This window comes from Myripristis murdjan, chromosome 5 (genome assembly GCF_902150065.1).
Source record: "Myripristis murdjan chromosome 5, fMyrMur1.1, whole genome shotgun sequence".
NCBI classification, from domain to species: Eukaryota; Metazoa; Chordata; class Actinopteri; order Holocentriformes; family Holocentridae; genus Myripristis; species Myripristis murdjan.
The window spans coordinates 19,662,141-19,732,697 of NC_043984.1; the positions used below are offsets into that span (position 1 = coordinate 19,662,141).

General features: G+C 41.8%; 1 protein-coding gene across 2 annotated transcripts; it reads left to right on the forward strand.

Moving 5' to 3' along the window:
* The first annotated feature begins 4,433 nt into the window (after nucleotides 1-4,433).
* gata2b (GATA binding protein 2b) lies at nucleotides 4,434-25,334 on the forward strand. Of its 2 annotated transcripts, XM_030052431.1 has the most exons (6): nucleotides 14,640-14,823; nucleotides 15,135-15,581; nucleotides 16,360-16,956; nucleotides 19,190-19,335; nucleotides 23,433-23,558; nucleotides 24,083-25,334. In XM_030052431.1, exons 2-6 carry the CDS (start codon nucleotides 15,356-15,358, stop codon nucleotides 24,365-24,367), a joined length of 1,380 nt encoding a protein of 459 aa, XP_029908291.1. In that variant the 5' UTR covers nucleotides 14,640-14,823; nucleotides 15,135-15,355; the 3' UTR covers nucleotides 24,368-25,334. The 2 variants fall into 2 exon arrangements, with proteins under 2 accessions (XP_029908293.1, XP_029908291.1); XM_030052433.1 differs by lacking the exons at nucleotides 14,640-14,823; nucleotides 15,135-15,581 and adding an exon at nucleotides 4,434-4,437 and having other exon boundaries at nucleotides 16,337-16,956.
* Nucleotides 25,335-70,557: the final 45,223 nt, after the last annotated feature.

Consider the following 70,557-nt stretch of genomic DNA (forward strand, 5'->3'; position numbering starts at 1 on the left):
CTGATGTAACGACTTACTAAATCCAAATCTCTGTGAAGTCTGACTTCTGCTGGTGGAAAGTGGGGTGCCTGGTCCTTGGTAGCAGGTGATGTCACCACCCATAGAGTGCAATAGTGGTCACACTCCACAGAAATAGCGATTTGGGTGTTTTCAATATAATCCAAACTACTCCCTAAGATTGATTCTATGAGTTTATAGCTGGTACTCTATGCAGACATTATAGGACCATACCTGTGATTTTGAATGTTTGACCCATTAACTACAATTTACCAAGATTTTACATGTGGGGGTACGGAAGATTTGACAACATATAATCAAAATCCCTCAATTTTCAAATGTGAGTTTTTGGTTGAAACACCTTCCTTATAGTTTTCTGCTTCTACAGCTAAAAAGGTGTCGCCATTCATAAACCACAGACCTGACCATTTGCTGTGTAAAGAAAATGTTTCCCAGGGTACTATTTCCAGCAGAGCCAAATTTCAAGTTATCAAGCCAAAACAGTGCTGCTGCTTACAGGAAAACTTCTGTGGACAACTTTATTATGGTGATGGAATGCTGGTGTGAAGAAAATTTAAAGTTTCTGAAAGTTAATTTTCATATGTTTAGTGGAATGAATGGAAACCAGCAGCTGGCAAAAAGAGAGGAAACATGAAAGGAGTTCTAAAACACAGCTGCTTTCATTGGGAAATATTAGCAGAAATGTGAAGTAGATACATTTTTTTTTTTTTTTTGAAATTACACTAAACATGCAAAATCACTGATAAGCTCTTCTGACACCATAGGTTTGAATGTACCTACAAATCTAAACCACTTGACCAGGTAAAACACAAGCGTCTCTGTTTGTATCAACTCACGTGTATGTTAAATAGCATGACGTGTCATGTGAGAAAACCTCTAAACTCTGTCAGAGGTAGCATTCCTGCAGTGAAGAGGTCATCCTCCAGCACAGGGGGGCTCTAACAGTTGGGTGATACACAGCTTCTCAAAGTTGTCCTCCAGCACCACGTCACTCACGCTGTTCATGCTAATGCTCTAGCATGCAGCAGAGAGCTGATGCGGACTTTAATAACCCAAACCCATGACTCTCTACCCACAAGCCCCTGTGTTCTGCGTCCAACTGTATTAACATGGAGCCAAACCCAAGGCTGTCCTCTTCTGATACATGGTTTGACACTAAATAGAGAGGAGCCCAGGTTTGGTAAGGCCTTCATTTCTCTGATACCTGTTACCTCAGCTTACTCATTTTCCCAGATCCAAGCCTGACATACTGATGATGATCATCAGAAGCTTTATCTTGTCCTCATACCCCTCCGCCACCAACACAAAGACACACAGACACACACAGAAATACACACACTCATCCTCACCTGTTTTTTGGATTTGGCGTCAGGCGGGCGGCTCCCTCTCTGCTTGTGGTTCACAAAGCTTTTCTGGGAGTTTAGAGCTGGTGTGTGAGCGGTGTATTTGTGCATGTGCGTGCACGTGAGGCTTGTCTGTGTGTGTGGAGATAGCGGGGATGGACAGTGAGTGTGTGTGTAAGTGTCTGTGCCTGTTTTAGCAGTGTTCACGATGAGCTGCCAGTCTGTCCAACAAGCAGAGTGTCTAATAATACCAGAAAGGGGGCCAGGGGGCACAACGGGCTCCCAGCGAAACACACGGACAGACAGCAGGCAGACTCCCGACCAGCCACGGTATTTCACATACACCACCTATACACACACTGCTTCATGCTCATGTGCGTGTGCATATACACACACACAGCTGAGGCATAAACAAGAAACACTTTCTCAGTGAGTGTCCCAGCAGATAGGGAGGTGCATGATCTGCTTGGCTTGATAAAAACAAGCCTACATTAGAAACAAAGAGGCTCCCCTTATAGACAAAGTTTGATCATGCCGCCTTAATTATCATTGTGCACCCAGAGCTCCTCCTCCTCTCCCCTTCTCTCTCTCTCTGACACACACACAGGCAGACAAACATGAACACACTGCTCACAATACCTAATCAAGATCAATCACCCATGCAGGTCATTATATATATCAACTTTCTCATTTGATTGTGTTTTCATTTGTGTGTGTGTGTGTGTGTGTGTGTGTGTGTGTGTGTTTTGCTGCATTACTGTAGTAACAATGCAAGGATGAAAGGTTAAAGGCTTCACTCTCTGCCCCCTTGTGGCTAAAGAAAAGATTTTTTTGTGGCATGTTGTGAAAACGGAGAAAAGCTTTGTCTCAACTCGGGGTAAAATCTGCATTAGTTCAGGTTGGAACTGGCTGACAAATATGCTGTTGTTCAAAAAAGGTTTTCTGTCTTTGATAAATTATTTTGAAATCTGCTGGATGATGCTGGAGCTCTGCAGCTCAGCTCTTAAAAGGAATGTGCATCACTTGTATGAAAGGGAGCCACTTCATCCTCGTCTCTGTCATTTTCTGATCTGGCCATCCTCACTTTCCCCCTCTTCTCTCACCCTCTCATCATTTCCTCACAAAGTTTTCAGACACATTATACTTTTATTTTTTATTATCTCTCTTGATCCTGACCTCTGTTCATTCATCTGTCCCCCTCTCCTGTTCTTTTCTCCTCTCCTCCTTTCTCCATCTATCAGTCTTGTTGACAAGGGAGGAACCAAGGCCCAGGGTTGTGTCACCACAGCATCCTGGCACGGTGTCTGGAGCGGGGTGATAGCGGTGCTGCTGGAGGGTGTGAAGGGTACCAGTTGGCTCTGCTGCCCCAGGGCCGGAAGCCCAAGCTGGGCAGCGGTTAGCCAGCACATCCCTCTAAGAAGCACTGCACACTTTAAAGGGAAGTTCTCATGTGACCTGTGTCATTTCAATGAGCCACCAAGTTCACAACAGCAGTCTTCATCATCTTGATACTACCTGTTGACCCTCACACAGTACGGTGCCAACACACCATACACCCAAGGGCAGACTTTGACATCATCCTTTCTTGTGATTGATACACAAACCTCTATATGACACAATGACCAAATAAGCTCCAAACAAAGTACCTCACATCTGGCCAAATGCCCAAATCTGCAAATGGTCACTCCAAGACATAAAAACAAAGTCTAAAATCACTGTTTCATAATGGAGTATCAGTCTGCAAGGGTCATGAAGATGCCATGCTTAAGAACAGTGGCAGACTTCCCTCAGCATTAAGGTTGATTTGAATACACATGCAGTGACAGTGTTATCTCCAGTGTATCATTGATTGACTTTAACACATGATGGTGTCAGAGTGTATTGTTCGCTGTGGTTAGAAAACATGCAAAACTATATATGCAGGCATTACAGCCACGAGGCAACACATGGAGACTGGATCCATGTAAAGCAAAAGAAGGCTAAAGAAACAGCTCTTAGGCAGCTATTTCATATGAAGCACAATTATTTGTCCAGGTTTGTTGATCAGCTGCTCTGACCACAGCAGTGCTCATCAGGATTATTTTCAACCAGGAGGAGATGATATTAGCAGCAAGCCAGTCTATCTCTACCTAACAGCAGATGGCGATGTTGCTCAGAAAAGGGGAAAATCGAACATGACCTCCGTGTTTCTACTTCATTCATATTAGAGTGATCGACAAGAAAGACTGCATTTCAATTGCAAATGCATATGAGGAATCCTGCATTCACAGAACTATTACTAATGTGATCTATAGGAAAATAAACAGTGAATGACAGTAGCAGGTTGTAAAGGAAAGCTGACACTGTATTGATGTGACAGCTTCTCAACACTAGGGGCATCATATTTGGGGTTAGAGGTCAAAGGACAGATCCACTGTACAGTGGCGGAGACAGAAAAAGATCATTTCTTTGTTTATAGCTGCACCAAAATGTTTTATACTGACACATTAAGAATAATAACTTCTGACTCAATGGCGGCCTGGTTTTAACAGAGCAGAGCTGGTGATGTGACAGCGTGAAAGAGGCGAGGGGACACGATGAACTTAAGGTCATACAACAGAAGCAGCACCAAACCTGCTCTCTTGGTGATAAGGATGTGCATGGGGCTTTCAAGGGTGAGGAGGGGAGGAGGTTGGAGGGGGAGGAAGCAAGAGCGGGTGAGGTTTCAAAGGTGTGTGAGTTAACAGGCCGTTAGAGGCTCCCCTCCCAGACCACAGGGCCACTGAGAGACAGCATGTGCTTGCTAATAATACTGGTCCTGCAGAAAACCAGAGCAAGGCAGCGTTCCGTTTGAAACCGGAATTCACCAGAACAAGTGTATCCTGATGTGGTGAGGAGATGGGGTGAGCAGGGAGGGGAGGGGGGGGAGTTGAGGGAGAACACAGGGGGAGCCATGTGGCAGGCCTCACTCCATCTCTTGTCATTTCTATGTCTGCACAAGAACTGAAGGTGTGAGGTTTTAACAGGGACAGGGAGGGAGGGAGGAAGGGGGGGTGAGGGGATGGAGGCACTGGAGGTCGTGTTGTGTAATAATTTTGTAACTTTGTGTGACATTTTCATGAACCAAAATGCTTACGTGATCGACCCTGAACATGCTGCATCTGTTTGTTGTTTGCTTGTTGTGTGCAAGGTGTGTGGCAGCAAGCATTTTCAACCATGAGGAAAAAAATTAATAAGCAAATTTAGAGATAAAGATTGAATGTTTGGTCCTCCATTCCATCCTCCAAGTGACTGGACCAATGCAGAGGAATTGTGCCTGAATAATGTGATACCATTATTCATACTTACGTCCACTGTGTTTGTTAATGAAGACCACTTGCTTTGATGTCCAAAAAGATACATTTTAATACCCCTTTATCTGCTGATGGATTCTGATTCACCATTATGACAAAGCTCTGTCTGATCATTGGCAGAAAATTTCTTTTAAATGCACTAAATGTCAGGGATGCAGATCAAGGCTCTCCGTCTTAATGACAGCGCATGTCAGTGTTCTCCAGTTTTTAGCTGTGAAAATTATTGTGTACGTTCATAAATATTGCTTAAAACCTCCATGGCCAGAGAAATACCATATGATAAAGCATAAGAGGGGTATTCACCTTTAAATGCACTTTGAGAAGTCTCTGATATTGCCAGTTTCTCCTATAATCTGGTGAACTGTCACTTGTCACCTTGACATGAGCGAAAAGGGAGAATATAAGTGGGGAGGGCTGGATGAGGAGAATGAGAATGTCAATCAGAGAGAATGTATTCCTCAAACCAAAGGTGCATCTAATCTGATAAACCTTGTGATTTAAACACACAAGAAAAGGTCATAAACTACCAGAGGTCAGGAGTGGCTCATTGGAAGTTACAAATCCCTGTAAGAAACTGGGGAAGCATTTGATTTTTAAAAAAAGGCCATTCCACATACAGTGCATTACACGCTGCTTTTATTGTGCAGTGACACCCTGAATAGGCAAACAGCAACTCAAGGAGAGGTGCACATCTCTGTATCGGTGGATGTGTGCATATGTCTTTGTGGGTAATGAGGAGGAATTGAGGTACAGTATGAAGGATGTGGTAAAGCGGCCCAATGGTCAGCTGTGTTTCTCTTCTTCTCTGCATCGCTCTCTGTCTCTCACACACCTGCAGGGAAGCACAGGCTGTGGCAAAACACAAAACAGACAGACAGACAGACAGACAGACAGGCAGGCAGGCAGTGACACACACAGACACTTTTTTACATTCACAGCATCTTGTAACTGCAACACCATGACTTCAGTGTCCCCACTTTGAAGAGATAGCAGTGAGGGGCACATGCTGAATGCCATTTAATGCCAAGAGATTATGTTTGTGTGTGTGTGTGTGTGTGTGAGTGTTTGTGGGTGGGGGAGGGTGTGCGAGTGCAATTTGAATTTATTTTCATTCCTACATCACCAAAGACAGGCACCTTTTTATACAGAGGAAAGAGGGAGAGAGAAAGAGAGATAGAGAGAGAGCGAGAGAAGACAGAGGCAAGGAGATGGATCTGATCTTGTTTATTCCCTGTCTCCGTGTGTGTATGAAGTGCATGTGACAGGCAGGACGGGTTAGCTCTGGAGAATCAGCTTAGGCAAAGAAGCAGACATTTCTTCACAGGAGGAGGAAAGTCACAGGATTTATACTCTCACCATCACTGAGGATCAGAGACAGAATGAGCAGATAGATGCACACAAAAACATTAACCGAGACACACACACACATACACACAAATAAATAAATACACTCTCATCCATGCGCACTGAAAAAAAATTGTTATCGTTAAAAAGATAGTAGAAAGCATGTTGGTGCTCCCACATAGTCACATCTTTGGCTGTTGTTTGAGGTGCTTGTGGAGATGCAAGGGCTCACCTCATTAGCTGTGAGTGGTGGTCTGGGTCTGTCTGGATGGAAAGATGGGATTGGTTGACCAACTGATGGAAGACACAGAGAGAAAGAGAGCGAGAGAGGGAAATGACAGCAGGATTGCATCTCCATTTTAAGTGATTTAGTCTCATAGTCAGTGTTGAAATCTTGTTTTTCTTAAAACAAGTGAAAAAACATTTGACAGTGGGGTGAGACTTTTCACTTCAGTTTTACTGATATCAGGCATTTTTAAGGGGAAAAGGCAGAATAAGGCAGACCGCCCCACTAGTATCAAGAAAATGGAATTTGATTTAATAAAATTTTGATTAGCTTTAGAAAAAAGTAGGAAATCTCATCCCACTGGCAGATTTTTTCACTTGTTTAAAAAGTAAGATTTTTTTTTTAAAAATTTGAATATGAGACTGAAAGACTTGACTTGCTGTGGTGAATATTTATGTGCACCCATTTTAATTTTTCACCCAACTCCCCCAACATCTGTGTTACAAGCCCTCTATGAACCCCTGGTAACATATCAGTTTGCACTGGAGAAGATGGGGAGCGTACTGAGGAAAAGTTGGCACAAATTTCTGATATGGATCCTGATCATTTTCAGTGGACAGGCAGGAGTGTTCCCGTCATATAATTCCTTCTAAAAATTATTATTACAGTACAAAAAGAGAGCAATAATAACTATATAAAAAAAAACATACATACACACATTTGCCAATCATGCATTTGATCAAAGTTTCACAAATTCTTAAACACAATTAAGTAGTGATTTGTGCATGTATGATCTGATGTACTGTTTTTACATCATGAAAAAAATTATCACAGATGAGGAAGGAAAGAAAGAAAGAAAGAGAGAGAGAGAGAGAGAGAGAGAGAGAGAGAGAGAGAGAGAGAGAGAGAGAGAGAGAGGGAGAGGGAGGGAGGGAGAGAGAGAGAGAGAGAGAGAGAGAGAGAAATCACACACACACACACACACACACACACACACACACTCCCTTAGGAACTGGATTTAAGAGAAGACATAATAAGTCAAAGTTAAGTTGATGAGCAGACGGATTGAGGAAGAAAAGGCATTTGGAATTCAACTCCCTGGACAGAACAGCAGTGAAAGACACTTTGACTGACAGCTTGATGGTGACAAGGTGTTGTAAACATTGACTTCCTGCTGCACTCTGGGCAGGAAGTTATGTAATGAACTTCTGACCTCTAATGAATTAGAACAGGCACTTAGACAACACAGAGTGTGATTGGTGGTAATTTGGGGCAGACCTGTATAATACTTAAATATAAACAAAAATCCAGTCTGCAGTGCATCCAAATGATTTCTTCCCTGAATAAAGAGAGGATTTCAACAACAAACCAACTGCAGCAGGGCACACCACCAGTACAGTATCCCAATTCAGAGTGGGTGAGTAAAACTGTTTATTCCAACATATGGTACTGATGCTCTATTATTGTAATCCAGATGTTCACAGTGAGAATATTTGATCAGAAGGTGTACAGCACATCTTTACATGGGGGTGAAAAGTATACGGGTAAAAATGTTCTTAATCAGACCTGTAAGCTTCTACAAGTGCAAATCATAACTAATTTTAACACAAACGGCGCATCAGTATCTCTCTCTCTCTCTCTGTCTGATTTAACTGGACTCGAAAGGAATCCTGCTTATCTTCCTCTTTTTGGATCTACATGACCTCTGGAAATCCAGAGAAAAAGAGAGAGAAAGAGGATAGTTTTTCTTCATACCCACCTAACTGCACAGTGTGAGCCCTAAATGATCAGCCCTAATCAGTCAAATGAAAGGGCCACTCATGTGAAACTGCACGTTCATTAAAAAAAAAAAAAAAAAGTACAGGCTTTTTCCTCATCATTGTGGGAGGATGAAGAGGGCTCTGCGGTTGACAAACTCCTCTCCCCTAGGTGTCACTGTCTGACAGACTATTTCAACCTCGTATTGGACTGGTCCTTATATTGATGCACTCAGAGCAGTGGACCAGAGCATGACCAGGGAATAGAGAATAGGGAACAGCACATCCCCGCGTGCATAGAGAGATACTGTAACATCTGACTATTGTTTTTTTTTTTTTTTTTTCTTTTCTTCATGTGAAACCAGTGGATCACAGCACCTAAACAAAAAAAATTACTATGCCTCCAATTATGAACGGATATCACAAATATTACAGCGACACACTTAACTCTATCTGTGATTTAACAAATGGATAGTAATAGCCTATTATATGAGATGAAAAAAAAAAAAAAAAAAAAAAAACAATAATCACCAGATGCTCATTACTGAGCAGGCTACCACAAATATAAGTCTCGAAGGGAATTTTATAGGAAAGCCACTGTGTTTGTCGCTTGGGGAGGTTTGCAGGTTTCCAGGTTTGCATCTATCAAAGGATGTCAGCAAAGGTCATCACACCGGGATAACAGGAGCGAATGGAGAAATGGGAAACGCTCTGTCACTGTAGGGGAAAGCAGGAGGAGGAAGAACACTCCTGGTCGCCTGACTTTGTATTTGACCTTTTCGGGAAGGAGAACTAATCCTTGAATATAATAGACTCTAAGATATGGAAAATGACTGCGCTGTTATCGCTGTTACCCTGGAGACCATCAGCAGCACCCAGGGCTGCTGGAGCTGCCAGGTTATTAAGCATCCAGTTTGTGTATATTGGAGAAATACCTTTTCTGGCATCACGGGCCACTCCTTTCGTTTTATTTGTTCAAATCTCTGCCTGAAGAATGCGACTCCAGCTCATGTTTTGAGTGAATTGCTAACTTTATTTAAGACTATTTGTAGAAAAACACATCTGGGCCTTAAGTGGTAGGCCTATTTTACGTTATTTTTTAGGTCACGGATTTCCAGTCAGTATAAATCAGAAATTACACATGGATGTATTTAATTTGATTTGGATCTCTTGCTTCTAACACATACTTAGATTTGCATCAATTTCAGGTTTTCCTTAAATAAGATTTGTTTTCTGTCTGTCCTGTAAAGAAGTTGGCAGCCAAATCAGCGAATAGTTTGTAAAATCAGATAGGCCTTAGCATTGGTGCTCCACCTTCTTGGCCCGATCAAGTCATCTCCACTGCCTCACACCAGGCTTTGCAGGGAGATCACGATAAAAGAAAGTGATCCACGATACAGAAAACTGAAACACAGGACACTATCAGTCTGAATCAAATAAAACTAAACCAAACTAACACGGGCTTACTGTATTTGTCTGAGACCAATCCGTGTTATAGTCCTTTATACATTGTCCAGGACATTTGCTATTTCCAAATATCATCATGGAAACATTATTCAAAATAATTGTATCCCTGGGTAGAACTGGCTGCGTCTGCTTAACCCCTTATCCAGCAAAATCCAACATGAAAGAAATAAGCTGCATGATACCACAACAAAGAACCGGAACCTCAGATGGCCTCCGCAGATAACCTGGAAATAATGGAATAGCGAGCTGTATTTATGCAGTCTAAATACACTGAATAAAGACTTTGCACATGCAGAACATTAAACTTGTAAATAATATTGCTATCCAGGTTTCCCCCATGCACCCCTCCCTCCCCCACCCGTCTTTATCTATCATTCAGAGAGATCTCGTCCAGTAAATGATGCATTCCCTGCATTGGATGTATTTGTTGTGCGAGTTTGAAAAGGCGGCGATAATCTGGGAGAGTGAGATAAGAAATGCCATTTATTCCGCGGCACTTTGGAGCCTATTTCCCGGGCCGATCAGCCCCATTCTCCCCGACACCTCCAGCAGCTCGCTGATAACGATTAGGCTATTTATTATCTTCACAAAGAACAAAGATTAGCCAGCACCGATGAAAAATTACCCCGGGATGGGTTATAATCAGAGGGACCCAAGGATCCTACGAGCATTGGATTTCCCTCTCTCTCTCTCTCTCTCTCTCTCTCTCTCTCTCTCTCTGTCTCTCTCTCTCTGTCTTTCTCCCTCACGCACAAACGCACGCAGATCAACCACAAACACAAAAGCTTCATGGGCGCTTGAAGAGTTCAGAAAGTGATAAATTATTTTAATATACGATGCCCACTGAAAATTGGTGCACAACAACAACGACGACAACGATGATGAGGATGATGATGGTGATGATGATGAAGATGAAGATAACAACAACAACAACAACAACAACAACAACAATAATAGCCTAATAATGATATCATTATAGCCTACTTTAGGTAAATTACCGCAGCCAAAATAAAAACAGCGAATTGGCTTTTAATTTAACCTGTATCAATGATAAACACACGTCTATTTTATTTGGCAATTGTAATTTTTTTTTTTACTATATTATTTATTATACTGACTTTTATTATTTGTTATTGTGATCAGCTAAAGCACTTCCTTTTCAACATTAGGCCTATTGTGATTCTCTAAGCTAAATTAAGCTGCGACCTCTCTTTTTTCCCTGAGCCTGCGTGAGTAGACGCGGCGGAGAAAAAGAGCAGTAAGGGCGGATTGAATTAATGTCAAATCCTAAAATGGAAGTGGATGTTTGCAGCAGATAAGGTTTTATCGCCGCGCCAGATCAAAAGCGCTCACACTCAAAGCATGTGTATTTCCACATTATCATGCTGATGAGCTCTAATATTGGCACACTTGTCCCCCCGCTACGCTCTGCCTTCTTTAGTCTATATAGTGTATTTCGTTTCAAATAATCCAGCTTGAAAAGGATTGTTGTCTTGAAAAAAATATTGACGGCCATTGATAATACCCCCCCCATGTCTGTCCACAAAATAGGTGGGGGGTATGGCTTGTGATAAACAAACTACTGCTACGACTTCTACCAGTAGCCTACTATTATTAATATTACTACTACTATTATTAATAATAATCATGATCATCATCATCATCAAAATATCCCAAATTGGCAGTTTGGACAAGCAGGATTTAATGTTTTAACGAGCTGAAGCCAAAAAAAAAAAAAAAAAAAAAAAAAAAAAAAAGCCAGTAAAAAGACAAAGAAAACAAAAGAAAGAAAAACTATCTAATGTCTCACAGATATAGATAGATAGATAGATAGATAGATAGATAGATAGATAGATAGATAGATAGATAGATAGATAGATAGATAGATAGGGGTTAGTATAGGCTATAGCCTCCAATACCGACAGAATCGTTGAACTCTGTAGTTGTTGTGATGAGTAAAAAATGATTATTGAATAAAAATAAAATTTGAAGGGATGGGGCCTACAATCGCACTCTCTATAGTCTTTAAACTTTTACACATTGGCAAATTACAAAGAACTTTTAATTTATTGTGGCGAGGCTAAACCTCTGCTCTTTCAGTCACTATTCGCAAAGACCATTTAAGATGCACGGTGAGGTATAACTAGACTACAACTGCAGTTTGAGTTGGTTTTCATTTCAATTTCATCGATAACCTAACAGAAGACTCTTTGATTTTCTTCTCTTTCTGCTCCTGGCGCTGCGGCTCCAGTGATGCGCCTATACACGGAACATCAGTCTGATGGCGTTTTACCGCTATTCCACCTTGAAGTTAAATCTCAGGCAAAAGGGGGAAAAGAGATAGAAGTCATTAATTATGATGTAATGTTTTAATCTGATGCATTACCACTCAGCTGAAAGTTTGTGACACCTGCATGGCTACATGCTTGGAGCCCCCCTCCCTCCGTCCAGCCTGAGCTGCTGCTGCAGGGAGCTCCAGCTCCTCACTGGCGCTGAAGGAGAGGCTGTGCACGGCGCTTCTGCCGCCTTCATGTGTCAATGCAGAATATCGCAGTTGCTTGGGGGGGGGGGGGCACCATAACTTTACATATCGCCTGAAGCTCCCCAGTTCTAGCAGAAAGCAGCAGAGTTTTCTGGTGATCTGAGTCTCACGGGAATAAAGGAGGACTGCACATCTGATACACCTCTAGGTATGTGCTCCTCGTGGATGCTCAGCTGGCCTCGCGAATGGTTTGTGTGCTTTTGCATTGTTTTCATTTCGCTGTTTTGTATTTTCGGATTAGCAACAGCAGTTGGACAAATTATTTTAATGCCAATCGCCATTAGTAACATTAGATTCTTCTTTCTTTCTTTCTTTCTTTCTTTCTTTCTTTCTTCTTCTTCTTCTTCTTCCTCCTCTTCCCTCTTTCTTCCTCTTAATGATATCATCACCGTCCATCATCATCATCATCTTTGTTAATATTATAGAGATGTGCGAAAGTTAACACAGTGTATCAATACCATAAGCATAATGAGCATTTTCACAGATTTTCCCAGATCTAAACGAGGTCACAACTGCACAGGCCAGATGTCAGATTTCTACAATTTGAGAAGAATAAGCAAGCACGCGCGCGCGCGCGCGCACACACACACACACACACACACACACACACACACACACACACTGGGATATCAGCGCACATGCCTTTTTTTTCGATTTTTCACGCTTCATTATTTAACAAATGAAGGGTAACCCCCTGTTAAAACTTCAGGTGAGAGAATGGTGTGGACTTTTCGATGCTCCTCACACGCACCGTAAACCTGTAATTCCACAATTTCACAGTTCACTGGGCTACTTGAGACTTCTTGATTAGCCTGCTCAGCTTTTCCACTGCAGCATGATCGAGTGATATTATTTGCTGCTGTTAATTTTTATGATGCAAAAGGGCCTGTCTCATTAAGGACATAAAAGTTGTCTAATCTAATCTAATCTAATCTAATCTAATCTAATGTACCTGATCTCCCGTAGGATAATCTAATCTAATACGCATCTTTGTTTTTAAATAAAGGCTCAATCCGCGTTTTGTTTCTTGCCTCTAGGAGGCTGTTCCTCGAAATCACAGCAAGGATCAAAAGGATGTAGTTGATACATTATTAATGCTGCCAGTGTGAATATCAGTTGCAGTCGTCTTCGGTGTCCTTCCTCGCGTTCATCCACTGAGACTTGAACAGATCCCGGGCAACCCCGTCTCCCTCTCTCGGTCCCTCGGTGTTACAAAAAGTTCATTTCCTGATTAGATATTTTCTCTGCTAAGATGCACTGACGTCAGGAAGCGGCGTCAAGCAGGCGGCAGTGTTGGCCGGTCAGGGCTGCGCGCTCCCTCTCCAATTATTGCCTGTCAATCATACAAACAGAGAGAGAGAGAGAGAGAGAGAGAGAGAGAGAGAGAGAGAGAGAGAGAGAGAGAGAGAGAGAGAATATGAATATTTATACTAGCTGAAACACATGTACACAAAGAAGCAGCTGAAAAATAATGTAATGTTGATGCTCATCAGTCCCTGCGACAATCTCCTCAGCTCAGGCCAGTTACACGCCCTCATAGTTTTCAATTATGAGCCACATTTATTAACTTTAGGTCCATAAACACCCAACCACATGGAAGAAATTACAGTTAAAAAAAAAAAAAAAAAAATCCATATCATCCCCACACAAATGCCCCTCTAGCCAGTTGCCTCAGGCAGTAGCCCGAGCCTGTCTTGGACAAGACATCTTTGCTTTTCATTTACATGTAAAATAGATGGAACATTAAGTCTCTTATCTTAACAAATCACATCATAGATACAGTTTTTTCCCTAATCAAAGCAAATTTCAGAGCAGCATAAGAACGAAAGCTACGCTGCATTTGATCAGTTTGAGGTCCTTGAGTTTCGCTTGGGTAGGCTATAGACTCTTTTTATTTTAGGGAACATTATGAATTTGCTACACACTTCAAAGCAAATACCCAAGTCTTTCTAACCCGCATTTAGCCTATACAGTCACCGGCTTACAATAGGGATATTGTAAGTTTCCATACAGTATGTGATCAAATCAGCCAACTTTAGAAACAAAAGCACAAATTATTAACAAAGTTTCCTTGTTATAGGCAGATCTACAGAGACAATGAAGATGAACTTTGACTAGCCTTCAAGGTGAAGATATATTGCAGATAGGTTGAAATACTTTAATCAAGCTTTAATAACCTAAAAATGGACTTTCGCGTTTCAGTTTTAATTAATGTGGTTGTCATCATTGCCCAAGGCCAATGATGAGAACCGAGTCTGATGCAAAAAAAGTACAGTGCCTATATATTTAGAGGGATATTTTTCATCAAAACTTTATGTTCCTTTAGAAACATTATGCTATAGGCTATTATAGAGACAGAACAGGAGCTGAAAAAATATCATCAAGGCTATCAAAATCACAATAGGACTCCACCACTGAATGCCACAGCCAGAAACACGTACCTATATGAATATTATAGGAATGTCAAAGTGTTTTTTTTTTTTTTTTTTTTTTTAAGGGGTGTTGGCCTGGAGCCTGGAGGTTGGCAGGGGCGGTGTCCAATTGGCTGTGGCAGAGTCAAAGCTTTATTTAAGACTCCGCCCTACAAGCATGACAAGCCTGGCCCAGGCGCTGCAGCCACATTACAGTTACGTGTTGCTTTAAGTCCCCGTGGAAGGAGTTTACATACACACACACACATCCACCAAATCAACAGTGCGACGAGCTGCACGTTTTGGAACCTGGGAAGTAAAGGAGCAGTTTTCTAAAGAGGCGTAGTCCAGCCGGTTGTTGTGGATAGAATAGCATTGGAAAGGTATGTTTCCCTAATTCGTACAGTGCGTTGAATATCTTCAAATACTAAAATATTCTCGTTCCTGTGAGAAATGTGCGGGTAAATCGACTTGTGTTCGCTAAGGTGGAGCGGTAGGCTATAGATAGAGTGATTTCAGTGAGATACTAAATATGGTGGGTGGAGATGATTTGTGCATAATTTTAAGCTGCATCACTCGGGCTTCAACACAAAATGAGCTCTGCGTTTAAAGGACTGAGTGGTTACAAAGAGACACCTGGCTGCGCAACACCTCTGCCTCTAAAATATTAACATGTGATGTTTGCTTGTCACAGGTTTCCAGTGTCAAACACGAGCCGATGTCCAGCAGGAGACAGAGGAGTTTAAATCAAAGGGACAAGAACACTATTCTTCCGCAGTAAGTGGACTTTCCATTTGACAGCGCGGGAACCTCGGAAAAGGACACGGGGGTCAGGGTAATATTTGAGGCTGTCCCGTATCCTCTCTTTGGATAGCCGCCGAATCTAATAAAGCGCACCAGGACAGAGACACAGAGATGGATGTGGCGGCTGATCAGCCCCGGTGGATGCACCACCACGCCGTGCTGAACGGACAACACCCGGACTCTCACCATCCCGGCCTGGGCCACAACTACATGGAGCCCACGGCTCAGCTCCTGCCTCCGGATGAGGTGGATGTTTTCTTTAATCACCTGGACTCGCAAGGAAACCCGTACTACCATAACTCGGCCAGGGCCAGAGTCTCCTACAGCCAAGCCCACGGTAAGACCATGAGAAAAAATAATATGACAGAAACTATAACAAGCTAGAGTCAAGCTGGTGCGGGTTTAGTTAAAGATGTGCTTTCAATGTAAATAAAGTATATAGTTTTTTTCACACTGTTCTGAAAACTACACAATTTTTATTAGCCTAATTCGTACAGGCCTATTAGTCGTTTGCCATATCATGCGCTGCATGTCATAATTTACGCATTTTTTATTCACCAGTATTGAACCCTTATCAAAAATGCATCTGACTGGTTTCTACTGCTTTAAACGTTACAATGCAGCTCTTTTCGCATGTGCGCACCGACCTGTAAGATAATGAGTTTGGTAAAATGATTTATTATTAGTCAGTTATCACTTTATTTGCACCAGCCTCTTGTAAGTTATGAGTTTATAGTACAACGTTAAAAGACATTCAGCCATTTTAAAATTTGCCTATTTGAGTTTGTAACTTTTACTGTGCAGAGGTAGCCCACTGAAAATATTGTAAATATAATTTATAGTATAAATATTTTTACTAATTTAATTCACATATTTTCCTTTATTTGGTTGATAGGCCTACGCAAACTCATTTAAATCAGCCTCACTTCCCTTGATTGGATTTGCCTGATCATTGTACTGCAGCAATCAACAAGTCGCATTTATTTTTGCATCCGAACTTTTTTGTGAGCATAGAGGTCACATCGAATATTCAAAACAGAGACAGTCTATATTTAAATTATTGCTGAAGTGTACACGCTCCATAATAAACAGGATGCTGTTGGGTTATTTCGCAGCTCGTCTGACGGGGACTCAGGTTTGCCGGCCTCATCTCATCCACAGCCCGGGGATTTCATGGTTGGACAGCGGGAAAGCGGCCCTATCGGCCCACCATCACAACGCCTGGGCCGTCAGCCCCTTCAGCAAGCCCAGCCTGCACCACACCGGCTCCGGGTCTCCGAGCGGCCTTTCTGCGGTCTACCCGTGCAGCAGCAATTCAAACACGGCCCCTGCCTCTTCTCTAACGCCGCCGTCTCACTCCAGTCCCCATCTGTACACTTTCCCCCCTACCCCACCCAAGGATGTATCACCAGACCCGGGGGGCGCGTCTCCGTCGTCCTCAGCCACCAGAATGGACGAGAAGGAATCTATCAAATACCAAGTGTCTCTGTCCGAGGGGATGAAGATGGAGGGCACAAGCCCACTGAGAAGCAGCCTGGCCTCCATGAGCGCCCAGACCCCATCCACGCACCATCCCATACCGACCTACCCCACCTACTCTCTCCCTGCGACCCATGAGTACGGCGGCAGTCTCTTCCACCCGGGCAGCCTCTTGGGAACATCATCCTCAAGCTTCACCCCGAAATGCAAAAGCAAAACACGGTCCTGCTCCGGTGAGTGGAACTAATAGGGCCTACACACCGATTAGTCTAAAGACAAAAATTCACTATAATATTGTTGCAATATATTTCAAATCGGCAGTCTCAAGTCAGTACTGAGTGAGATTTTATGGTGACCTTATTTTACTTTAGGGTAATATTGCTACTGACCTAGGGCATAAGGTGCTCATCAGTGAATTATTTTATTTTGTATGAAATTTCTCTCAGATGGTATGACTCTAATATTCCTACATTACTTCATATATATACATACATACACACACACACACACACACACACACATATATATATATATATATATATATATATATATATATGTGTGTGTGTGTGTGTGTGTGTGTGTGTGTGTGCGTGCGTGTACGTGTGTGTGTGTGTGTAGACTATAATTCTTCTTATAATTATTCTCATAGCGACTAACATGTAATTTAATCGAGATTATTTACTGACTAAGACTTAGCAGAAATGTTCCACTCATTATGATTCCATAATAAAATTATGACAATTGTGTTTCTGTAAAACTGAGTCTAAAAAAAAAAAAGTTAAAATTAAAAATAAATATTAAAATAAATAAATAAAACCGCTTAGAATAGTTTAGTAATGAAAAATTCCTTTTGATAAATAATAAAATATATTAAAATACTGTCCCATTGTTTGCATACAAATTAACCGAATTACCTGTTTGGAATTACAATAGTTTAATATAAACCACTGCATTTAGCCTACTTTAAGCGATTAAAGTAATAGGACTACATATTAATTAGCCTACTTTTGAATTAATTCGCCTTTAAAATCTACAGAGCATGACGCTACAAGACAGCTTATTCCAATGTGCAGGATGTGACTTTATGAATAACCACCACTTTTGAACAATATGGAAAATAGTGTGAATAGCATTAAAATGAAAACATGTAATCAAAATGTTATTGTTATTATTTTCCATTAAAACGTTTCAGAAGCCTGTAAGACTGTACTCGACTATTCTCCTAACAGAGAGCGATTTTTATAATCCTCTTTTGTTAACCGTGACTCAATTACGCCTGAGCTGGCTCCGTCAGAATAGTGAACTGGATCCAGACCAAAGGTGTGAAAAAGAGATCCGCAGGAGCATACAGCCAAAACCTCAGTATTTAGGCTATGTGCCGCTTCTCCTGTTACATAATACATTAATACATTGTCCCACCTGTTATTTGACTGTACTGTCCTGCAGACCAGCACAAAACAAGCTGTGTGTGTTTAAACCGTTTACTAACTTGTTAGCGGTGATGTAGAGGAGGGTAAATTCACCTAAACTCACGTAAGCCATTTGTATTTCATTATTTGTATTTGTAGAATAAAGCTGACCCCTTCTTAGGCTGTGACATAGGCTAAATCTTGTATCCATCCTCAAGTTGTGTAAAACAGCCTAATTTTTCCAGCTGTTAAAATATTATTAGTCTCATTAAGTTTTTTCTGAAAATATAATTAATATTTATTTAGAATAGTTTGCCTTTGATAATTAACTTGAGGCTTATTTTTCCCACATTTTTTTTCATCAGCTGCTTGTTACAGTAGAAGGCACTCAAAATCTATGCATCATCACAAAGTTGGATTAAAAGTCTGTTTATACTGAAGCACATATTCTTCATCATGAGGCTTTATTTACAGAGGTGGAGCTCTGTTCAGCATGAAGGTCACGTATTGTGGCTGTGAAACATCCTCAGTGATGGATTGATGATTTAGAAATTGTGGCTGACAGGCTAGAGGAGGTAACATTTAGTATGCCTGCCATTGGCACCAGTGACTCCAGACATGACTGCTTGTAATTACTGTAGTTTTTTATTCTCTTCAGGGTTAACTTTGCTGAACAAGTTACACTAGCCCTTATACCGTTAATGGTCTTTTCTCTCTGCTCTCACCAAGTGGTATTGAGTGAAAAAATGGTATAAGTGACTTGTTTTGCTGTACTAGTTAATGTTTTCTGCCATGCTGTGTGGAAATGCATTGTACATGTTGCTGAACTGAATGAGAAAGAGAGAACAAATTGCATTCCTGTTTATTAGATACAACTATATATTTACACTGCCAGAGCATACAGTCCTCAAATTATAGTTAAAACCCTAAAATGCTTGAAGGTCAAAAACATGACTTTTTATTAGAAATCAAGGTTAATTGCACACTGCTAATTTTTTTTTTTTTTTTTACAAATGTTTTAACACCTAATGTTTTTCTTCACCTGCACGCTGCTCAGAGGGCCGAGAGTGTGTAAACTGTGGAGCCACATCGACCCCCCTGTGGAGACGTGATGGCACCGGACATTACCTGTGCAATGCCTGCGGTCTTTACCACAAGATGAACGGGCAGAACAGACCACTCATCAAACCCAAACGCAGGCTGGTGAGTCCCACATCACAGAGAGAGGGGGTGAGGGGACTGAAAAGGGGGAGGCGGGGGTGTAAATAAAGAGTGCAAGGTGGAGGGAGAAGGGGAGGAGGCACAATTCCAGGAAAGTTATATTTTCCCAATCAGCTTCCTGGAATTGTGTTTCTCACTCACCCCGTGCTCTTTTAGCACAGGCTGTTAGCAGAGTGGGGCTATCTCTGTTGTTTCTGATATCATTATTACTCCTACTTCTGATACTGTCATTGATAGTGGGGCCAGCGCACCCTCCACTCCATCCCTCAAAACAACACAGGGGCCCACTGACACTTCAGAGCACTGCTGTGTGTTGCAGCACCTCTTTTTAAATTATAAAACAGGCTACATGGTTGTTTCTTTTTTAACATCATATATGCAGTGGAGAGTGGAAACTCTATCTCGCTGTGTGACCAGACAGAGAGAGTGTCTTCAGAAGTGACTGGTGTTAGACTGTGTATTTCCCATATGCATTCTGCTGGGCAGTGGGTCAGATCTAGAGATTGCCCAATGAGACACAACCTCATGCCACAGAGTTTGAGTTGGGCATCATTAAAGAGCTTGAACGCTGTTGTGTGAGTCATCACTCAGAAATTCAATCGGGGCAGCTTCAAAAAGGGGAGTCACAGCTTGCCACAGTTTTAGAAGGAGGAATCTGATTTTAGTTAAGTACTTTGAAGCCACTCATAACTCAAATTACACTACAGCACCTTGACTTCTGAATAAAGGTTACACATTTGTAACCTAAGGTATGGATTATTATTAGTTTACACTGGTCTATCATTTCAAATGTCATTTCAGCAGCAACTTCGTCTACTCTACATTACCAGGCTAAGGACATAAAAATATAATAATTCACGTCATAATTGTCAGGTATAATATTTACACCTTCTTTTAGCAGCATTAGCCTCATATTTATGAAAACCACCGCAGCAGTGCTGTTTGATGTGTTTTCTTACAAGAGCCAGCAGTGAAATTAACGCAGTTCTTGTGGAGTCAGTGAGAGGTGCTCACTACATCAGCAGCAGCCTGCATTTGCTGCTCTAATTTTTTTTTTTTTTTTTTTTTTTTTTTGTAAAATGTTTGAAACCAGCTGATTCGCAGGAAGGCTGGACCAATGTGGAGATAGACCTTGGAAAAACACATGGGTGCAAAAGCAACATTGGTTCCTAAGTACCGGTGTGACCAAATGTGCGCAACTTTGACGCTCGGCAAAACAAGCAGGAGCGGTGAGGCTCACCAAGGCCAGCGGGTTACTGTAGAGGAAAGAAAAAAATAAACATTACATTAAACAAACTTTGTCACTATATTAGGCTAAAGTATTAACCGAGGAGACACGAAAAGTGAAATTATCTTATGCAATCACTTGCCCTGAGCAGATAGCCTCTTTATGTCAGCTGTTTGTGCCTGCTGTGGGATTACAGGTCTAACTCCACATCGCTGATAAATCCATTTGACGTATGGATAAAAGAAATGCCACAGGCTCCATGTACATGTAAGGATTTGTTGTTTTTCTGTCAGGTTTTAGTCTGCCTAAATATATATGTGTGCATGGACAGCATAATATTTCAGACCATTTCGACTCGCATATAAGGCCATATATTATATGGCTTGGCGAGGGCTCCGAGGGCTCTTAGTGCGTCTTGTATTCAGTGGCAGCAGCCTTTCCAGTTGTTTCCTATCCGGATATCTGACCAGTCCAGATAAAGGAGCGAGGCCAGCTCCTGTTTCCTCCTGCGGCCCGCTAACTATAGGCTCAGACCTCATTTTCAGTGGTCAAGCCGTCCATCCCTTACATCGAAAGTACAGCGGTGTAGAAAAAAAAAAGAAAGAAAAAAAACGAGGGAGTGTGAGAAGGATGAGAATTTGGAAAGTTAAAAAAGCTGATTTATGCCCTGATTGTGAATGTCAGAAACTGACTTTGGCTTCAGTTTGTTCATGGAACAACCTTGAAATGATTATCGAAAGTGATTTTTAATTTTTCTTTTTTCACATTGGCCTTCATGTTTCTTAACCCTTAGATGCATACGTGGGGTCAAAAATGACCCCGCAGGTGGTTTTTTTGCAATATCTTAGTCATTTTAAATTTTTATCATTTAATCTTCCATGTATTCCTCAAATAGGTTGTCTTTGACATGAGGCCATTTGGATTTGTATCTAACTGTTATATTTTTTAAGTAATTGCATTTTTTATATCAATACCCCACTCTTCCATACGTGGGGTCAAAAATGACCCCAAGCATTTTCTATGGAATTTCAAGGGTTAACCCTAGGAACCTTTGATTTTTATCAACTGTGAATGTCAGGTAAACATCTAGTGTTGATCTACACATCTAATGCCAGCAGTCTCACCACCCTGAAGGTTATTTTTACACAGCAACATACATGTAAGTATTATCATCATTTTTATACCTCAGAATATATATATATATATATATATATATGATGACTGGAAGGTAACCCATGCCTACCAACCTACATCACTGAAGCAATGGGAAGGTGTAGAATGACAAAGGCTGCAATCCAGTCACAGGAGAGAAGCAGACAGGGCCAGCAGAAGAGAAAAAAGTGTAAGATATGTCCAAGAAACAAAGATCGCAAAGCCAGCAATAGTTGTTGGAAATGCAGTGACCCTGTGTGCAGCACTCACTGCCACAAACAAGCAGTTTGTAAGAGCTGCTCACAGTGAGAAGAGAGAAGACACGCGTGTGTGTGTGTACATATGTGTGGACGTGCATAGACAGACAGACAGACGGACAGACAAACAATGAATGTTGATGTTTTGATAGCTGCATTGATAGCAATATTTTGATCAAATGAAAGAAGGTGATAAATCAGGGCCACTCAACTTAAGATGGCTCAGGGCCACTCAGCAAATTCAGCTGTGTCCAAGGGCCGAAAACTAAACATGTCTGTCCTATTTTGGACGTTTAAACAATAATTTTGTCAAATGAATGAAACATACAGAAAACAGCTACATTTCCATCCAAGGCCAAACCTCACTGAATAAGAGATTGTCATGCAATGATTAATGATGAAATGATCAGGTTACAACAAAATGAGGCTTTATTCCCAAAAAGATTAGCTAGAATCATAATATTTTTATTATATGATAGTGGCGGACCACATAAAAATGATGTACGGGCTGCATGTGGCCCCTGGGCCATGGGTTGAGTAGCCCTGTGATTAATGAACATGTAAAATATTAAATTATTCTTGTGTTGACCAAAATATAATAAGAATCATTATTTTAAAACCAAAATGAAGAAATATTGCATTAAACACATTGTTTCTAATACGGATAATTTTTGGATGTTTACTTTTTTTTGACCTATTTAAAATATGTTTTTTGATAAAATGTTTATTAAAAGTGATAAATGGACATGTCAAACATGAAATAATTCTTTTGTTGACTAAAATACAATAAAAATCATCATCTTTAACTAAAATGAAAGACATTTCTGAAGTTTACAGCGGAAAACCCATTCATTTCAATTGGGGTCATTTTTGACCCCACTCATGGAAGAGTGTAGGGTTTGGTGAGCCATGCATCTAAGGGTTAAGATAATTCATTCTTTGAACCATTTTGACCAGGAGTGAGGATAAGCACGTTCTGTTCTTGTAGTGGCAATACCCAAGTTGAAAGCATGTACTATCAAGTGTGAAGAATCCATCAGTAATGATATAAGACTTGGCTCCTGAGGTTCTTGTCATTTATGTAACATTTATACTTATTAATACAAACCAGCTGAGGGAGCACCTTTGTGTATATGAAATAACAAACAAGTGTACTGTACCAAAATGCAATTCTCCATGTGATTTTTTTTGTTTATTAATGGTTCAGTTAAATTCTGTTCTCCAATTGTAGTATATAAGTATAAATCATCTTTCCTGATACAAAAACATCACTATTTTAATCAAACTGTTCAAATCAATGAAATACAATTTTCAAGTGATAAAATGATATTTTGCACATAATTCATTGACACAGAATAAGGCACAGACTTATTGCCATGCTGTATTTATGCCTGATTATGTGGTGTTGAGTTCTCATAAAGGCTTGATTGATGTTTTTGCAGTCTGCTGCCAGACGAGCGGGCACCTGTTGTGCTAACTGTCAGACGACCACCACCACGCTCTGGAGGCGCAATGCAAATGGAGACCCAGTGTGCAATGCCTGTGGCCTGTACTATAAACTGCATAATGTAAGTCTTTGACTGCTGATTGCGCGTTTGGCCTACACAAAGCCAGCCGGGTCAAGTAGACGGGAAGTAACCAGGCAGGTTACATTGATTGTTGGGGGATAAGAGAGGCAGAGAGGAGAGAGAGAGAGGGAGAGAAGCAGAGGTGGGGGGATGCATGTGCTTTGCTCTCAGACACTGTTGGACTCGTTGGTGTTTTCTTTCTTTGTGCTTTATTGTTTCCATGGTAGGCGTAATCCCCTTGAGAATCACAATGGTGGGACTGTTGTTGAGTGAAACTGCCTCGGTTTAAATGAGGCGCAGGGTCAGCCTCTACATGAATAGCATTAGTACTGGAGGCATCAAAGTAGAGCATAGGTACAAGGAATGCACATTTTTAAGGTTTTTTTGCAACCAAAGAACTCAGATGAAGAGCATTAAGGTGTTTGATGGAGTTACGTATTTATGAATTAAAAGCAGTGAATGCAAATTTCTCTCCAAATCCTAAATCAGGTCGCTCACCTCCTCTTGTCTCCCTCTCTTGACAGGTGAACAGGCCTCTCACCATGAAAAAAGAAGGAATACAGACACGCAACCGCAAAATGTCCAACAAGTCCAAAAAGAGCAAGAGGAGCGGTGAGAGCTACGAGGAGTTGTCCAAGTGCATGCACGACAAGAGCTCTCCCTTCAGTGCTGCCTCTCTGGCTGGACACATGTCCATGGGCCACTTGCCCCACTTTAGTCACGCTGGACACATGCTGCCTACCCCCACCCCGATACACCCCTCCTTCGGCCACCCACACCACTCCAACATGGTCACGGCCATGGGCTGAGAGAGGGAGGAGAGGCTAGCAGAGAAGCATATAGAGATAGCCATGATGAGGAGCCTAAGGTTACATAACCTAGAGGGGGTTGAGGGTTTCACTTCTCAATGTGTACAATGTTAAAGACATGCACTTTGCATGTCCAGCTTGATTGTCTCACATTATTCAAAGGATGCCAATGGTATTTCGAGAGAAAAGTATGCATTGTGGGAGGGAGAGGAGGACATTTTTGCTCCTTTTCTTTAGGTACTTGCTATGATCGGAGAAGATAGAGAGATATCCTGCTTTCTTTCCCCAGGCACACAACATTTAAACACAAAAAATGCCATTGCACCCCGTAGTTTTGCTCCCACTGTCTCCTCCCCGAAAGTCCCAGTCCAACTCCCCCATCTAGCTGCAGTGGTTTGTGCCGAACAGGTCTGTAGTAACTGTGAATATTGTAAATGTGTGAGACAAAAAAGGGGTGTCTCAGACAGAGCATCCCCGTTCACAACATCCAATGACAAAATATGCTGGATTTTTGCTCATGGACAATTTTAAAGAAATTTACAAAAAGAAAGAAACAAAAAAAGTTTATGATTCTTAATTTGAGACTGTTTATTATAATTATTGTAATTATAATTATTGTTATTATTGTTATTCAGATAATTTATTTTCACTGCTTATTTTCTTTTACTATATCACCTGAAGCATAATATGGATACTGTTATCCCAATTATGAATATATTTTTAGCTGAAGCGCTTTCTCTGAGCTGTTCAACATTTATACTCGTAAGAAATAAAGAGATCAAGTTCATTATCCCATCTGCTCCCTCTACTCAATATCCTCTTTAAGTATAAAGTCTTTATGATGAGAACAGAGAGAGGATGGACAATGGCTCTATTAAACATCACTTTCCTCTGTGCCATGCTGAGGGAAAATGCCATGTTGACTCTTAGACGCCATGTCAAGTTCAATAAAAACAATTCAAAGCTACAGTGTCAATACCATTTTTGTCTTAGTACCATTCTTGTACCATCAGCTTCATCATGTGGGCGCACTTTTCTCTCTGTAGCCACAGAAAAACAGTTTGGTTACTGCAGTTTCCAGTGTCAGCCATTTTAGCTCCAAATTCCTGCACCATGGGCATTGATTGTGACACCATGGAAATCTTATAGCAGATTTTATTACACATTTTCATCCAAGAGTTCTTAGAGCAGCAAGTGACATCCATAGTCCAATTTAGACTAGGTTTCTATCACTGCCTCTGTCTGTTTTTGCCTCAGTGTCACAGCATTTTATTAACGCTTCTTCCAGAGACAGAAAAGCCTGCTCTTTGCTGCCTGTCCACGACAATTCAGAGCTGACAATCTGGTAGCGACTGCATATTGTTCATAATAAACAAACCATATGAACCTAACATTGGTGGCTCTGAGAATTTATTCACCTACATGGGCGATGCTACTGAACTTAATACACAGTAAAATATTACATTAAAAGTGCTATATCTTCTCTGTCAAGCAAAATATCCAATGCAAAAGTCATTCATAAAAACTACCGGTGTAATGATATTCATCGTCAGCGAGGGACAGGAAGAGATGGAGGAACCTGTGGTGCTCTCGTAACACATGTACTCAACGACCTCCTCTGCTGGATTATAAGTAATGACACAAAAGATGTCCCTGTACCTCACTGTATGTGAGTTAGACCTGTGTAGAAATACCCCCAACCCTTTGTTGACATCATGAACTGCCACTTTCCAATAAACAAGTGCACTGCAGATTAGCGTTGCTGACAGAATTTGAGCAGTTTGCGCCATATGTCAGATTAATTCCCACAGTTACTTAACTGGCTGCATCTGCTCATTGGATAACACTCTTATGAAAGAGGCCTTCTCCCTAACAGGCAATGTAATAGCAAGAATGTCAGCATTAGTGGTGCCACACAGTGTGATTTGTGATTTTTTGATTGAATCATTTTTGTCATGATATTTCTGTTTCGGAGAGGAATTGCTCACAGATTACCCACAGGACCTTCCGGTGAAATCTGTTACTCTTCCAATGAATGTTTGTTAACTCTCAGCCCTGCAGTCTCGGTCTTGTGTATAACAAAGGTTCAAGGTGTATTGTGTCTGTTATTGTGAGAGTATGAGTTCCTGAAGCCAAACAGCGGCTAGATGGCTCTGTCCCAAAGGCTGCAGCAGTGAGCTCTCAGATGGCTCACAGCAGGGTCAACCCAAGTGCATCATGCAGCCTCCTCTATCAACCTCCTTGACCTCTCACCCGGGAAGCACTTACACTGTCATTCTTCCAGGCCATCCCACACACTGCACATAGACATATTTACAGACCCTTTTAAAATGTCACGTCCACCTGGAAAATATGACACAGCAAAAGAAAGAGATTTTTCCCATAAAGAGGAGATGAAAAGCGGTGCAGAGTGCCGGTGGACTAACAGTCAATTTGCAAAGGTGAACCTCTCTGAGGGCTTGTGTAAGGGAGGGGTTTGGGGATTGGGTGGGCACCCTAAATCAGCCCACAAGCAAGGTTTTATAGTCCCCACCTTTGTCCATGGCCGCTCCTTGGACCATTTGTTTTTCCACTGAACACAATTAATGGAATCAAAAACAAGGCCAGATTGGGCTTCAGAGGAGTGAATGTGAAGAGAGATGTTGATAAAGGAGATGAAAGGAGAAAGGAGCTGCGTTTTGCCCAGTTCAGAGTCCCTTATAACAATGATGAAGGGATGGAACATTTACCAAAAGAGGGCGAAAACCCCGTCCATCATGTTCTGGGATGCTGGGATCCCAAATTTAGAAGGGTCATGCAAATCAAGGAGCATCCACCACACTCAAAAAAGGAAGAAATGAAAACATGGGCATGTGTTAAATGATTACAGACACAAATTAATATTAAGTTACAGCTGCACCATAATGACTTCTGTTGCTTGTCCCAGTAGGCAAAAACTTTTTCAAAAGAATCACATGCAAGCCTCTGACAACCTTCAATGCAAAGGTAAGTACAAATAAAAAATTGCAAATAAAAGGTCATGCAGACTGTTCATCTTGCAGGATCACCTTGTAGCTTTTGAGCCTGTATTTTTGTGAGATGAAGAATTGTGTTGGAGATGTGGTGCCATGTCTGTGTTTGGATTAACTAATCATTTCCTTTTGGAAGTTGCCCGGTGATAACCTCCATGACGCAAATGTCACACTGTTAAATTTAAGGCAGCAAATCAGTTATAATAGAAAAAGGGTTGAGCCGAACATCATCTGGATCTCTAAAATCTGGTCTCCCTTAAAGCCTGCAGTGGCTACTAAAATACATCTATTCGATAAGTATCTAAAAATATGAAATGTAATTACTTGGCATTGGTGAAGTGGGTTGATGCCAAGAGATCTGGCTCTGTAGGTTGAATCTACGACACATGAATTTCAGCTGTTTTAAAATACCAAAATGTAAGCGATTTGGGAGTATTTTAGCTTCTGACTGAAGAAAACAAATTTCCAGACGGCGCTGTTTGTGGCGCTACTCCAGAATCTGAAACTGTTTAACAACAGTAGCTTGAGTACTCGCATCAGTGTTCTGTATTGTTGAGTAGTGAAAGTAAATTAGCCATTCTTTACAGAGGCATTTAGAAAATACATTTATATAACAGAACAATGAATCTAACAGTTACATATAAGCTGAAAGCGGTGAGAGTTTAAAAGACATTTAAAGGAGGAAATTGAGCTAACCAGTCTATACCAAGTTTGCTGCATCCTGATTACAGATACCGTACACTATTGGCACACTGGAAACCAAGAAACAGATGCATATAGAATGTATCTTTAAATCTATGTTTATAAAGTCATTACACTTCCAATTAGATTGGCGAACAATACTCTTAGAGGTCTGTGGGATGTGGGATATGTCAGTTCCCCTCCAGTGGGACTCTGTGCTCTCTTGCAATCTGGGACATCAGTGCAAACTTCGGTGAGATCTGGGTTTGATACACAAAGGTGTTGTCTCTGCTGGGATCTCTAGAGGGCTGAAACAAACAAAAACAGTAAGAGGGACAGAAAAAGAGAGGGGTCCTATCAGTGCTGCTCAGAATATGAGATAGAATCTCTCCCGTCCCCGAGGAGACGTGAAAGGCACTGTCACTGAAAAAGTTGCACATCCATAGACACCCGCTGACCCACACTGACTAGGTCCTGACACAAGTGTGGGTATTGAAATGTCTCTCCAGAGTTCCCTTTTCCACCGAGGTCCCAAGACTTTTACGAAACACCACAAAGAAAGAGTTATCATAACAGACACAAAACTACAAACCACCATAATCCACATGCTGTAAGCACATGATGAGATAAAGCCATTCAGGTAGCTTTGTGTCTTGTGCACACACAGTTACAATCCCCAAACAGAAACAAAACAGGAAGAAAGAGACCTACAGGAAACACTTATGAGGATTTATTATGACACAAGGGAGTAAATCTGACAGATGTGTGCCAGTGTAAGCATGCTGGTGCGCACACACACACACACACACACACACACACACACACACACACACATGCACCCACAACCAACTGCAACCATAGACTGGGCTGTGCAGAAGAGGTAGAACATGCTGACACACAGTGCATTCTCTCTGAAAAGTGGGACACCCTCCAACCACCGTATCCACAACCACAGACAAGTCCCTTTCAAACCTCTTTTCTTTTCTTCTCCTGTCTGAGGCGGACAAATTCATCCCTCTTGTCTCCAAACAATCACCTCTTTTCTTCTGCCTGTTGCACCAATGAAAGCAGGGGAAAGAGAGTGAGAGAGAGAGAGAGAGAGAGAGAGAGAGAGAGAGAGAGAGAGAGAGAGGAGAGAGAGTTAGTTACATCTGGCCCACAGAGGCTAGGCAGTAGGTTAATGTGCTGTGTCGTTTGGGCCCCTGGGACTGGGCGTCTGGGCCCCACTATCTAATGACACAGCTGACAAAAGGCCCAGGGCTCAGCCCTCAGGAAATCTGAGAGGCGGGGTATCTAGGCCGGGAGGGCAGGAAAGACGGTAGGAGGGACAAAAAATACAGGTGGGTTGCACTGATCCTGGCCTAAATTATGTCTAACATGCTGGGGTAACAAGTGTGTCGACTAGTAAATTCATAGCCTGGCTGGATTTTGTTTCTGCTGTTCACCTCATGAAAAAAAGTCTGAGTTCAAACCGGGTGGCAGCAACAGGTGTTTACACAAATGCTGGATCAACCAGTTGTCTATCATTAGCGAACTTGTCCAATCAGACAAACAGACAAACAAACTGTCATGTTGAATTTGGGAGAGCATGTTTCTAGCATGTTAGCAGGTTGATACTTGTTGATTCTTGTCTTTTCAGTAAGGAAACTGTATGTTGCTGTACTTTTGAAGAATAGCTTCTCACTGTGGCCATCAACCCAGCCACGCCTGTCGCTCCTCAAAGGACTCTGATTGGTCCAGCTGTTTTGCAGGTTCCAGTTATGTTTAAGTTGGAGCATGGCCAGATGGTTTCCTGAGTCAAAACAAATCAGCTGGCTGTGTCAGGTTAATAAATTTACTGGCAGAGACTGAAATGAAGGGGAGAACCCAGGGACCATTGAGTCCTGGCATCTGATCAATACTTATAATAATGTGGCACTTACCCATTGCTGCAGGGCAACTCTCTGTTGGGTTTTCTCCCTTCAGGCACCTGATAGTCTCCCTGCTCACTAAGCCAGCCTGGCTCTACTGGATATGCACCTCATGCTGAAAACCTATAAGGCCCTTGGTCAAACTAGGGTCAAACTACGATATCAGAATTGGAGTAGTTTATACCATAACCAGTGAAACTTCATTCTTGGTATCTGATTCAATACCGAAAACAGAAATCCCATTCAGCAGACACTGCTTTATTGACAGTCTGAATTAACATTAACAAATAAAGAGTATGTGAAGCATTCAGACATATAGGGTACATTAGAAACATCGGCCTGCAGCCTTCAAGTAGAAAACAAATTAATCCAACTAACCCCAATCAAATGATTATGAAATGTCTGCTGTAACTATAAATATGAATGTGTGATTTATAGTCCTGTAAGCATGACTGCAGCTTTAAATGTTTCAGTATTTAGACATGCACACAAAGGCTGCATTAGAATAGCAACACTGAGTTACAAAGTGAGAGATCAAGCTGATCAATACTACTGATACTAAAAGTTCAGTTCAAGTTCAAGTTTATTTTAAAGCCCAGTATCACTGTTAAGCAACAACACCACCTGACTTATCCCTCATCGTGGAGAGAAACTGTGTTGGGACATCTACACCGGCAGAAACTAAACTAAACCAAGAGCCCCACAGCCTACAGGCAGAGATAGAGCCTCTCTCAGTGCTGAGATCAAAATACTATTATCCAGAAGTTAACAAAGACAAATAAATCTTATACAGAACATTAAAAAAAAAAAAAAAAAAAAAAAAAAAAACGAGTGCTGTATTGGCATCATTTTCAAATTAGTGTCCTGGCACCTAAGTATCAATTCTTGCGACGGCCCCAGTTCAGTTTCTGACCTGACCATGGGGCGTGTGGTCACACAGGCTCTCCTCTCCACACACACACACACACACACACACACACACACACACACACACACACACACACACACACACAACTTTTGTCCCCAACTGGACAAGCTGTCCCCAGTTAACAGGTCTCATGTACACACACACACACACAAACACTGACACTCACTGACTCTCTCCCTCATTGTGCTGTATGTCTGCGGAGATTCAGCAACAACAATCTGACACCGGTGCACAGAGCTACCTGAAGGCCTCTGTCTGCCGTTGTGGATTCTCGTCGGGGGATTTAAGTCATTTATTCAAATAAAATAAATCATCAATCCATAAATCAGTGGAGAGTTCTCTCTTGTATATATCATTTCACTACTACTCCGGCACCATAACAGTACCACACATCCAGCAGGCAGCAGAAATACAATCAGGCAGAAATGTATTCTTACTGTAATTCAGCATCAACACTGAATTCAGTTGTTTGTTTTTGTATTTTTACCAAATGACTGAGTCCTCCGATAGCAATGGGCGTCAGTATTCATTTCTAGAGGTTTACACTGCAGGCCAAGGAGATCTGCTGTCGTATCACCTCTCATCTGACCTCCCGGTGGCCTGGAGAGCATACGACAGCTCATAGCAGAGGCCCTGTTTGGCTGCAGCCCAAACACTGGAAAGAAACAAACGCAGAATGACGGAACAAGATGAAAACAGACACATGTACTATCAAGAGAGGTTACAGTGGAGGGACAACGTGGTGAAAGACGAATGAGGGAAGCTGTGATTAGAGACTAACAGTGACTTTGTAAAAGAGGGAAGAGTGTTTTGGTTACTGAGTCTGTTGTTTTAAGTGATCAGGTTGTCCTCTGCAGCTGAGGCTGTGCTGCTCTGTGCTGGATGTGTCGTCTTACTGGCAGCAGATCAGCTCTGCACGCAGCCAGAGCATATGCATCATATGTTGCAACTCCAGCGGGTTTTCAGCGCTCATCTTCCCCCACACAGATCACAGGTCTGATATCTCACTCACTGCACTGGAAATTACGGCCATCAAAACTGATAATGAGCAAAATATGCAAACGTGGACCAGCGCCCACACACACAAATCTATAAAGTAACACTCCTTTCTTATAGATGCCCAAGGTGTTGATCACAGGCATATTTTGATGTGGTATAACCTGAATATGTGTCTCTATATTTTCTTTTTTTGTCACATCTCTCTTTTTTCTCACTCTTCGCTTCCCTTTTTTTAAAAAAAATTTGAGCTGATTGCCTTCTTGACGAGTGCACGTCTTATCACGCTCCACCATCAAGCTGCTTTTCATTTCCTCTCCTTTTTATTGCTTTTCTCTTTTTTTTCAAATTTGTGTGGTGTATCTCTTTAACCCTTCCAGCACCCTGCTGCTGACTCCATCTCACAGGGCTCAGCTCGACACCCTGTTCTTAAGGTTGTGAATCTTTGGTTTAAAAGATTCAATTCAATTCATGATTTATTAGCTGCCGAATCGTTTAAAAATTGATTGAGTTTGATTTGAGTTTGTAAACCACAGCTCGAGTCAACAAATCAATTCAGTACCTATAGCTTAGTGTATATTTCTGTTAAATTAACACATGCAATAATGAAAGGCATTATTTTATTTCCAAAAAGAGGGACGGAAATCAGCCATTATTCATTCTAAAAGAACACTATTGGCAAGAAAGTTGTTATTCATAGTATGTTGATAGAATAACACAACATTGTAGTCTATTTATAATTATTTTTGGATGAAATGACAGAATGAATGAACTGTTTCACCTCTACTGGTTATCCCTCTGTGTTTTTGATACAGAATCAATAAAAGTCATAGTATAGCCAATGAGATTCACAGCATAAAACTCTTTTACCTCAAATGGCTCAATATAGAGAGAAACACACCGCCCAGGCACAAGATGAGGCCTAACGTTCACACACATAGGTGGGGCAAGGGATGGAAATCGGGCCAAAGGAAACTGGAGACATGGATGCGAGCGCTGAGAGAAAGAGAGGGAATGAAAGAAGAAAAGAGAGCGATAGTCATGGATCCGCCTAACCTGTAGCTGCTGCCCCTGCTAGCGTCCCGTACACGCCGCAGCAGAGCCTCTTTTCCTGTCCCACTCCAGCCCTGTGTTACTGTTGCCACTGGGCCACTACCACCTTCCTCACTTCTTTAATTTCACTGCTATTGTTGTGGTGGCCACAACACCCTGTTGTATTGTCCTTTATAAAAAACCTACATAAAGAGCCTGTTTTGTCCCCAGAAAAGCCATTTTGTATGAACAGAAATCACTGCAGGCATTTGCAGCTGCTACAACTCAATGAGCTTTAAGACAATGTTTGTTTCCCAAACAGTTTAACCCCGTTCAGCAGTCGCTCTCTCTGTTATTCAGTCTTGTGCACGTACACACACACACACACGCCCACACGCAGCACTGTGAGAGCAAAAGTTCACGAGCTCAGATGAGACCACGATAGGAGTGCACCATCATTCAGGGATTCTAATAAAATCTAATAAATATCTTTTGTGTTTAGACTTCATCTCATCTCTTGAAAGAGGAGAACTTCTTATTTCTGACTTCCAGTCTTTCAGCACCGTGACGAACTCATGCACCACAGGATGAGCAGAGGTCAGGCAGAGGTAGGAAAGTTGGACAGTTAGGACAAGTGGGGGGCAAAGGCAGCAAGAGAGGGGAAGGAAAGGAAACTGTGAAAGAGAGGAGATGGTTCGGTGATAAGAAATTTTTTAACACTTTATTTGAAGTTGTTTTCATGACTGACATAACACTATCCTAACCATGACATGATAGCTGTCATAAACATTATTTATGACTGTTTTGAGTCATGCCACTCAGTTATGCCAGTCAGTTATTTCACTTTGTCTGCAAAGTTAGACAATTGTCACCTTTGCAAGGAAAGTGACATAACTGAGCAGATGACACTTAATGGCAGCAGTCACAAATACATGAAGACATTAATGTGCATTATGGTTAAGTTCAACCAACTTCAAATAAAAATTTAGCAGATTTTGGTTAAAAACACAAGAATGATGGGGAGAAAGAGAGGAAAAGACAGTTACTTTTAGGGGATATCAGCAGCCAAAATATAAATATGTAATTGGTTTTCCCTCTTCTCCTGATTCTATCGGACTCTCCCTACAACTGAGGCCTTTTCATCAGATTCCTCTCTATTCAACTCCTTCTTGGGGTTTGTTCTCCTGACCTGCTGATGAGTGAGCAGATATCACCCGAGCAGCCTCCTTCCATGCCACTGCAGCGTGTGCAGAAGGAGCCGAGAGGGGTGGGGGTTAGGAAGCTGGTTTGAGCCACAGGCTGTAAAGGTTTGAAAACAATGTTTTTACTGTGTAGCTGTCAAACCTCGGCCATTGCGAGGGTCCCAGAGTCAATGCGGGCTGAGGCTTAGCCAATTACATCAGCTTGAACTAGGACATGCTGACCTTTACAGCTACATGCACACACATGCAATGTCAAATAGTAACAAGACAAGAGATGAGCTTTTTTCAAAAACATATTATCACTGTGTATGAAATTTACCAACAAAAACACCCACACAGCTCACAGTCAAATCTGAACACAGAGGCTCATTATGAGATTTTCACACAGTCCCTTGCTTGCACTCAAGTGTAAGGAAATCCATCTTTCTCCTCTAAACTTGATCTTTTGTGAAGCAAACATGATCAAACTGCTCATTTACACCCCCTCATTGTGCTTTTTATTGTCATTTAAGAAAATGCTTCCTTCAGAGAGCCACTGCCTCGGGCCACATTCGGATAGAGTGGCGCTCAGATTGCTGTGACAACGCAGCCCAGAGCTCGGGCGCATGTGGATTGAGTGACGCTGCGGTGTTATTAGTCCATGTTCTGAAACCTCACCCTCCTCACCTTCTCCTCTCCACTCTGCCTCTAACACCTTGCACTGTACTGCTCTCCAATTACACTTTTATGACTAGGAGTGCTTCAGCTACACTGTAATCTTGTTAGGGCTGGGCATCGTTCAGAAATGTTTGATGCTGGTACCAGTACCAATACCTTGACTTTGATACTGGGCCCTGAACAATACTTTTTTTGAAATCAATTTTATGAAATTACTTTCATAATCCCTGACATTAGACATCCAATCACCAGTATCATTAGATCCTGGTATAAGCATTCTGCATGCATATTGGCTCACTGACGCTGATGAGATTTAGTCCTTAGATACTGGAATTACTGAATGTCATTCGGTACCAAATATCTGTACCATGGCTTTTTTCGGTACCCAGCCCTAAAGTCCACCAAAACATCCCCTGTGCTTTCCATTTAAACATGCAACTCAGTTAAGAGTACCAAACTAATTCCTCTTCTAATCCATTTGCATTAAGTGCTGAACTTGGCAAGCATGACATGCACAATCAGCCTTAAGTTATAAACTTGTTACGGTAATATGGAATAATACGCCTTAATATTTTTGTTCAACTTGTCCAGTATGGGGCTTTAAAATTATTGTTCTCTATAAAACATTTGACATTTATGTAGAATTGTTCAGCTTCAAACCTTTGTTCAGAAAGCTGAGTTGCCAGAGATTATTTTAATATTAGTAGTGTGTTAGATTACAATAGGCCTACGCTTTCCATTACGCCAATATCTGGGGCGTGATACGGTTGGGAACGTTGCGTGTGTGTCTGTGTTTAATAACGGCACCCATTCACCTTTCGTGCTTCGTTTTGGCCTGGTCATATGCGTCTTTTGCGTGCGGACTCCATTGTGTGAGCAAGCAACACACACAGCATACTCGCAAGCTCAGAGACACACACACTCACCTACAGATGGCTCTGGGGCTGGCGTGGGGCGTGTAGGGGGGGACGTGGTTCCGCCAATTTCTATAACAGGAAGCCAGGCTGGAGTCAGCCCACACACCAAGGATGCTGGGACGCTGGAGGCCCTGGGCCCCAACCGTGGGAGAGACGGGAGAGGTAAGAGGAAGTCAGTTTTAGCTTCAGCCCACTGAACTGTATATTAACTTACACTGGACAGTCAGGGAAATGACCGTTTGGGGACTGGAGCTGAGTTAGAAAACTCTGCAGAGGGCTTTAAATTCAGGGGGAGTGAAGAGAAGAAGGAGTGACATGAGTGACAGTCGGCACACGTCCTCTATTTACACAAAACTAAACTCCACCTCAAGCCACCCATCACTCTCTCACCCCACTAATCCCTTAATGACCAGCCTGTGAGAGGGAGAGGCAGCAGACAGACAGACACAGGAGAAAAAAAAAAAAAAAAAAAAACTCAGGTGATAAAATGGCTCAGTCTGGCAGGGAATGAAGTGACACACTGGCTTGAGCCGATACACAATAAATTTAGAATATCACCATATTTGCAGCCATATATGATACAGTACTGTCCACATCTCTGAATGCTAGTAATATGCCAATTCCAGCTGGTTTGAAAAATATCATTATCAATATTTGCTTATTCATTAAATATGTAATTTTTTTTTTTTTTTTTTTTTTTTTTTTTTTTTTAAATCTATCAAACTTTAAATTGCGGTGTTTTGTGTCTGTTATAATGTTCATACCGGGTGTTTATTGCTCTGATTTCCTCATGTCAACTCATTTTCCCTATTTCCCTATTAGTTCGATTTCTTATATTTCATGTTGAAGAGTAAATTATATGGAGATCTTTTAGTATTTGATAATTCCATCAATCATGTGCTGTTCAAGGGAAATTTAATTTAGAGGCTGGGCTTTTGTATTGCAGCCTTTTATTAGGGAGGTGAGGAGTGAGTGTTTAGATTGTAAATTAAGAATCACTGAAATTAATAAATCTTTTTTTGTGGTTACTGGGGGTATTATACTACTGAATACTGCAATATTTCAATGGCACAGTATCGTAATATTAAGTGCTGGATATTGCCTAAAACTGTTTGTGGCGCTGGCAGCAGCCACACATCAGCACACCTGCCTCAGCCTGGATTAGGAACAAATCTGGCCACTGACAAGGAGGAGGAAGAGCAGGATGAAGAGGATATACTGTAGAGGATAATGATAATTGCAGAGGCCGCCCAATGATTTCATGTCAAATAAAAATGTTGATCATCCTCTGTGTTGTTACAGATGACCAGTGCTCACAAAGTGCTGCGCTTGGTGACAAAGAAAGTGTTTATGTTCATGTGTTTGCAAACTTTGTGTGTTTTTGTTCAATCTGCATGCAGTTGTGTGGGACAGTCTTTGCGTTTCGCGTGTGTATGTGAGTGTGTGTGTGTTTGTGTGTGTGTGTGTGTGTTTTCCTCAGATTAATACTCCATTGTGAATGAAGAGGGAGTGCAGCGGGGGATCATGTGACAAGAGTCAGACTGAATCCGGCGCCTACACGCTTCTCAGGGGTCACCCAGGGGTCGTCATGTGGCTACTGTGCCCACTGCCAAATATACAAACACACACACACACACACACACACACACACACACACACACACATATACACACGCAAGCACATACGCGCACACAGACACAGGGACATGGATGTGAATACATAAACTGAGAACACACACACACACACACACACACACACACACATGCACCATTTAACACACATACAATGACATAAAATGGAAACATGGGTTAATTTTCACATGACCACAAACCCATTATTCATACATAAAACATGTGCCTTTTTATTAGGACTTTTATTAGAACTTCCATGGCCCCTATGCACCCCATTAGCCTCTGTTTAATACATTGATTTTCATTTACTTGTTAACCCCCCTCCACTCTCTCTCTCACACACACACACACACACACACACACACACTTTTACTCTCTTGTCCCTCTCCATTCCTTCTCCTACTCCTTTCCTTTTCCCTTCGCTCCTTTTTCTCCCAGGTTGTGTAACCTGAGATTCCCATGTTCTGGTCTTTCTGCATAATATACCCGGCCATTACAGACATCAAATCAGTTCAGAGGAGAGGAGTAGGGGATGAGGGGAAGGGGACTCTGGGGGAAGGGTTGAAGAAATAATGGAGAATGAGTGAGATGGAGCAATGGAGGCAAATATTTTCAACAGACTGAGCAGGAAAAACATTATTCAGAGAGAGAGAGAGAGAAAGGGAGACAGAGGAGGTAGATCAGGTTTCACTGTGTTTTCATGTTCCATTACTGTAATGTGCCGGGGCCACTTAACTAATGCATAAAAGCACTATGATACCCGCAATAAACAGCATTACACAATGAATTAGAGTGAGAGAGGCAGAGAGGGCCGCTGAAGTATGTGGACTGCATATTCTCTCTCTCTCTCTTTCTCTCTCTCTCTCTCTCTCTTACAAACACACACAGTAAGATGACTAACTTCATTACCCTCCCCATTCCTCTTAGTGAGCGGAGCGAATTGAAACCTAATTACCACACCAGAGCCAAATTAAAAGCTTTTCCTCTCAATGGCTGCAATCCGTCTCCTGACAAATGAACAGCGCTGCTTCCTGTGTTAACGCGAGCTTTCTCCCTCCCTGCATTCAAGCATCTTCATTCATGCCAGCACGTTTCTTTTCAAACAACATTTAAGCAACAGCTTTGAAACCGCCAGCACATTATCTTTGCTTGCATTAATATCAATCAAAGCAGTTAGACCTCATATTATGAATAAAACACAAATAATATTCAATACACTTGATGTAATCATGCGTTAAAACCATCTGCTTTCCAACACCTTAATGAGTAATTACAGTCATCCATTCTAAAGTTATAACCTTTACAACATGGTCAGCTCTCCCTCAGCTCTTTCCTTTCTCTCTCTTTATTTGGATCATTTGTCCTCTGTCCTCCCTTTGTGCTCATTCTTGTCCTTCTCGGGCCCTACATACTAATCTGGCTCTGGTGCAGCCAGTGAAAGGTTTAAGTCTTTAACAGCCACAGCATAAACACTGTGCTGTCCCCTGCTGTTTAGGCTCCTGAGAGGTCAGAGTGGGGCAGGAATCAGGCTAGTGGGCCAACCAAGATATATTAAAATAGCTATTTTTACTTGCCATCCTGGAGCTGTGAAATCGCTGCAACTTTGTGGTCAGGTACATCAGTCTGTGAACTATTCATTGCTCGAGGTGGGCACTTGCAAAAATATTTCTTTGTACTTGGCACACTTTATGTAAATTTTTAGTACTGAAAACCGATTTCTAATTGTCAAGAACCATGAGTTTGTTAAAAAAAAAACCAAAAAAAAAACACGAGTTTCAGAACAACTCATGAAATCCTCAGAGCAAAATTCTGTCATACTCACCTCACTAGTGAACTGCATCATGCATTTTATTTCTTCAAGTGTTTGAATATGTATGAATAATATGATACAATATGATTAATAATTTGCTTTAGCACGGCATGAATATAAACAAATCATTTTTGATGCTTTGATGAGGGATACAGGTCCAGCTGGCAGTAGTACAACACAACTAATATGCAGATACACTACTTTCCCATATGCCCTTGTACACACCCCAATGAGATCACTGTTTTCCTACCTGACCCTGAATGCATTCATTCCCTGTAGACAGATGTAGCGAGGTAGTAGCTCCTCCAACAAACCAATCTTTCAATCAGGGCAGCATTATAAAGGAGGGCCAGTCGGCACAGACATGCCTATGCTGCCAGCTGTGACTCCTGTGCTGCCCTGGGTTCCTGCTCTTTCCCCTTGTGGTTTGTTAACTTTGAGGTAGTAGTTCTCTTGAGTATTACCGTGTTTTTAGATACCATTGTGTGTCTTCACTGTGGGCAGCTCCCCTGTGTTTCCTGGCAGTGTTGGCACCCAGTTGGGTAACGTCACACAGGCTGAATTTAGTTCAGCCGAGGTAATCAGGTTGGTCCTTACAGGCCCAGGACAAAGTGAGAGTCTGGTAAGTCGGGTACTTTGAAGCACCTGAGGTAAATTCTTCCTGGCTTACTGAGTCTGCAGGGCAACGTATTAATCATTTCTCTCTTCTGTAGGTGCAGCTGCTGTTGTTCCTCATAGTAAATTGGCATTTGGGAATTAAATTCTTATTATTTATTTATGGTTTATTTGATAGGGACTAACACAATGTACATAGACAAACTGAAAACAGGAATCCAGTGCAAGTATCAAAGTGTTTGTGGCTGACACCCATACATTGAAAAATAAAAGATTTTAAAAAATTGCTTCCCACCTATGGAGGCATAAGTGGGGCTTTTTAATATTATAGAAACCCTTCTGTGAGATGTGTTATTGTCTGTCTTGCAGCCATCCTGGTACTAGAAGTGTAAGCTGATCGTATACCCATCCCCTCACTGTTTTAGACTTGTTTAGAGAAGCTGAGCCCCGCTGGGCGGGGTTAGCCACTTCATGCTGTGATTTAGAGCACTGGTCACCTTTGGATAACTTTGGTTTGCGGTGACTGAGTATTTTGCCCTCCCTGTACACATCTCTTAACGTGGTCTACCCCCCTTGGCTGCCTCAGCCATCACAACTTTTAATTAGGAGTAGCTGATGATGAATTGTATTATCTGAAATGTGATTTTATTAAAATCTGTTTGTAGCTATTGTCCTTGGAATAAAATAGTGTTCTATTCTCCAATAGTTTGCTTTGGCATTGGCCTAACCCTCTCTTTTTGCTTAGCTTGGATCCTTTTCAAAGTCTCAAATTTTACCATTTTATTGCGAATCATGTCTCTGTCTTAGTGAAGGAATTTGTATATACTTTTACCTGATTTGTTCCCCTGGTTGACGAGCATGGTACAATTAATTTCCTCCCTTACCACTTTGCCTTTTAGATTGCAAGAGACTGAAAAATAATGACTTATAAGTTTCTTTTAGATTCCGTCTCTCAAACCATCAATGTGCATTTTTTCAAGAAACGGATTATATTTGAATGTTGCTTGGGTCTTTTCGAAAGGGTAACAAATGGAGGAGTCTCCAGGAGCTCAGAGGGAAATGGGCAAATAACCATTTTAATTTACATAATCTGCTGTTGCTGTCGCTACACATGCGAGTCCCTTATCAAAACTGTGGTGTAAAAAAAAAAAAGGGTATCGATGAGATAAGAGATGAGATAAAAACTGAAATTTGATAAGTGAGAACAGAATCAAATTTGATAAAATGCAAATTATACCCTACCTATTTAGTTATCCATGAATGAACTGATGGGTGGTGGGACACACACAGATATAGCCTCAATACTCAATATATAAAGAACCTGATAGGGTTTCACATGATCTGTTCACTGTCTCTTAAATATGGTACGGTGTCTATAGCATCATGATCATGTGTCTTCAATTACTGAATAATCTCACAACACTCACTCTATACCGCTAATCCAGACAGTTATCCAATCAGCTGTGGATCCAGAAATTTTTACAGCTTAGCGTCCAGTACAATGGACCGATATTTGGGAGCCCAGCCAAGGCCACTGACTGCTGCAAGACAGAGAAAAAAGTGCAACATCACATAGTTTCTCATCCCGCTTGAATTTGTCCGCAGATTTCTACAAAACATGGCACTTTCACCTGAACTCAGATATCAGAGTTTTGCTGCTGTACATTTTTGCCCAGCGACAACATTTTCATTAGCTTGCCCAACAGTGGGGTAGCAGCTGCGGTGGCAAGGCCTTTTTTTTTTAGAGTGACAGCTGCCACCCCGTGCCACTGCTACAGATTTACATTGTATCTGATTTGACTCTAATCTAATATCTAATTATATTATAATAAAAAAAAATCCACTGCATCACTCCTTTGAGAAGTTAGAGTGTAAAGAACAGCAGAGGAGCAGATATACAGGAACAGGTACAGTAACAGCAGGGGTTACTGTAAGACTGCAAGACATGTCTGTAATTGAGCCTAATCACCATGTTACCGTCTGTCAAACCGTAATTGCACTTAGTAATTAATAATGTTGTGTATCAGCTGGAGATCAGATGTTTTGGGCTGTGGGAGAGGATGGTTAATCTAATGATGTCATCCTTTAACTGATAGCACCGGCTCTCAGACAGCAAGGTTATCAGACTGGCTCTCCGCTCACTGCCACTTAATGGAGATCGCAGGAGATTGCAGCACACAAATTCACGATTACCGTTACGTTCCCCTATCTTTTCTTGTCTCCTGTATTTCTACCTTTTACAGAGGATTCCAGGCTGACTTATAGGAATCCACCACCGTGAACCGTAATGATCAGTGATTATTCTGGGAACAATGAGACGTTCCAGTCAGTCACTTGTTATTGTGCAACAGAAAAGGCAGACAGTGGCAAGGTGGTTTACCATAAGAAGCTATCTCTTTTGGCTGATTGATTTAAAGTTACCCAATTTATTTAAAACAACCAATGCTAATAGATCTAAAGTCTGCCCCCGCCATACTGATTGTGAATGCTCTTTCCCAAAATGTTAGGTTATCACATGGAGGCCATAGGGCAAAGTGCACATCATTTAAAAGTCTTTATCACCAGTCAATCATGGCTGAGTGAGTTTGGATTGACAATGGATCACTAGAGCTCAGACTTCAGGTACTAATGCCATTATTCTTCAGGGGGCCATCTCTATCGGTCCATCCTAATCCAGTTACACACAGTGAAACAGACCCAGTGGGGCAGGGGAAGGGGACCTTTCCAAAATGCATTACATCCTCTGTGTCACCATCACAGCAGTTGCTTCCTCCTTCTCTTTAGTTTATCATTTTTTTTCATTTTAATGTTCAAATGGAAAATTCTGATAATTAAAGTGCTAAGCAGCAAGTGGTTTGTCATTGATTGATATGGAAATCATATTTTCTGTGCATCCCATTACTCACTCCCTCTGCTATTTGTTCCCCTGTGGACTGCTTGTAGTGGCACTCATCTGTCACATATTCCCCTTCTCCACCACAGAAACTGTCCCCAGAACACAGGAGCTCCTTTCAGCTCTTCTGTCCCTCTTTTTACCCTGGGGGTTGAGTTCTTGGCCCTCAAAATGGTCACAGCAACTGAGATTGCGCTCTCCAGGCTCCTGGGGACCACTGGGGTGGAGTTTGAGCACTGAACCTCCCTGATCCCTGTTTAAACATTTGACACAAGCAGCACAAAGATATCAGTGTTAAAAAAAAAAAAAAAAAGACTATAAACGCAATTTATTGAATTGCTGTTTTGTCAAGTTATTTTTTCATATTTTTGCAACTGTGCACCATGTCAGAATTAATCTCTGTTTCAGCTCGTTATTTCCTATTGTGTCAAACTCATTTTTGACCTCTCTGTATCTCTACTCCCAAACCAAATGCAACCTAATAGCAACGTATTATAATGACGGTTTTGACATCTTCAGTGTTTCCTGTTTTGCTGTTGTCAGTTGCATGCACAAGACACTTCCTGATTATTTGCATTAATTAACTGTTCTCCCATTGTGATGGAAAAACGAACGCATAACAGTTTAGGGAACTTCCTCCTGCCCCTGAACCCTCATCCAACAGGAAAACTGTGGAACTTTGTAATGGTATTTGCATTTCAATTATTCCTAAGAGCTCAGGTATTCCCCAAAATAGTATTTTCCATGCAGTGCCACTGCATCCAAAGGATTTCATCTCAGTATTCCCACCCATAACAAGTGTGCACAACAAGTGCACAACTGAAGACAATCTCCAGTAACACAATATTGTGCAAATAATACAGTCTGTGACCAAGAACCTTCTAATGCACAGCGCCAAGATTTACTGTACATTAGACAGAGCCAAGTGCACCTGGATGGCACCTTTTGTCCGACCCAGGCCAGCAAGGAGATGAGGAGGAAGTGGATGAAAGATGAAGAGGATGATGACGAACTGACCCAAGAGGCGGAGAAAAGGAGTTGGTGGAGAATGTACAGTATGGAGGCAAAACAAAGTAGTGGAGCAAAACAACAAAACAGCAACACCCTGAACAATGAGAGAGATACAGTGGACGCGTTACATGACTGCTTTTCATTGTGCTTGCGCATAGGGGAGGTGGTTGTTTTATGCAACTCCATGGTGTGTCATTTGAGTGCTCGCTCCTCTCTTTGTCATGCCAACAAAGCTGTTGGGTTTTAGTGGGTAATCTTAGACCGGGCTGCTCGCTATAGAGAGTAGAGGTGGGGAGTAATGAGGGACAAGTACAAGTCATTGAACCCATCTCAGCACTAAAAAGGGGGGCAATTTCAGCATCGGACCATATGCCGTTTTTCTCTGCAAATGCAATAAGGGGAAAAGGTGATAGTACACAGATTAACAATCATTTAAAAAAAAAACAAAAAAACTCTCGACTCACTACTTCCTGAGCTATTGCTGCTCTGCCTCCAAGAGAAACTATTCAGCTTTTTTTTCCTTTTTCAACCAACAGAAAATGCTTTGTTGTGCAATATGAAATTAAGCCAAGAATTGTCTAATGTAGGCTAGTTATGAGATAAATGCAAGGCGGGGGGATTTCTAAAGCAGCTACCACTGTGTAAGGGCACACACGCGCACACACAGTTTTATCTGTCATATTAAGGGGTGATGTTGACTTTGCTGTGACTTACAGCCACCTCTCTCGGAAGGTTGAATGGAAGGAGGAAGAGAGGAGAATTGATGGTGCCTGGAGAGATGAAAGGCAGTTATATTTCATGTCCATGTAGAGTCACTACGTGGGGAGATCAGACACCAGCAGAGGTCCAGGTCTTATATGGAGCTGCAGTCATCTCCAGTGCCTTGACCACACCCCCAACACCCCCATCCCTCCACCCCCCGTCACCCTAACCTTCTTTCTCTTTGAGATAAGCTCTTTGAGTAATCTCCTGCTTTCCTCTCCCTTATTCCGCTCTCTTGCTCTCCTCCCTCCATCAGTCAATTTCTACTTTTATCTCTGTCATTCTCTTATTCCATCCATCCTCGTCTCCCCACTGAGACTTGCACAGCGCCAGCTCCGCCACCCTTTTACCCTCCAGCTTTCACTGCAACAGAAAACAAACCAAGATGTCCGTACATGTGAAAGTGTTAAGTGTTTCTAAGAGAGTGGTCAGAAGCGTAGTGATGTGTCCTGCGGTGTTTTCCACCATGTCGCTTTTGACAAGGTGCCTTCCTACCTGAGATCACTGTCTCCGAGCCACACGGTGGCTGTGCTGCAGCTGGGTGTAGAACAGTAAACAGTAGCCACTCAAAGAGGAGGAAGTGAGTATGAAAGGGTGTGTGAGTCAGATCTTTGTCCGCAGGTATAGACAGAGGTGTAAAAGGAGGAGAGATCTGCATGGCTTTGTCCTGGCAACATGATACAGCCTGTGGAGAAAAGGGAAAGAGGCCTCAGTTCTGAATTTTGACCTGTGTAATTTGTACTGAGGCCATAATGGAGCATTTCATCGTGCAAAAGGTTAATTTGAATCTATCTATTATTGTTTCTGAAGCCGTTAAAATGCTAGCTAATATGCAATGCTAATATTGTAATTGTAGACCTGGGCTGTGTGTTTATCCTCAGTGTCTCAGATCAGCTGACATTAAAAGCCCAGGTGGAGGCCCAAATTTCCCCTGAGTTCCCACAAGCGATGAAGAGATAGAAGAGTGCTCACACTGTAAAAAAAAAAAATCTCCAAAACTTGTCCAATGTGGCTCATTTACATAATTTGGTAAACTGAATTTAGAGGCTCTAATTTCCCCTGATAGTGACATTGACATGGACAACCAAGAGCTCCGAAGCAGTTCATCTCATCGTGATATGCTCAGATTTTGATTGAACATAATTTGACAAAACCTATTTTTCTGATTGATTCAAAAAATGTTACAGAATATATTTGCTTTATTTTATTTACTTTCATTTCCTTTTCTTTCATTTTATTTTATTTCATCTCGATGGTTATGTTTCATATGTTCTTTTGGGGGAGGGAGGTGGGTTAATAATACCATACCAGATTAAACTGACATTCATTTAAACCAGGAGGCTGCTGTCAGGTTGATGGTACTCAAGTGCTGAAACTTCATCACATCACATAATAACATCACATAACATCACATAATTAAATATTCTCTCCTGATACACTCCCTGTTGTAGAACTCATTAAAATAATTCTGTTCACTTAACTTAAGCTACCCAACCAGCTGGTTTACTTGATTACTTGGTTATAGGATCAGCTAATTTTTTACAGTGCACCTAAACGCTTCTTGGCTAACCACACACGATCTGGAACAAATCCTCACCACCCACGCAACACTTAACACTTGACCTCTAACTTGACAAGGAGTACCACACACCAGGAGTCACAGGCTATGAGAAAGGGATATAAATAGTGAGAAGCAAAAAGAAAGAAAGGGAAAGAGACACAGGATAGATATTCCTCCTAATACCTCTGATATTATTTAATCAGGGCCTTGTCTCCATTATTACACAATGGTAATCATGGCAGTGATTATCTGCCAAGGATCAAACCTTTCTTTATATTCCCCATTCAAACATGACAACCTCCCGCATATTACCTCTTAGAGACGCTATGAATCAAATCGAAATTGGCTTCAGTGATGGAGAAGCTTCACCGGAGGAGAGATGAAAGCCTCTTCTACTCTCACTCGTCTTTTCTCTTGTTCTCTGCTTTTGTCGAGTGTTGGTCCAGGTCTATTCATCGAAGTGCGACCTCACCCCGCTCTCAGCTGCGCGACAGAGGCGCAACAAGTTGTCAATACAAATGAACTAAGACATGGTAAAAGTAATTACAATCTCCTTTTAATCCCTTGCAGTTCCATAAGTCAAAGATTTAGCCTCTCTTTGCTCACCTTACTTTTTCTGCCTGTGTGTGTGTGTATGTGTGTGTGTGTGTGTGTGTGTGTGTACTAGTCCTAATCAGGATATAGTGAACAGGGATCAAGTCTCTCGTTCACTGATCAGGATAACATGTCTAATTAATTCAGTCTCTCCCCTAAATCTCCATTCAAACTGAGGGAGAAGATGGAGGTGAATCTATGAAAGGTCCGGATTCGTTTAAGAAAAAGTACCGAGGACAAAATGGAGACGGTGATTGAGCTGGGGAGAGACAGAGGTGAGTGGATGTGGGGAGTGACAAGATGGGGAACGCGGTGGCGGTGGAGGTGGGGAAGGGTTATGGTGTGGATTAGTTTCTACCTATTCCCCACCTTCATCCAGAGGAATTAAACAGGGGGAAGGGGAAGAGGGCTGATAGTTTTAACTGTCTGAAAGGAGCCCAGATAAGGAGCGGAGAGAGGCTGGGCGTGGAGGAGATCGAGATGGGAGGGAGAAGTTAATTACCTGAGCAGAGGGCATGGAGAGAGAGGTGATTGGAATGAGGGAGAGAGAGAGATCTCACACGGCTACCCTCCAGAGTCCCTGATGCATACGGAAACAGATTTGGGGGAGTGGTAGTGGGGTTGAGGTGTATATATGTGTGTATGTGTGTGTTGGGGGGGGTAAGTGGCCTCATGGTCCATCCAAGACCACAGACAACACTAGAATATTAAACAGGAATCAAAGGGAGGCACTCGTCTTCAGGCTATCTCTCACCACAGAGCTGCAGACCTGCCGCCTCACAGCAACACAAACAGCGAAGGAATGATTTGAATTAGGGCTGATGATGAAAAGTAGATGCACTTTATACACTTCGGTGGCTTATATTATAGCTATAGATTATACAACATACATTAATTGCGACTTCATGAACATCTATGTAAACGGGGTCATCTCTTAAAGATGGTGCCTGGAAGAATGAGAATGAGGGAGACTCACCAGACAGAAAGCAGAATGGAGGGATGGAGAGAATTAAAGGATATGAGAGGAAAAAGGAAAAAGCACAGTCCCATTAATAGGCCAAACTTCAGAGCCAAATTACTGAGGCGCCGCTGAGATAGAGATCAGAGCGCGGCCGTGCACCCCGGCTCTGTTAACACAGCACTCAGTGCATTTACATCAACATCATTACCGTCCTTATCATTAACATCATTCAAAACTGCACACCAAGTCCATATAAAACCCTATAATGGACTACATTAGTTCACGTTGTGTGAGGTGAGCTCTCGGCCTGGTCCAAAGCATCCTCACAAAAAGGGGGAATGCTAAAACTCAGCATTTTAAGCTGCCATTGCATTCTCCTCCTTCCTAAGGAGGAAGTGGTAGAGCCCTGACTCACTATGATTGGTCCCTGCAGACCAGCCCCGCGGCTCATTCGCTGACTGGACCCTAATTTTGTTAAGGGCGCGGGTTGCTTCCTGTGCTGGCTAAACATATTTGTGTAAATGAGGTTTGGGATGCCTGAGGGAAGCGGGTTGGGGGGTTTGGAGAGCGGTTCTAGTAATGGAGCCGGGCAAACAGAGCACCACAGGGAGACAGAAGGGGGGGAGGAGGAAGTTGAGGAGGGAGGACAGGGACATGGAATGAGAACGCAAGTCCAAAGTAATGGAGGTTAACTGAAGGGGAGATAGAGGGAGAAATACAAAGGCATCAAACCTGCATTAGCTTTGATTAACGGGGCTGGTTTGAATTACTGCATCTCAAGACGTCAAACAAAGTTGACCCAGTGAGCTGAGAGCTGTGGTCTTACTGACCTCTTGGGTCACTACCAGCCTAATGTGTCTCACAAAGCAGAACAAAAACAAACAAGCTGCAGACTTCACCGGCTAGCATGGCTCTGACTCAGTGGGGTAACACAATGCACCATGTCCTTACAAGGGCTCAATAAAACCTTCAGTGATCTTAAGCTCTTTGTTTCAAAAACAATTCAATCTTGGCTCTTTTCATAGTAATATCGCAACACTGACAGCGGTGCTGGAGAAACATTCTTGGGAGATTTGAAGTGATCGCTTCAACAGGTTAAGAGAGACAAAGGAAGACAAATCGAGAGACAGAGGAAATGCGAAACTGTGTTCGGCCCTTGACCTGTTTTGCATTTGCTAATAAAGACTGATCAGATCACATCCTCTGCTTGGCAAGGGCAGCTCTACCCCGATGGTCCACTCCAAATCCAATTACAGCCAAACAGTGACAGTTAGCGGCCGAATGAGCCAGGTACCTTCCACTCCACTGCCCCCTGAGGCCGACATGCCCCTCTCCCCCACCCAATCCACCCTCCCCAGGCTCCACCAGCCCCTTGCAGGCCCGTAATTGGATTGGTCAGCAGCTAATGGCATTATAACTGAGCAGTCAGGCACTTGATATTTCCAAGTTGTTGGCAGTAATTTGCTCCTATTAGCAGCTTTTACTGAGAATAAGGGTCACTGTGTAAACAATCAACTAAGTAGGGTTTCACTGCCCGGTTTGTGTGTGTGTATGAGTGTGTATGAGTGTGCATGTGTGTACGCACATAAAAGGGTGTTTGTTTCAGAGGGAGATTCAATTTGAGGAGTCAAATCTAATCAGAACACACTGGAGTCTTAGAGGACTGCATGTGTTTAAGTGGGTGTCATGGGGGCCTGGATGGCTCTGGTTACCCCAGGAGTGTTTCAGTAATGGGACTGGGAGGATGATGGCTGGCGCAGAGTGGTGAAGAGTCAGAGGAGGATGTGGGCACAGACTTGAGGAGATCTACACAACATACTGACACAGGATGTTTTTGATGGCAGTGTACAGTGTGCTTTGATTTTCAGACAAAGCTGATAATGAAAGTTGCAACACACACATTCCCAGAGGATACCGTACGTTACAGCAGAACTTAAAGTCACAATGAAATGGCATTCTGAGAAGCTCTTGCCTGAGTTAAACATGCCTTAGCATCGCTGAGATCATATCATATTTCAAAAATGTTGCTCAAACAAATCAGCCTCATGTGCTTTTATTGGTTAAAGAAAAAACACATTCAACTCAATTAAGCTTTGTTCCCAGGGTTTCTCTATTTTTTCCAAAATGCTGATGGAAGTAGCCTGGGAATGAACTGTCTTGCTTCCATCCCATCTCTCGGCATCTTTCAAGAGTGAAAACCAACCGAAAATCATTTAAGGGGCAACTTCATTTAATGGGAGGGGCATGATTGCTATAAAAAAAATATATGATGTTTTTACTGGTTGAAATTTTTATTTGTTCATATCAGCAAGATCATCATGACACCATCATTGAGGAGACACTGTTTTCCAGGAATAAGAAGTAATTGGGCTTGATATAAAGTTGCAAATAAATAAATATATTAAATAAAAATTTAGTCACAACTAGAGGTTTTATTTGTCACAAAGTCATCTGCACACTGGCTATACAATGAAATGCAAACCTACAGTGAAACATTCTTTTGAATTTGTTTGAGTTTATTTTTAATGGGTGAATGTTCTGGCATGGGAAAAATAGCTGGAAAGTTGTTGTTTTTTTTTTTTTGTTGTTTTTTCATTGTGATTTCACTGTTTACTTAAATGTGCACTGTGCAAAATTAAGGGTCAATTAAAGTGAGGACCGCTTAAATTCAGCTGGCAAAAAAATTCATCAGTCAGGCCAACAGTGAGAACCATGAAGAACCAACCATCAAATTTTGTGCTTTTCCTTTTATTTTTATGTGTTTATTTATTTTGTCAGCTGAACCTAAACCATCATCATTGCCATTCTGGTGATGAGAACCTTGCAAACTCCGCCATCAAATTTCATGCTTTTTCTGTGCTTTTGTCAGTTGAGTCTCAATGGTCCTCACTTCAATCAACCCATGGCAATTTTGCACAGTGAACCTTTAAATAAATACAAAGTTAAACTACCCTGCTAGTGCCTCTGTTGCCACAATATAACACAAAATGATAGATATATGTTTCATTAATAGAACCAAACTGTGACACTTGCAAGCAATTTTAATTTTTATTTTTATTTAAAAAATGGTTACTGTATTCTAAAAACAACGAGGCGACTCACTATATTTAACTTGTGCTATTTCAATCTGTCACTGAGTAACTGAATCTCAGAACGTAATTGTTGCAATTGGCTAGACTGCACTGACTTGTTTTCAGACTGAGCTTAGCTCTGTGAAAATAAATCTTGCTGTTTCTTTAAGACGTATACAGTATGTTTATGTATGAAAAACAGATTATTGCTTGAGCTGGGACTTGCGTTAAGTTTATTGCATGTGGATGGTAATGCTTTGGCCTTGTTTTTTTCAGGAGCATGAAGAAAATAAAACTGAGAGCAGAGACAGCTCCAGGTCTCTACAGGAAGCAATAATCTAACTGATGATAACAATCTGCGTGAGGGGAGGAGGCTTGTGGATGAGAGGGGACTAGAGAGACTGACAGTCGTTTTTTTTATATTGCTCCACTGGAGGCAGGTGATTTCCCCAGTTCAATCCAGCCTAATACTAGTGCACCTTCTTGCTGCTGTGGATTGGCTAGGCGGTCACAGGGAATGAGAGACTGGGAGTGCCAGGGAGGCCCTGATAGTCCATTTGCAGGAGAATGGGGATATCTCTGCAAATGCAGTGGTGACAATGGAGTCCAAACCCAATCAATCAGACAGAGGAAGAAAATTGCCAAGAGGAAAAAAATTAAAGGAAATGCCTGGGCTCTTGTTCTCATGTTGAACCAACCCTTTGTCACCCGTTTGTCCCCCCATCTTTCTGTTGTGGACCATGTGCAGGGAGAAAAGAGGAGAATGGCTTCCTGACATTCATTCTCAAGACAGAGAGTGAGGAGAAACTTGAAAGAGAGGAGTGAAACAGGGTGCAGGACAGGGCAGACAGACAAGTTGAGGAAAGAGAGAGAGAAATTGAAAAAGGGGGGTTGGGGTTGTGTCTGGGTGTCTGTCTTTGAGGAGAACCGCTCCACCTGTCTTAGCCCACATTCCAGCACATTCCTATGAGACAAAGCCTGGTGAGAGGGCCAGGAACTGGCCTTGGGTCTGCCTGTCAACAGCTGATCTTTCTGATAGAAGGAGCCCATATGCACCAGTGCATGCACATATACACAAAGATGCACACAAGGCACACACTAATGCACTCATGTCCAAGCGTACACACAGGAAAAAATATGAAGAACATGTACACTCTTGGAAAATTCATTCAGAGGCGGAAAAACAGACATACAAGCCAAACTATAGTAACAGGCACCTTTTATATGAAGAGGAAAACATCCAAAAAATCTATTAATACCAATAATAATAAAAATACAGAAATTGATTGTGAAATAAGAAGACGTTTCTGTAGACGTTTCTGTACAACAACCCAAATGTTTTTCACATACCATGTTTCAGATCAAGAGCAAGAAGAACAAATACATCTTTCCATATATCACTGAAGGCAAATTTCAGAAAATAATTATAATACTAACAACAGTAATAACCCTTATCCTACTAATATGCCCAGTATGCCCAAGCATACACACACACCTTATCACAAACACAGTTGTGCATGCACACCAAGATTCCACTTTAAATTTTTGTTATTTTTGAAATGTGATCACAGATATACTTTAAGGAAAAAGTGCTTTGAGCTTTGGCCACTTTTGTCCTCTTTCCCCTGTGTTTTGTGGCCAAGTACTTAAATTTAAGTGATTTTGTTTCTTGCATGCACATTGTGGCTGGGTTGTGTCTTTTCGATGGAGAATTTAAATGGCGATGCAAGCCTGACTATGGCAAAGATCCTCAAATAACATTTTTAGACCAGTTACTCATAATATCCTGGTTCACAAAAGTCTCTGTATGTATATATACCACTGACAAGAGTGGGAGAGTCAGGCCGCAGATGATTGGAGTATATCCCAGAGCTATCTATCATATTGCTGTCAGTCCACTGCAGTCCCATACCACGATGAGCAGTGAGCAGTGTAGCATTTCAGCTGTTAACAGAGTGGAGGGATCAGTGGCGAGAGGTGGGGCTGCGAGTGTGGAGGGTGCAGGGGCTCATGAATGGAGCTCATTCTCCCTGGGAAGACTTCAAAAAGGCCTGCATCAATCAGCCAGGTGGAGTACCGGTGGCTGCTCATGCCCGCCGGGCGTCAGCCCAAAGGTTTCAGATGCACTGAGCATGCCCTCTCACACGACAGGAAGACTGACACGCTGACCAGGAATGAGCCAGCTAAACTGCAATCACACACACACACACACACACACACACACACACACACAAACACACATATACACATACAAACACACATACACACAAACACATGAGGGCCCCCCCCCCACACACTCTGTGTCCTCTGGGACCCTGGCACCCACCACCGGCTTAGAGTGCTATGGCCAAGGTTGGATCACATTCAACTCCACTGCTAGGCACACACACACACACACACACACACACACACAGTATATGAATGGAGAAGCTTTGTTTCATCTTGCCTCTCTCTTTTGTATCTTACTTTGTCTTCTTTTTAATGTTTTTCATCATTTCTGTGGACCATTACTGTCACTATGACTTTATCAGTGAATGTATATTTAGAAAAGTGCTCTGTCAAAACCAGACTATGTCATGATAAGGTCAATTTAAATGCACACACACATACACACACACACACTGAGCTGAGCTGAGCTTTCTAGCCACCATTGCTCATATAAATCTCACCATATCCCCCCATGTCTTTCCCTCCTCCAGGCGCCAGCATGAACCACAATGATCCATCAGCTCTCTGTCTCTGTGTGCCTTTTAACACAAGCGGGTATCATAATCAAGCCATTAAACACGCAGGGAAGGAGAAACCAACAATTAACTTTTACGTGGTTGAAAAATATCAAATGTCTCATTCAAACTGCAGTGGCAATCTCTCTTACAAAAGTTATAGAAGCTGTTCTCATGCAGGCTACCTGTGCAAATAAATATAAAATGTGCCAATGACAGCTTATCAAACATAAATGCATGCAAATAGAAACGCTACACTCAAATACCTCACTCAAATATTTTACACCACGTTAAGCTCTCTAACTGAGTGGGACTCATTTTGCATGAGTGCACATGACTGGATTAGATGGATGTAACCATCAGTGGTCAGTCTTTCTCTTCATGCCCTCTGCAGGAACAATGAATGACTGGAATATTGTTCTGCCTCCCAGAGGGACTTGTTCAGAAATAGAAAAAAAAATGTTCTTGCAGCTTTAGCTGTTAGTTGTCAGCAGGAGTAAGCATTTTATTTCACAGTTTGCTGAATCAGTTCTATTCTACGACACTGGGAAGAGAATAAGATACAGCTGCTACAACACAACGCAAGACTGATGCGTTACAGAAGACAATAATAACCTCTGTACAATACTGACACGAGATAAACAGGAATCCCATTCTGCACACACTCCTTTATGTAAAAACATGATGTATAAATATTGTATAAACATTAACAAGCAGAAACATTATGTGTGGTAAGGAGATAAAGATATAAATTATATTAGAATAAGAGCACAGATAGAAACACAGATAGCCCAATAAAATACTAATTTCAGATTACAGGAACTGTATTAATTGTTCTGCTGTAATAATGAATACAATGGTATGATGATCTCTCATTTTGATTTACATGCCTGCAAGTATGACTGAAAATTTCAGTATTTTCGTATTTAAACATTCCTACTAAGGCAACATTAGAATAACAACTCAGAGTTACTGAGTAAGAGATCAAGTTGCACTACCAATGCTAAAAACACTAGTGTCGGTGTCACTTTAAAACATTTATACACGACACATATAAAAATAAATTATATATATAGGACTGAAATGAAACTCAGAGAAATGGAGTCAACCTCCAAGCATATATTTACAGTGACATTATTCTCTCCTGCGACAAAACAAAGAGTTGCAAATGGCATTTAAAACTCACAGACCGCAGACACGCCTCTGCAGACTGTAGAAAGCAAAAGTTAAAGCTTGCTAATCTGTCTATCAATCTATTTACCTTCCAACCAACCCACAGGTATCTCTATTGCCCTCTTCCTCTATGGAACATAATGCTACAACTTCCTTTGCCTGCGGGACAAAACCGATACCTGTTAGATAAGAGATTACAGTAAACAAATGTCCAACAGGAAGCAGTCACACGGCAGTGTGGGCATACAGAGTGGATAGTACGTTGAAAGCTGAGGACATGCATCCACTAGTCTGCTCAGTTCTGGCTGGCAGACTGGCGAGGTTGTTCTGGCACAGCGGTCAGGCCTCTCAGTGGGCTCAGCTTTGTGTTTGTGCTGCAATTATGTGCTCTCTCTCATCCGCCCCGCTCCCCTTGTGACCTCTGGGCGAGGGTCAAATTCTAAGACGTCGTCTCTGACGTGCACAATGGAGCGCCATTCACAAGCCTGGAGAGGAGAGGAGGAGAGAGAGAGAGGAGATGAAGAACATTCTCTCAGACACTGGAGTGGAGGCCTCGACGCAGCAGCTCCCTATCGCTTCATCTCTGCATCATTTCCCCCGCCTGTCTGAGCACTGCAGGCCGCCCAGCGCCTGCCCACATCCGTCTAGCCCCAGATCCCCTGTCTGCCGCCCCTCTTCCAAACAAACCCACTCAGCCCACACCCCCCCCCCCCCCCCCTGCAATACCAGGTTGTATGTTGTGTGAACCCTTGCCAAAGCGTACTGGGAAAGGCCTGCATAGCATGCCGTACAAGCTACACCACATGCTCTTGCATCACAATAAATACAGTCCACTTTGCTCCAAAGTGCAAGTGATTCCAAAGCAGCCATGTGTCACCTGCTGTCCTGTGTGAATTCTGCCTGATGCTGCTGCCGCAGTCAGACTGGAGATTGTGGAGGGGGTGCGGGGGTGGAGGACAGCGCTAACCCTCGGGGCTGGGGAGGACGGCACTGGAGGCTGGTGGGTGTACAGAGCTGGTGTTGATGGGTGGGCGGGGAGGCAAGAGAGGATTTAAATGGAGATTGACCCCCCAGGGGTAACCTGGCAACAGGCAGGAGCTGCTGTCAGATTAGGATCTGAAAGAGAGAGATAACCACTTTACTGCCCCCTGGACTGAGGAGAGCTGGAGGGCTGCAGCATTTGTGTGTATTTGTGTGTGTGTATGTGTGTGTGTATGTTTAACCCGCAATGCTGTGTAGCAGAAGGCAGCTGCAGAGTTGTTTCTAAAGGAGCAGCAGGGCTGTTAAAACAACCTGGTTAAAATGCTGCACATCAGACCGTATCCATCATCCATCACTGACTGAACCTCTTAATACTCTAAGACATTATATAGATGCAAACACTGCCACAATATAAAGACATGGAAATACTGTATGTACAACAGGCAAAACACACATTGAAGTTTGTGTGCAGATTACATTCCTTCTGCTTAGCATAAACACATTTACAAACAAATGCACCCATGTAAAGACATGCATGCATGGCCACAGATACACAAATACATCTCTGTCTGTCTGGGCTTCGCATGTTATTGTGTGTTTGCATGACAAAGGGTTGCCGTCATGGTTTTTGCAACATCCTAACTATGACAAAGAGAAACGGCTTCCCCTTTCATTACGTCTTTATCTGCCTGAAAGGGGAAAGGTCACAGCTAAAAAGACGTCTGAAAAAAAAAAATTACTAATATGGGAAGAGTTAGTGAGCAAGAAGATTTGTAATTATATTTTGGCGGTTACATAAAAAACAGGGCTATGATGTCATTTATCTTTCCAGTGCAGCTGAAATTGTGAGGTGCAGTTGAAGTACAGTGAGATTTAAAGGGAGCATGTTATTGCAGAGAATTTGAGCCTAATTTACAAAGGGAATCCAATAGTCTTGAGCAAAACACTGTACACTTGTATTGAAGTATTGAAGCCAGCACAAATAGATTTATAGAGGAACTGATCTACCTGATAGACACATTGATTGATGAAGAGTGACAACATGACCAGACAGAGGATTGATGGGTGCAACACGCTGGTTCAAAACAAACTTGTATCTGATGTCCAATACACTGAGTGGCTCTCCTGATCAATTGAATCTACAGTGACTCTGCTTTGTTGAGCTGCTTTCTGAAAGACATTTTCAACAGAGGTTTGTGTTGATCCAGTGGACAAATAAGCAAATAGGTACAGGGACAGACCCACATACACACTTAGAGCCTTGTACATAAAATATACAAATGCATACATTCATGAACTATAGGCAGTTTCAAAAACACACACAGGCCCACTCCTGGCCTGCTGGCTAGCGGATTGAGAGGGATTTGTTGGGCGGCACGCGACTGTGTCATGGCAGCGCCTCCACCCCCTGTCAGCTGTGTTTGTGCAGTGACAGGACAGGCTGGGCAGTGGGGGGATACTGAAATAGGAGGGAGAAGGGGGGTCCTACAGAGGAGGGGCATAAAAGAGTCCCCAAAAAATAAAAAGAGCAAGTAAATCTTCTCAAAGAAAGAGGGGGCACGGGTGAAAGTTGAAACAATGACTTTTTCTTTTGTGCAGGTGTTTTTGTGTGTGTGACAGAGAGAGCAATAAAACAAGGCTGTGTGTGTGTGTGTGTGTGTGTGTGTGGTGGGGTGGGGTGAGCGGTGATGACACAGACAGACTTAATGGCATTAACCAAATAAGCTGAGTTCAGATCTGCTTTCTTCCCTTGTTTAACTTTCTGATGATTTGCATGTGCCCTTTAGCGGCTGCAGATCCTGCATGTGTGTGTGAATGTGTCTGCGTGTGTGTGTGTGTGTGTGTGTGTGTGGGATAGAGAGAGAGAGAAGGATAGAGAGATTTCCATCATAGGCAGTTTTATGAAGCGCTATTTATAGAATTTGATCCACAAAAAAAAGCAGATTTGATGAGCTTTTGTTTATTTAAGATTTTTAAAATATGCCCATTACCATCTGTAGCATGGAAAGGCGCGCTGCTTGGCCTGCAAACAACGAGCACTCTTCAGTAAAAAGCCTTAATGTTCATTATATTAAATTATATCATTTTACTAAACACACAATCCATTTAATGCAACATGGCCGATGTTTTGTGGTGCATGTCAAACACGATCAAATAAAACCGTAATTTTGTCTCTGATCTTCTTCATAAACCTGAAGAGAACAAACTGAAACGTTACCCGAATTAAGACCAAAACGAGACAAATAAACCCGCAGAGTGCATCCTCAGAACATTTAAAACTAAATGGAGATGAGCGTTTTATTGAAGAGCTATAAAACCTAATTTATGTACAGGCTATAAACCTAACCCACCATCACAAGCACGAGTGTGGTCCGAGGATCTTCAAAGTAAATTCAACAGTAGTTAATAACTGTTTTATTTTAGTGTGTGTGTGCATGTGTGTGTGTGTTTTCATTAGGGCATGTGTGTGATGTAATCAAGCAGGTTTTACTGTAATTCATAGGGGCAGATTTGTCTATAAATCTCTTATACAACAGGTAGTTCCAAACTCTCAGTGTAATGGCTCAAAGATGTGTTTCAGTCAGGCTGACTGTTCAAATCCAAACATATTAACTGGTGTGAAGCCAGCTCATGTGGTATGGATGCTAATTCTAGTTCGTAACCTTGGTTGTTTTGTGCAGTGTTTTTCCAGTCTAATTTATGTTTGATGAAAATGCCCCAGGCAGCTCTGATGCACTGGTTTCAGTATACAAGCCATGATGTGAGGTATTATGGCTGTAATGAAACATTTTTATAACTCCCTGTAAAAAACGCATGAAGAAGACATGCTGTATCCATTTACCAGCCTCATACTGAGTCACTGAGGCTGATTTCCCTCTAACAGATGTCGTCTTGCACAGGGACAGATTTGCATTCACAAATCATTTGGAAATAACGCTTTGTCATATGAGACCTCTTTGTTTCAAGAGGCTAAGAGCAGATTGTTGAACATGAAAAAAAAAAACACTTAACTCCTAAATGGAAGCACCTAAAAAAACAGCCTCTGCAATCTGAGGCAGCACAATTGCTGCAGCAGAGTAATTTAAATTTGCGTGTGGTTACATTAACGTCATTTATTTAAAACAAGAGCTTATTTTCTATCTTCTTCCCGTATTTATAAATATTTTTGTAGTGTCTCTGCCATTTTGAGACACTCGAAAGAGGAGAATGATGGGAGAATTAGAGAGCAGAAAGCAAAAGTCCATAACCCTCACCTCACAACACGGTGTTTGTTTGTAACTCCTTTTGCACCATTGCTTGTACAAGTCAAAAAAAAAAAAAAAAAAATTAAAAACTAGAGCGTTTAAATACAAATTGGTGGCAAATACAGTGTTTAATGGATGCAACATGCGATTATTTGATGATCAGTGTTCAACACAAAGCGGGGTTGGAGGGAGAGGGCTGTAAAGATGAGAGGATAAAAGAATAGGAGAGGGATCTCTGGTTCTCATTTCCAGTCCATCGACATTAATGCTTCATTAGCAGGCAGCATGTGCTAAATATTATTCTGACTCTGATGGCTATCACACTCCTATGTAATGAGATACAGGCCCTCTGAATCCACACATCTTTGACGTTTTCTCTTCCCTGCTAACACCTCCTGACCCTCCATTTACCCCTAAGCAAGTGTGTGTGTGTGTGTGTGTGTGTGTGTGTGTGTGTGTGTTTGTGTATCTGTGCACACACATAGGTATACAATACAATGCACGATACTTGCAGTGCCAACATGAGAGAAGTGTAAGTAAAGATAGAGATGGTGAAGAAAAAAGAATGAAGGAGGGGGAGAGAAAGATACCAATCCCTAAACTCTAATCCATATCATAGACCAGTACCTCTCCCTCCCTCCTATACCCAGATCTCATTTCACTTCAGGACTTTAGGACCTCAGTCTTCACTCGCCTATCTCCCTCTGGCCGATTTAGAGAATTATTCAAATTAAAGAGAAACTTTCTCTGATAAAGACCCTCAGATGTTCTTTTAAGGACCTTTGAAGGTTACAGATGGAAAGGGGATTCCTCAAGAGTCATTCCCTCATTAAGAATGATAATTGAGATCTGGATGTGTTTGATATACTCCATTAAACTAAAGGTCTGACAGGGGGTTACCGAGGGAGAGAATAGCAAAGTTCAGGGCAAAAGAAATTTTCCACTGTGCAACACGGGCAAACCTCACGAGTATTTGAAGTGATTTGTCATAGAATTTAGTTTGACTCTGCAACATTAGTTATTATACTAAATAAGAATATAATTAAAGCTTGCAATATTGGGGGGAAAAAATGACATAATGCACAGCAAACTCTCCTACTGACATTGAGACAATCAGATATCTATAGTTTAGGTTTTATTTTGAATTTTGTATTTTATTTTACAGTGAAATTTTGCATGATGCTTGAAAGTTTACAGAGTCACATTACATATCAGGTTAGTGTTTAGTGTACGCATTGAGCCGAGGGGAAGAATCATTTGGAGCTCCAGTGACTTGAACAACTCACAATTCACTTTCATTATCATCGGCAATTACATATTGAACATGCCACTATTTTATAATGTAATATACCATTGGTGAAATATTATTTTAAAAAAGATGTTGGACAGCACCTAAAAATGTAATGTTGCATGCTCTGCAAAGGTGAGTCCGGCTCTTTTTAATTAAATTGACTGTACAATTACAAATCACAATTTTACATTTGAAATTATTTTACAGCTACAGAGCACTGGAGTCAGGCCACACATACATGACAGGGTTGAGTGAAGAGCACACAAATGCTGCAGTGGTGAATCTAGGGGCTGTTATAGAGGAATGGCAGGAAAAAACTGAGAATTTGCAGCAGTTAGAGAAGAAAATGGGGAAAAGTGTTTTGTGTCACCGCATGGAATCCCCTGAGACATTTAACCTTGTCTTTCCCTCATTTTCTCCTCCTCTGTCTTTTTTCCCCCTCTGTTCAGAACAGGAAAAGGCTAAGAGCTGATGCACTTTACCCTGTTACCCTTTACAGCAACACACACACAAACTTATGCGCTCAGGCCCACACACTCAGCATTCACCAAGCAAACCTCTCTAGATTACTACTACCCCCTAGAGGTTTACAGGCAAGAATGCCATGAACACAAAAGGGAGGAAGTGCAACTGAACTTTGGGCCGTCTCCCCTCTCCTCAGTTTTAAGGTATAAATCTGTGCTCTGTTTGTCTCGCCTCCTTACAAAGTTCATTCTAATTCTTGCAAAACAGCAACTTGAAATTCAAGCAGTTATGATGACACCAACCCGTTTCAGCCAGCATAACTCTGGCCAATTTGATTTTTATTACCACATCGTACCTAACCTCACCTAAAGTCCAATTTTGTGGTACATTTAGGAGTGAAATGTCAAGTTGTAACAGTTTCAAAAGTGGGACGGTGTATGGATGATAGGGCAGCGGACAGGAGGGGCAGAGAGCAGAGGGATGAGGGTCAGCATATGACGTTGAGTTTTATCAGCGGTTTGGGGGTAAACCCTGCTATCAGCGTGTTATCAGGCTATTTATGCTCCATTACAGTACTGTGTTATGACCTCCCAATCAGAGCTGGGCTCGCAGATAAAGGCCAATCAGAGCTCAGAGGGCTGATAAAAGCCAATCAGAGAGGTACAAAGTGATAAGCAGCAGACCTGGCCCTGCAGGTGATGAGGTCTGGCCCTCAACCCACACAAACCACATGCAAACACACACACACACACACACACACACACACACACACACACACACACCCAAGTGATTACCATTACATATAAATATACACACACTTGCAGCTCAACAGCTGAAGTTTGAATTTAATAAGTTGCAGGCTAGTCGGACTGTGTTCTCTTTAAAATGCCTGAAATATGTTTTTATTATTTTTTATTTTGTTTATAGGTTCATCTTCTTTATCAAAAATTGTTGAAATATCAGATAGGCAAGCACACATTCTGAAATGTTCTATACAGTATAATTTGCTGTTTAAATTATTTCAGATGCAATTATCAAGCAAGTAATTGAAATTCCCACAAATGTCACAATTGTGATATTTTCTCTTTACTACTATGCAATGTTGTTTTGTGTTATCAGTTAAATTACTCACATTTCTACTGTTATTCTCTAATCCTATTTATTATTTCCTGTTTTCAATAGACTCTGTACACACACTGAACTATTTATATAGTCTCTTATTCAGTGTCTATATAGCATTGTTCATTAACTCTTCAACAAACTCTGCAACCCCTCACCTCTATACCCACACACATACACATGACCGGTGCTAAATGAGCTGCACTGTGTGACTCCAGTCATGTAAAGCTCAAGTTAATTAAAAATCACACCTCAGGCTACATTTGTTTTGTTTTGTTTTGTTTAGTTGCGGGATGGTGTGGCTCAAGAGGCAGAGCGGTCATCTGGAGGATCGATCCCCGGCTCTCCCATAGTGAGTGTCGAAGTGTCCTTGAGCAAGACACTGAACCCCTAACTGCTGATGGGCAGCTTGGCACCTCGCGTGGCAGCCTCAGCCATGCGTGTTTGTGTTTGTGTGTGTGTGTGTGTGTGTGTGTGTGTGTGTGTGTGTGTGTGTGTGTGTGTGAATGGCTGAATACGACGCAGATATTAGTAAGGCAATTTGAGTGGCCAGTATACTCAAAAAGCACTATACAAATGCAGTCCTCTTTGTCCGTAGCTCATTTTGGCAATTTTCATACTATGATCAGAGGTCACATGACCTGACAGTGATCAAACTTGTCATGTAACTGTAACTGATGAAATTTCAAACAGATGTATAACTGGGAACAGAAATGACCAAAAAATACGAACAAGCAAATCGGGTATTCTGTTTCAAATGAGATTCAACAGAAATTGGTGCAGGTTTCTTTATTCTTCAGGGGAGGAGTGGTGACAAAACAGAGCTACCACTTTAAATACAACTTTACAACACTTATCATAACTCATACATATTGCATGCCCTCATGCCTCATGCCAGTACAAACCTGAAGGGAGTTTTTCTTGGAATGCCGCAAGACTAAGTTTCTTGGGTATCTCACATCTCCCCAGTACACTTCATTCCAAACTAAGACAAGGCAACATCACTTGTTGACAGAATTTAAATATACGGATGGAAGAACAGAATAGGCATTATCCATCATCATACCTGATCTGTGGCCAGGTTGGTTATTAATGATATCATGGCCAGGAGAGATCTGTGCTGTTCAAAATAATTCATGCAGCTCCAACTGCAGCTCTGACAATGCACAGTAAGCCCTCCTTCTCCAAAGAATCTGGTTTCCTTTTAAAACATTTCAAGAACAGGAGGGAGAAGAAAAAGGGGGCTGCAGAGTGACAACAGGGTGGAGGGTGGAGAAATGAGTTTGAAAGCACTTCAAAATGTCCTTTGAGGGAAAATAAAAGCTCAGCCAGGGAGAGATCACAGTCTGCAATTACAACAGTGTGCTGCAGCGATGGAGGCGATAGCACTTGCACTGGCACTCTGAACCTCAGCTCACCCCGTCTTCCTCCTCCTCCTCCTCAAGCCAAACCAGTGCAGCAGAAGTCCTTGACTTCTTTCAAAGGGCTCTTCCATAGGTCAACCAAAGGTCATGTACAGGAAAGAGCTGGGAAGTGCATGACAGAATGAAAACCTTTCATCAAAGCGTGAGCCTCTTACAGATTCTGGCCTTTTTACTGGTTCATTTTAGTTAATATTTCTGTAATTTTTTTGTGGGAGAGATTCTTTGGAGGTGGTTTTCCATGCAGGCATGTACTGCAAGTCACCCCTGGTAAAAGAAAACTTTGCAGAATGTGGACTACATCTGGGTTGCTTTAACCCTCCTATTATGTTTGGGGTCAATTTGACCCCATTCAGTTTTTAACGTCTCTAAATACATACTTAACATCATTTTTTTTGCTTCATATTTTATGACTTTTCCTAATTTAGTGGATACTACCAGGTAAACATGAAATTCACATGATGATATGTGTTCAGTGTCCTGTACGCATTTTGTACGCATCGGTGGTGTTTGGGGTCAATTTGACCCCAGGCTGTTTTAGCTGTATAAAACACCGTTTTACACAATTTTTTTGGGTTGTTTTGGATGAAAATGAGGTCACTGTAACATGCAATTTGATAATCTTCAAAAAACTTCCCTCTGCTTTAGGGCCCTAACCTACCATAACCATACCTGAAGTAGTACGGGAACCACTGATATGGGTGGATATGGGGGGAGATACTGGGGAGGGGAAAACATAATACCTACAAGAACTTTGATATTTCCCACACTATGAGGGTGGGGAAATATGGTTCCCATAAGGACATTGATAGTTCCCACCACATGGGGGGGAGCAAACATATAGAAGCTTGCACAGCAGCCTTCTAAATCATTTCTCTTGTTGCGCTGTGTACTATCACATGTTGCTCTCTCTCAGTTGAATATGAACGCAAAGCAAAGGTTTTCTGCCAGTGAGGTTTTGTCAAAGCTCTTTGACAGTGAAAGTGACACAGAGGAGAATGTGTCTGAGACAGAGGATAATGTTGAGGAGGACCCTGGTTATGAGGCATCCTCCTCTGATGAGAATGAAACCCTCAGTGTTGACCCTCCTGTTGTCTCTCAACCACCAGCAGACACGTTACCTTCCAAAATGGAGAGGTATCATGGTCCCTCATGGTCCTGAACAACAGGGTAGACTCAGTGCTGCTAATGTCATCAAAATGGTTCCAGGCCCCAGCAGATACACTGTCAGCCATGTTCAAGACATAAAATCAGCATTTGAGCCCTTTGTAACACCATCAGGTGGGGATATACTTGTAATGACAAACTTAGAGGGGAGGTTTGTGTATGGGGACAGCTGGAAAGACTAGGATGTGACCCATTTGCAGGCCTACATTGGGTTACTCACTCAGAAGTTGTGTTTCTTTTTCCTGGGGTCAAATTGACCCCGAACATAAGACATGTTATTATCCTTGATAATAGAAATTGATTTTCTTTCCAAATGTTATAAATAACAAAAATCTGTTCTTAGAAATAATAGATAGCCATTAAAACACTAAAAAGATATTTCTTTCCAATTTTAGGTCAATCAGTGAGATTTTATGGTGATTTGCATATTTTTCCATAGTCGCGTAACAGGAATACTGGATGTATAAGTGGGGGTGGGGGGGAGTTATGTTTTATTTAAAGGACTATTTAGGTAGTCAACAAAGAAACATAAAGTACCTGACACATAAACTTTGGTAACAATTTTAATTATAATAATTTTGTTGAGGTTTAAACTGCTGGGGTCAAATTGACCCCAAACATAAGGGATGTTAGTAAAATTTGAACATAACAGGAGGGTTAAAATGCAGTCAAAGTGGAGATCAGGAAAATCAGCTGTTGCAGAGAGTGAGATTTTCTTCAAGTCTGTAAAACTGCCCTGGATAATGTGCTTGCAATGAAGGGGTCTATCATTTAGTGGGAGCCTCAGCCATCCGTGTGTGTGTGTATGTGTGTGTGTGTGTGTGTGTGTGTGTGTATGTGTACATAAAAAAAAATAAAAATTAACAGCTTTCAATCACTGTTCATGACAGGATGAGAGCAGGCAGACACTCTGTCACACCGTCTGCTGCCATAGCAACACCTACCATGGACGAGGTGTGAGTTCTGGCCTTCAGACAACAGAATGCACACCCCAACATTAAACATGGACAAAATACTGTATATTGTAGTACTGTCAACTCACCCTACGGCTAAACAACTATAGTGTGTGTGCCTGCGTGTGTATACACACATGCAAAGAGACATGCAAACACGCACATGCACGCACACACCCTCATAATTCACCTCCCACTCACCCTTCTTCCCTGGGTGGGAGTCCATTTCCGTCTCCTGATACATAAATAAATAAAGGGGTATAGCGCCCCAGGACTGGGATGGAAGAGAGAGAGACAGAGAGAGAGAGCCAGAGAGAGAATAGAGGAGCGGTGGAGCGAGCGAGGAGAGGTGAGGAGGGGGCAGTAATTGTTTCCCAGCCCAGGGAAGTTCAGTCCCGATGCGGCCGTGCCGTCTCTCCCTGCGGAGTCCACCTCCCCGCTCCCAGACATGAGACGGAGGCCTCAATCAAACACATGAACCACAGAACATGACCTGGCAAGTTCAGCAGGAAAAGAGGGGAGGAGGAGAGAGTTAGTGTGAATTGATTGAATTATACTTGGCCAAAAACACCATGTGTGGGACTGCAACTGCACAGCAACGACAGGTTGTGATTAATAAAGACTCTGTTCTCTGATTGAGGTTCTAGTTACAGTGTTGCCCAATAGCACTGGGCAATATATCAATAACATATCAATATCATGATATGAAAACAGATATGGTAGGGGATATTATTGTAAATATGATATGGCATAAGTCTTCTAATGGTTCAAAAGGAACAGTTCACCCAAAATCCAAATAAATACAAAAGTTGCTGCTGTCCAACTGGAATGAGTGCAAACTCAAGGTGGATAGATACAATTTGCGGAGAGATACAGTGTTCTTTGGCAGGAAATAGTTCCCAGCTTCACCCCCAGTAGCTGTGGATTGTGCCGGGCATCTGTATCATTGTTTTTGGAAAGAGCTGTTGTTGCTGTCGAGTTTTTCACATCCACAGTTTTGACAGTTTGTTCTCCACAAAACAATAGCCGTCTACCTCCACTGTATTTTGGGGTGAAGGGAGACGTGAGATCGCAGCAAACTGGAAACTTCAACAAATTGCACAGAAACAATCAGGATGGATAGATTGCACAAGGGGTTTAGTGGGAAAATAACTTGTTTTGTATTTTGAGTCAATCATGCTGTTGTTTTAGTGAATTGAAGCAAATTTCTAAACTTGTTATCATGTTCTGCTGTTCTGTGTTTTTTTTTTTTTTTTTTTTTTGTATGTTTTTTTTCTCTTCTGTGAAAATGTTTTATGAGAACACCAGTATCAATATCAGTATCAAGGTATTCTATCAAAAATGCCATGATATTTGATCAAGTCCATATTGTCCTTTTTCACAGTTAGCCCTTTTATCATCCATACCATAAAATACCATTATAGTGGAAACAAGAAATTTAGAAATAAGGTGAACAGAGTTTGTGTTGCTGGAGACAAATGACGATATGCCTATAAGGAGGCGGGTGAGGGGCAAAGAGAAGAGAGAGAGAAGAAATAAAAAAAAGAAAGAGGATTGAAGGATGAGAGATTTTGACTAAATATGTGTGCATTTGTCTTCTAGGGATCATATATCCCTTCTCTTGCTCTCATCTCCCCCTCCCTCTCCCATAGAGGACAATAATAGCTCAAAGCACCAAAAATAATTAAGCCTCCAAATTTATTCATCTAATTTAAAATGGCCATCCGCACAGAAGCATTGTAAATGGGAGAAAAGGGCTTTCATTACGCTAATTCTTGCTGTAAGTGTTGTTTACTGTAGTATCTCTGGCATAGCCATATCAGTCTGGGCAAGAGAAACACACTTCACCTGCCAATCATGAGCATCCCATCAGCTACACTAATATCTCAGAGGACACAGGGGAGAAAACAGAGTCATGCATATCAACACAAAGAACACAGACTTAAACTCAGTCACAGTGTGGGAAAAACAAAGGAACTTCATCCAAAATATTGACTTTGCAAGACAGAAATTCATTGTTAGCCACCAAATATGGCAAAGTGAGGACCATCTCTAAGTTATCGCTGGTTGTAAATAAGCGATGTGTGGTTTCATGATGTGAATCCACCAGTCAGACCGGTTCTGATCCCACACTGCAAGAGGCTTAGAGATAACGCCGTGATGAGAACGATTTGCCTACATTTGCATAGGTTGTTTTGGGACGTCCAGACCGCCTGAGGCCTCCATTGTCAACTTCCAAATTCACCTCTGACTGGAAAACAAGTCATTGCTATACATGGGCTGTGAGACACAGGATGGATCACAATGTAAATGATATTTTAGAAACAGGTGAAAAAATCTCCTATCAACTGTTTTCTGACAAATAAAAAAAAATAAAGAAACTACAGGGTGTGATACAGTGCAGAGTAATATTAATGACAGAATGCAATAGCCTTGTCAAAAAAGTGGGCCATACATACAATTCCTGTCCTGAGAGCTGCTAGAAAATCCTGTGCAGCAGTCATCTCCAAATCTTTAGCATCTGTGGGGTATTGGGGTTTGAATGTAATTACTCTGTGACCACTTAGTTCAGGCTGTCACAGCTAAGGTCACATGAATAAGACTCCATATTTGTCTCTAATCGAGCCACTAATCTGCAAGATCTGAGAGCCTGAATCAATCCTCCATTCTGCTCCTATTGATCTCATCTCCTCCGTCTTCCAGTTTCACTCCCTCTTTTCGTCTGCGTCTGCTCCCCGGCATGCTCTTTGCAGTAATGGATACTGAAGATGTCAAGCAGATTTAACATTTATTGCTTATTTAAAATGGCCTCTGACCCACACACAATGCCCTCCACCACATCCCTGCAGACATGCACGAGAAAGCAGGCAAGGAAGAGGCTGTGCATGTCTGTAAATTCAAAGCGTGCGGTGTACGTCGGGGAGCTGTCGTTCTTATTGTTGCAGTAGCCATGAAATGATCAAACTTGGCTAATGGCTGCCTTATCTTTTCAGCAGGCTTAATCATGGCTGTTCAAAGCCTGCTTCTCCAGGTGGGAGTTATCTCATTATGCCTAGACATTACGCTTACGCTGCCCATAATAATGATATGGTGAGATACTAAAGGAGAATAAGAGTTTTCAGGGCCTGGAGGACCAGACAGATGGATCAAAGTATGCAAACGTGATTGTAAACGTCTACATGTGTCCGTTTTGTCCTCCAGTGTTAGCAATTAGGTGTATGTGAATTCATGTGTGTACAGTCAGCACTGCACTCGCTGCACCTCATACCTTGCCTGCAGTGTTTTCATAGGAATCCGAATTGGAGTGAAATGAGTTTTCTTTATTCAACATGTTCTAATTAATGAAATTGCACTCAGCTGAACTGCGGTGCTTCATTCATATTTATACAAAGGGAACAGGAAAGTAGAGCCCTAGAGGGGACAGCCAGTTACACTACGCGGCGGTGGGACTCTGGACAAAGACCGGAGCCACAGCATCACTAACACTCCCAACAACAAGCTCAAAGGACCAGCGGGAAAAAATTACCGAGCAAGGGACACCGAGAAAATAAAATGGCGAGAAACTGTGTTTAAGAGAGAGATATGGAGTGAGAGAGGGACGGAGTGCAGTCGATGGATAATGATGGAGGTTGAAGGAGAGATCTGTTTCATATTCAGAGCTTTATCTTCTGTCTCAAAGTCAGCAGCACACATTCTTTCATGCCTCCGTACTGATTGGGGTAAGAAACTTTGGGGTTGGGGGGGGGTGGGCGCATTCAGAGAGCATGCCATGGGTAATCTATATTCATTCAGCATAAGAATATTAAAACATGCTCATGCACATGCAGGTCTCAGCAGTACTTTAATCATACACACACCCACATACATGCACACACACAGTCACCAAAACGAACCTCCCTGGAAACCAGTTGCAGCAAACAAACATGCAGCGAGACAAGTAGCAGTCCAGAGGAACAGCTGATGGAGCTCAGCAGCATAAACAAGAGCAGCGACTCCAGACTTGGTTTATTAATAAGATGATGGAAAAAAACAGGAAGGGAAAGCAAAGAATGGGAGGAGGTAGAGTTGAGCAACAGCACAAAATAGCCACTGGGTGTGCAGAGACCAACCGAGCAGCCGTGTTCGTGTTTGAAGACAGTTTTTCTTCATTAGGATGAGGAGGAAAGAAAAGATTAGCAGGGGAAGAAAATGAGTGAGTGAAGCAAAATGTGTATTCCATAAGTCAAAACCACATCCAGATGAGCGGGCCGGTCAGCTAACCCTTTCCATGTGAAATGATCTTGATGTCTATTCCGCCCTCTGAGTTCACTGAGGCTTTAAATCAACCACACATTCTATTAAATAAACACTGGGATTATGGAGATTAATACACAGAGGGCCGGAGATGGAGAGTGTTCAGACAACGGCCATCTTGGTCACGGCGAGGACGGTATTTACATGAACTCCGGGAAGTCCAAAGCAGTGGCGCAAACATATACAGAACGAGACAAAAACATACAGCACAGTCACAGTAAATAGAAATGTGTCAACTTCTGAGCTCTGAAACGGTGCGTGAGCGACATACTTTACTGTTACACTGCCGGTGTTTACAGAAAACACAGACCCCAAACCTTCTTCGGTGACTGTTTTGAGATACAATTAAGGCGTTCTTATTCATTCAAAATAAGAAAAGGAAGAAGAAGAAGAGGAGGAAAAGAAGAAGAAGAAGAAGAAGAAGAAGATGATGATGATGATGATGATGATGATGATGATGATGATGATGAACGTGAACATGAACATGAAGAATAGAACCAGTAGTAAATTAAAAAGATTGCAGGTAAATGGGCTGTTGTTAGGCTTTACCCTTCCTTATTTCTTTAGATGTTTCCTGTGAGGAAAAAAATGGAAAAATAAGTGCAAAAAGTTATAAATAAATTGCTATTTACAAGTACAAATTAAAACCCAGCAGCTAAGAGTAAAAAGTAGGACCCTGAAAATTATCTGCCACAAATTAGCTTGTGCATGTATAAAAAAAATAAAAGTTAAGTTTCAAGTTTTCCATACCATGTTTTAACCTCAGAGTGCGGTATAGAAAACAGACACTTTTTTCCTTTTTCTGGATATATATGTTTTGTTTTGTTTTGTTTTTTAAATAGAACAACAATGCAGATTTCTGGGTGTCTGTGTTAAAAAAAAAAAAATACACCCAATAAGACTTTAAAGTACTTGCCCTGTTCGCTATGTCACTCTCACTGTGAGCAGGGTCTCTGAGCTCGCGTGCACACTGTGTTTTTGCATGATTGTGGGTTTTGCCTTCAAATCTTTGTCAGCCTCTCCCTTTCTGTTCTTTCTCTCTTGTCACTTCTTGCTATGGCTATGCTGTCGGTGGTAGCAGAAATGCATCAAAATGATTTATAGCATAAAAATTCA

Bases quoted from the DNA above. Each gene is read 5' to 3' on its own strand.
- gata2b (XM_030052431.1), top strand. From the start codon at position 15,356: ATGGATGTGGCGGCTGATCAGCCCCGGTGGATGCACCACCACGCCGTG. The intron at 16,957-19,189 runs GTGAGTGGAACT...CACGCTGCTCAG, and splicing joins CAAAACACGGTCCTGCTCCG to AGGGCCGAGAGTGTGTAAAC. The intron at 23,559-24,082 runs GTAAGTCTTTGA...CTCTCTTGACAG, and splicing joins TGTACTATAAACTGCATAAT to GTGAACAGGCCTCTCACCAT.